Source organism: Macrosteles quadrilineatus, unplaced genomic scaffold, assembly GCF_028750875.1.
Source record: "Macrosteles quadrilineatus isolate MER2022 unplaced genomic scaffold, UCM_ALF_1.0 Scaffold_2__2_contigs__length_208266976, whole genome shotgun sequence".
NCBI classification, from domain to species: domain Eukaryota; kingdom Metazoa; phylum Arthropoda; class Insecta; order Hemiptera; family Cicadellidae; genus Macrosteles; species Macrosteles quadrilineatus.
The window spans coordinates 30,315,373-30,380,087 of record NW_026542595.1 but is presented as its reverse complement, the minus strand read 5'-3'; the positions used below and the strand labels follow the sequence as shown (position 1 = coordinate 30,380,087).

Sequence of the window (64,715 nt, the reverse complement as noted above, 5' to 3'; positions counted from 1 at the left end):
AAAATTTCCTACAAATACCTTGGGTGTATTTCTTGAAATTATTTAATAAAGGCAGCCAAAAGCTGACTACAAATATAAACTTGAAAATAAAAACCTGAAAAAAACAGTTTTTAATGTATTTTTGTTATTTTTATTTTTCTACCACAAATATTAAATAAAATCAAACTTTCATAATTATTTGCAAATCTACATGAGTAAGGCTTTCCAATGACTCATTAATTAACAAAATCGGTCCGGTAGAAGTCTAGATTTAGTTGTACAAAGTTTAATAAAAATATCCCAAACTCAATATTTTATCATTATTATAAATTCGGAGGTTGCTTAGCTTTTTTGCAAATAACTTTTAAATGGTGAGGAAATCGACCAAAGTGGAAGGTGATATTCTGAAAGAGAATAAAATTTCCTACAAATTGATACCATACACTTCTTGGAAACACTAAAAAAAGGCAGCTAAATGTCGCACCCAAATAAAAAGTGTGAAAAACACCGTTTTCAATGTATTTCTTATGGAAAACATGTTTTTTTGAAATTGTTCACCATAAATCATAATAAAAACAAACTTTCATAATTATTTGCAAATCTACACGACCTAAGCTTTCCAACGACCCATTAATTAATAAAATCGGTCCAGTAGAACTCTAGATTTAGTTGTACAAAGATTTTTAAAACTGAATTATATATAGAATAGATAATCTTATTTATGAATTATATTGTGTAAAAAAGTTTCACTAAAACCTATAAATATAATTTTTTGTAGATTATATTGATAAAATTAAATCATTAATATTTAAAAACTAATCCAAAAAATTTTAACATACATACTTTTTACCAGACTATCCCATTACCATATGATAGTTATGGTAAATTTAAAAACTTGTAAAATGCATGGACTAATATAATTTGAAAATTTCTTTAAATACATTAACTTAAAAAATAATTTGCACATAAAAATAAATGTTTCTTTAATGCTGTAGGCCTACATTGGCCACTATCGCTTAATCTACGCCACAGAAGCCACATTGCAACAACACGTAACGGAATCATTGTTTTACTATTTGATACAAAAAACCACTGTTTTAAGATATTGCGCAACACACCCACACCTCACTCTTCCAGGGCTACCGAGCAACTGGCCATTTATCCGACAAAGTGTCGTAAAGTGGGCGAGGACCACACATACGATAAGAATATCATACGACACAGTGTCGTACGACCGAAATCGTATAGTGGGCGAGAGGCCTTACGGTAATGGTGTTCCCTCAGCTAATAAGAAGCCCTCAGCTGTCATCGTAGCCTCTTCTATACCTCCCCTGAGTAAATACCAACTTGCTGTAACATTTAAAAATTCCGTGTTTAACTTGCCTTTTCTATTATCAAACCCAAAACGGAATTTTTATATAGTACAGCAAGTACAGTTGGTTATGTTAGGTTAGCTTAGAACAGTTTCATTTCTTAATCCATATAATAGACTATTTTAGCCGAAACAAGATCAGTTAGTTGTTGTCAATTTGGATCGGAAAACAAAATTATCGATATATCGAAAAAATCATCGATAATGAATGTTCCAGTACCCAAATGACATATGTTTAATTTAATGTTCATTTGTTTATGTTGTGTTTGTAAATATTTATTTTTTTATATGCAAGAGCACAGAGCAAGAGTTAATACAAAAATATGGCTTTAAGTTTAATAATTACCTACCTAGTATCATAGATAAAACATACTCCCTAGTATCTAAAATAAATCCAACTAAAATAACTTTAAACTTTCTTAAAAAGTTTTACTTATATATTTTGTAAAATAAATTGCCTTCAAAAGTTCTTCAACACAGATCTACATTTGAAATTCGGTGATACACATTTTGTTTAATCAATTTTTTCACTGTACTTCTTCAACCTGCCCAAACACATCCGCATTAACAAGATACAAAATGTAAACTCACAATCCAACGAAATCTCTAGAAACAGTGTTCCAGCTTGATGAAGTCTACCAGGAGAAGAACTCCCATCACGATACATAATACTGCGTTCAACGCTGAGTGTCCACCTGAACTGTCGATGACGCCGACGAGTCCGACGATGAAGAACAGGATGAACCCTATGATGAGGAACAGCCTCTGAGCCCACTGCCCAGGAACTTCGTCCAGGAAGTAGAGCGCGACGAAGATACAGAGAACGTTGAGGTACCCGCAGTTGGCGAGGAGGAAGAGAACAATGTTGCTGTGCTTGTCCCATAGCCCGGATAGAACCCAACACTGTCAATACTACCAATAGGGGAAGGTGTTGTACCTTGGACCTATATGTACCTTGGACCTTTGCTCATTCTGGCACTATATGTTGAGTAAAGGGAGAACTTGTACCCTTATTTTATGCTTTAGCCACCAGAGGTCTATCCTAATGTGTTCAAGTTGGAATTGAATGTGTCCTTTTGACAAGAAAACTAAAACAAGTTTTTACAAGGAAAAACTAAGTATATTCAACTTTTAGTTTTCTTTTATTATGTTAAATTTTTATGATTGTTTATCACAGCTGGCAATTTGATGCTATCTATAAACCAACAACTCAGCTACAGTTTCATATGATTCACACCATTTTAATCCTAACCTAGAATAGTCTAGAACCAAGTTTTTACAAAATTGCCAGGTGTTGTACCCTGGACCATAGTAGCTTAGGCTACTAAAAGCAGACTTTAATAATTCTTTCAAAAAGGTTTATTATATTGGCATTTGTAATTTAATTTGCTAAAAACGAACAGGACAGAGCCCCCAAGACAGTTAGACGAATATTTTACGTAGGCCTTAACTAGCTATAAGTGAACTTGAGTGAATTTCTTACAAAATATGATTAAAATATGTATTGTAAGGGCCAGTTTTGTTATATTTTATAAAATTAAAACTAATTATTAATTTGATAACATTTAAATGCGTTTCTACATTTATTTCCACTACTTAAATATCAGTGGTCCAAGGTACAACATATGTAGGTCCGAGGTACAACATAGGTATTGTACCTTGGTCCTAATGTCAAATTTTTTTTTAATTGAATAACTTTTTTTGGGTGAAAATAAAGGGTTAAATCAAATATATGTATTGTGTTAAAGAACAATGATTACTTTTCACTAACATTTATTGTGTTTTAATGTATCATATCAAAATGAAAAAATAAACAGGTAAAATAGGTCCTAGGTACAACACCTTCCCCTACGGACACCTCCAATTCTGACACCTCCTGATGAACCTGGGACTCCGCCGCGATCTGAGGAGACCCAGATGACAAAGATGACGATGTTCACAATCATCGCAACCACCTTCAGCAAGAGGTTCAAGTCCTTAACGTCCACCATTTCTGAAATGATATACTGTATAGAGGTTTAAAATAATGTTGTTGAAATGGAGTTAAATGTAACAATAAAATGTAATCACCATATAATAGCATATGGTGATAAATGAACATGTGATTTTAATTTATAACGTACATGATTTTACGAAAACATACGGTGTGTGATGACAAATATCTTGAATTTTCCTGTAAGATTGATTACGTAATTAGAAAGAAAACACTTTCAAACCACACACAAGTATGCTAATTAATCTTTGAAAATCTCTGGATTTTCGATTTCTTGTTTATTTTTTAAACCTTTACCGGTACTTTTCCAACCCGATATAAGTTATTTACTTGTAATATAATTCTCGCTTATATATTGTGTCTAAACCTAAAAAAAACAACAATAAACCTACATCAACCATCTATATTTCAGAGTAAATAAATACGTGAAATCAACTTATTCGTTTTATCTCATATAATTTAACGATCATTCCACTCGATACCTGGTAAAGTGTTTCCAAATGGAGGTCAATCGCCTTGTAATCGCTGTGGATATTGATAAAAACCATCAAGCCAAATGCTAGAAGCCAAATTACGTGGAAAACTGCCTAGGGGCTTCAATGGCTTTAAGTAAAATGAGAAAATAACTTTATCTGTCTTTAAGTGAATAACCCTTTAAGGAAAAATTGTTTGCATCATTCGTAGTCAATTAAATGATATTATGGTAGTTACTGTCAAAACAATAAACCTTCTTATTGCAGGTAAATTATAATTGCGAGTCAAGAAGTAACAGGTGTAAATTTTTAGACTAGGTGAAATGGCTGGAAATCGTAATTTCTTAGTCTTACTCTTACAACGTTTTGTTTATTTACAACTCTATTTTGCGAGCTCAGTGTTAAGTAAACGAATCTGTTTTTCTTTAAGGGCTGATCATTTCAAACCAGATGTTTCTTATTCCACACACTTAGCTAACACTATTTTTACTTACTGTGTGCCTATACAAAACTTTGACTAATTATAATATATTTTTTCGTTTTATTTGAGTTCACCTACATAATCGGAATGCTTTGGAACGGTCCAAACGCAGTTCTTGTATTTTTAACATTGGCTTATTGTTGAATAATAAGTAGATTTCCCATCCTTATGGAACAGCTGAGGGCAATTTTATTGTTAGTTCTGTCCGGTGTACTATGTAGTGTCAAGGGGACCGAGCTGGCGTAGTGGTTAAAGCGCGGGACTTCAGTCCCTGAGATCCCGGGTTCGATCCCCACCAAGTCACCAATGAATTTTATCTTAAGTGATAATGCCGCAACCTCTAGGTCTAGCCTGAAGTAATGTGAAAAACAATCCCAGGCTTGTGCCTAGCGTCCTAGGGGAAAAAAAACTGTTAGTTCTGTCCGAAGTACTGTAGAGTCGTGTTTTGTTTACAATTTGTTTATATAATTTTAGGATTAGTTTATCATGATTTGTGCCTCACTGTTTGGTTTTATAGCTAGTGGACAAGTTATTGTTTATGATTAGATAGTTTTATTTGCTTAAACGAGGTTTTATATTACTGAATGTAGCAAGAAACGAATTTTAAACAAAACACGACTCTACAGCATCGATCTCTATAATAATAGAGATCGATGCTCTACAGTAGGCTACACCGGACAGAAATAACAGTAAAATTGGCTTCAGCTGTTCCTTAAGGATGGGAACTCTACTAAGGGAGTATGTTTTATCTATGGTTTTAACTATGATAATAACCAAACCAACCATCATCGATCATCCGTGACCCAAATCAAACCGGAGAAATAAAATCCATTTTATTTTATCCAGCTGTATAGTGACTCAATACAGTATAGACTGCTTTATATGGGGAATCGAAACAATGCTGAATGACTTAAAACTTGATGTGTAAACTTTCTCAAAGAAATTGTTAGGACCCAAAAGTCTACCAAGATATTTTTGGCTGCAGGTTTTTGTGAATAATTAAATTTTCCAAAAGGCGTTAGACTTATTTAGAATGGCTTTGTTTTAATGTTTAATAATTATCTCGTATGTTTCTATCGTATGTAGTACAAAGAATTATGGGCAGATGTGCCACGGCTGTCTGAACGCAATGTAAATTTCCACAATGTTCCATCTTTAGTTAGAAGATAAGTTAAGTTTGTTACTTGCTGTTTTTAAAACCGTTAATAGACGTTTTAGTCGTGCATCAGCACCGACGCGTCAGCAAAGATTCTTCACCAGGATGGGAAGACTATTGTACAGTAATTGAATGCCGATGCAAAAATAAATTAATTTGTTTCATTGCAGAGTTTAATCTCTATTGCAGATGGTTTTATAGAACGCCTTAACAAACTATAGCTTAATTACAAGTTCCAACGATGGAGAAACAGCATCGCAGCAAGGTACGTAATAAACCGCCTGTAACAACAGCAATTAACGGAAATGTCAAATAAACAATTACAAGGCGATTTGCATCGGAAATTGCAAGGCTCGAGGTTATAAATGAAATTCACTATTTTCCACTCTTAACGGGAAACCCGAGGCAACAAATTGTTTACGTTTACACTGCTTGACTATGGAGGCACTTGGTTTGGCGGAACAACGAAGCGCGTAATAAAAACCCCCGCGAAAGCGCTAGCGATCATTTTATTATGCTCCGTAAAAAACGTCTTAACACATAGGCGGATAGACACCTTCAATATGTGAGGATAATAATATACTTGTTAAGAGCACAAGATGGACCAATCGCAGGCAAGATAGGCCTCGCCCTTCTGTCAACTTTGGCGACCAATAAGAGAGAGGCGTCGTCCCCCGCTACAAGAGGGCGGGGCTTAGCACGCCTTCCCCTCCGGTACCGGTCCTCAGTGTCGACAGGATAGCTGAACCGAACAGAAGATGTTAGCGTGATTGTGAGTGGAAGAATCTGTGCGACATGGTGCGTAGACGACATGCTGACTCTAGTGCTTCGCTCGACTGTTAGCTGAAATTGGAGTTTGTACAATTGTAGGCTAGACATGGGATATACGGTGCAAGTGATGAGTCGGTAAGTTTTTCATTAGACCAAAGTGCCGGAACTGAGTAACTCGAACGAACTGCATATAGATTAATTTAGCATCCGACCAAAAACTGTTATTTTACGGGATGATTTAGGACAAAAATTATCAACGTTAAGTTCCCAAGCATCTTTTCAAAATTCCGTGGTTCCACCAAATCATGATGCCGTTGGCACCGACTCCTATAGCGGCGGTCCCCTCCAAGCCCAAGATAGGGTTCTCGATAGACTCTATAGTCGGGGGTGGTACCAGGACACAGTCCGCGTCCCCCAGGAGTGATGGCGAGAACAGTAATCAGTCAGTGTTATCCGAGAGTCCCGTGGGATCTCCGCACCAGGAGGACGGTCACCATAGGACGACAGTACACTCGCCGCCGCACCATCCCGGGTCCTCGCCCTCGCCTAGCTTATCGTCCGCCGCCTCGCCGACCCTGGACCCCGGCAGGACGTCCCCAGGGCCTCCGACGATAGTGCGACCCTCGGCGCTACCTCCGGGTGCGCTACCACCCTTCTCCAAGTCCTCTCTGTACCTGCCGGATCATCTGGTCCACGGACACCACCATCAACTCGCCCTCGCCGCCGCCGCTGCCCAACACTTCCAGGCCGCCGGTCTCGCAGCCGCCCTCGGCAACGGCTCGTTTCTGCCCCCGGGCGCCCCTCAGGTGCCGCAGCCCAACGGCGCCCCCCAGTCTGGACCTCAACTGCTGCCTCCGAGCCATCACCATCCCCAGCCACCGCGGGACACCTACCCTCTCTATCCCTGGTTGCTGTCTAGGCATGGCGGCAGGATATTCCCGCATAGGTTTCCAGGAGGTTAGTGCATTTACTTTTTTACCAGTAGAGTTATTATCAGACTATCAATGATCAAAAACACGCATTCAACCATTTCAAAACTTGTTTTGCAGTAGCTACAGTTTAACAAACGAGAATCAGTAGTTAATAGTTGTAAATAATAATCCCACAGTGTTTGCCCGCATCATCTAGGGAGATATGTAGGCCTGCAGTATTGTATTTGTTTGTAACAGGGCCGTAGCTCCGCCCTAAAGTAACTTTTATCCTGTAATAAGTTAATAATAATTATTTTAATATAATTTTCATTGATCGTCGACTTAATTACTTAAATGATTTATTTAACTAAAATGTTCAGTTTTATTTCATTAGGAAATTCCACATTAAAAATTTTTCAGATGTCATTACTGTAACACTTTAATTTTGGTACCCATTAGTTATTGTTTAAATAAATGCCTTTTTACTGCCATTACAAACAATTGTTTCTGTAGACAAATGTTGTCAGTAATTGTGTAGTACTGTATTCCTAATACTGACATGACATTATACTGTATTTAGTTATTCATTGTTTTAATAATAATTGAGATTTCTGAGTGTTACACCAAGCTTAGCGCTTAACATAAATACTGTAAATCTGAAAATATTCCGTCCAGCCTACTCTGTCGTTTGTAGACTTCATAGTTTTATAAACTACAATATAAATGTTTTAGATATGTTCCTTTTTTTGACATTAGGATAGTTTTTTTCTAGAGATAAAGATTGAATAGTCGCGCAGCAGTTTACAGTAGTTAATCCACAATTGTCTGAATAAGAACATAATTGATTATATATATGTAAACACTTTCATTAATCGCATATAGAGATAATTTCATAGGTCTCCAAATATTCCAAATTCTTTGAATGTATATTTTCTAAAAATATATAGGTAAAATCTTAATATTGGGTTGATAATAAAAGATTATGCCTTAATTTGTTAAAATAAAACGCATTGTTTTTGTCGATTACAATTGTTCGGTATAATTGTTTTACGATCAGTAAATTAATAATTTAATGCTGCTTTTACAAAGCAATATTAAACTATTAATTTCGGCATCACCGCATTAAAGAAATATTTAGATACATTTCCCTATTTTAATATAAATCTACTTGAAGATATATATGGAATTTCATTCAAATCTTAAACAAAGTAGATGTATGTAAATGATAAGTACGGAATTTTATAATCTTAATCTAAGCTTAATCTTGATCTATAAAGGTGGTTGCGTATTTAATTTTTATAGATACTATTTCATAATAGGCCTACTGATATTTACAGAAACTTTATATTATATTAAATAATTTATTCTGCATTTTAATTCCACCGAAATTGCCTATATGAAAAAAATGTTTAAACAAATGGATACAAATAATTATTAAACTCATTCCAAATTTAGGCCATTCGATTATTATTGTTTGCACACTTAACAAATGTTTTGTACAATTTAACGGGTTAACGTAGGCATTTATTTATAATTCCAACACAAAATTGAATACATTAAAAATTAATACTTTAAACTGAAGAAGCTCATAGATGTTTTGGTAGGTTAATTTAGATTTTGGTCTATTCACTCCAGCGATTCACCCATCTAATTGATTTAGCCGTGTTTAAGAAACGAAGTAGTACTTATTATCGCATTCTTCAGAACATTGAACACGAATATTGTCCTCAACACGAAGTTTTATACATACTAACATAATTAATTGTTGTTGCTACATTACCATTTCCGTATAGGACTATGCTAAATCTTACCTGCACTATAAAGTGCAATATTTATTTCAAAATATTAGTGATAGTTTAAACAATCTAAAATATATATCTTAATATCGACAAAACTATGATGTTCTTATTATTTTACCAAATTATGAACAGAGGTTAAAACAACCACTGAAAACTTAACATTTTAATTTTAACACGAAAATATGTATTCTAGGATAACAACCATTTCAGACATGGAGTTGTAGTGGTAAGCACTCTTGATAGCGACCTTCACAATTGTACACAACAGATAAGAAACAGTGCTTCTATTATTTTTATTAAATCCTGCTTGCAACCTAATCCTAATCCTAATCCAATAACTTCTGGTTTGATCTTGCTTTTTGTTTAGTTAAAGAAAATGTGTTTTCTTATATTGTATGAATAAGTTGCAAGATGCTTGTAGAATATTTAAAATGACATTAACAGACATAATGCGTGATACCCACTACCCAGAAGTAAATTAAAGAAAGATAAAACAAAATCTAGAGTCTTAAACGAACGCAAACTAATCCAAAAAATAATTGAGACCAAAAGCATGCAAACATACAAACTAAATAAAACATATTTTTATTTCATCACAGGTCTTGAATTTTTTTTTTTCGGAATATGTTCTATGTTTATATACGTAGGCTACAACAATGACAACTTAACTTTAAACTATTGTCACAAGCAATTAATACCGCTTTCTAACAAACGTTGGATGTTAGATATTCCATAACAACACCACATTTTGTATGGTTCCCTAACAAAACCGCTAAATACCATTGACGTAGTAAAACACAAAATACCATGTTTAGCTTAATATATAGCCTTAACAATTCGAATTCACTTGGCCTTAAACGCTGTTTAAACTAATAACTCGGTGGTGCTTGCCGAGCGGAGGTAGTATATCTTGACATTATTTTGTCTTTGACCCTCACCATAAAGCTTTATTATTATTTTTACCTACAATTTAAAATAAAGACAACATTTCTGTAGAGATAATTATTATTGAGGTAGTTAAAATAGTAACATATTTTTCGCCAGTGAGAGGAAGTAAAACAGAGAGAGGTCATTGTCATTCCTGTATTTCCATTTGAATCACAACCCTGGGATGGTTTCATCTCTAAGCAGAGCGGTACAGTCCTAATTAGTGATAACTTAAATTCAACCAAAATAGTTTCGGCCTCTGTCATTTTCGTTACTCATAAGTGCATAACATTTTTAATTTTTTACCTATGGTAAGTAAAAAAATAGAAACGCGAAGGTGTCCTAGCCGAGTTTTTTTTTATATAGTCAGACTCTCTTTTGGAAATCCTGGGTTGGAAAATAGCCCATGTAATAGATGTGCATAGATGGCATCTATAGATCGTAAGTGGCTAATTGGTCCGTAATGTGGTTTTCGTTCAAACAATATTAATTCAAACGGATTGCGTGTCGATGTCTATGCCTAGCTCGCTCCGCTCAGCTGGTATAACCTCATGGGATTACGCAAAGAACTGAAAGTATTGGCTTTGAAAACAAGTTACCTACAGTATGTCTTTAAAATTTGACATAGACAATGACAACTAATAGTAAATGCCCCGCGGCCGCTGCAGCAAACCTGCCGACTAAGCGAATTTCCATTTTCCTGGATTGCTTTTCAATTAAATTAACATTTATGTTTAACGAGTACGTACCTAGGTTAGCTACAGAAAAACTAATAAAGTGTGTTTTTTATTAAAACGTCAAAAGTATATTCTGAAATAAATAAATCTGCCAAAATAAATAAGTTTGATAAAAATCTATCCATAAACAAGCCAACTACTGTACAACATTTTACAATACTCTCCATAAGAATAACATGGGAATTTTAAATTACACATTTTTTGAATTTTCTCCGTAACCAATTACCGTACAAAAACACATTGCTATACTAAATTATTTGTTTTTATAAGACCTTTAAAAAAGTCAGGAGAAAAATTGATAAATTTTGTGTTTTAAGGGTCAAAAATTAAATTTTTTACCATTTTTACCCCATAAACCCCCCGTTAAACCCTGTTCCCACTGTCAGATCATGCTGGTTCGTAAACTCATTCAAGTTTATCCCGCCTTACACCTTCAAACCAAATATTATCAAAATCGGACAAAAATTACTCAAGTTATTGTCGGTTGGACGGACACACACACACACACACACATATATATATACAGTAAAAAAAAACATTAAAAAACATGAAACAAAAACAATAAAAAACAGTATAAATAAAAATTTTAACGAATGGTGTTTTTGGCCTCTGGGGACATCAAAATGAAAAAGTAAATCGGTCCCGGGCTTAGGTCTTACCATGAGACCTACGGTAATAGCTACTTCCCTATAGGGAAATTCGCTAAAACAACTAATGTATAGTCTGGAATTGATTTTGCCATTTAGATAAGTGCCCTAATGTTCCGTGTTGTGTCGTGTCCCGTGTCAGTGTTGTACACGTACAGTGTTGCCTAAGTGCGCGTGTTTGGAGCGACAGCTAGCGCCAGACTGTGTAATAATTTCCGGCATCGCACTTACACCACGGATTACCTTAATGGCGTCAGGAAACTTATTCTGTTAATTTTAGCAGGGAAGTTTAACTTTCCTCTCCTCAAAAATCGATTTATGTTTGACCCTAAACTCGATACTGATGACAAACAATCGTCACAACTAAAAACGTTGCCCCATTTAAATTATATACAGATATAAAACTAATGCAGATCTTATAAAACTACTATAATTTCAATAAAATGAAAACAGTCAATTAAATAGCTTCTCCTACAGATACCTGACAAATTGGGCTTCCTTGCACTGATTTAAGCACGCAATGTAGCTAATTGCTGCATTTACTTACGTATGTCGCACTCCAGTATTCCAACTAAACAACAGCAAATAGTGTGTTTAATTACGCACATAATACAGTACGTGTAGGCCTACGCTTTAAAATAAGTTGGCAACACTAAAGTTACTACAGTATACATACGTCTACTAGCTGGTGCAGTGTTTCCCATTTCGTCCAACACTTGGATTTAAACTTATCTAAAAACGTGCTGTTTAGTGTTTGAAACACTAATTATTTATATGCTTTGGATTAACTCACTGTAGGAAAAATATAATGTGTAACGCGAGCGCAAAGTGTGACTTTGCACACTACTTTAGTTACAAAAATAACTATTGTATCAAGGCGTGAGAATCTGTTTTATATTCTATTTTTTCATATGCTGAATTTACAATAAAGTAAAGTCTATTTTTTCGAGTTACATATTCGACAATTTCTCTTTTTATAGTAATATTTTTTTGCCGAGTTTTCCCTATTAATAACCCTCCAAGGCTTAAATAGTAATGTGACTCTTAATTTGATGTTTGTACTGATATATTTTTCGTCGTATTTTTTATTGAATTTATATTTCATGGTTTAATAATACTGTAATTAATTTGTTCATCATAAACATAAGACGGGAGACTAATGCGGTGAACTCTTTAGTATCATGGAATATAAATTGTTATAATTAGTTAAATCACTTAATTGCTCGTTTTAGGCCACTTATATAGTTGAAAAAGTTTTATCGCATTTTCAAAAAAAGGCAAAAATTAAAAATGAGCTTGGGTCGTTGGGTTACCAACCCCTCTTGTGTTCACAACCCCCCCCCCCTCACTGTTGGTTCGGACCGTTTGTTGAAATTAATACAATGCAAGCTTTTTATTTCAAAAACACAATTTTTTTCTGAGCAAAATATCGGTGGTTGAGTTTCTTATCACGAGAGTGTTTCAAAACATTTCATTGCACAATTACTTACAGCTTGGCAAGTAATTTAAAAGCATTTATTATTCGAAGTTGTGACCAGAATACCTGTGCTGTGTGTGTAATGCGTATTTCAAAACAAGTCCGCAGTAAAAAAAAAAAAAAACTATTACAGTAATAGAAGAGATAATTGTAGGCCTAGACAATGACGCAAGAGTTTCATCACGTTGTCATGGGGAAGTCCTTCATTGAGTAATGGATGATATTTCTAAAGTTTATTGTACATAATCCCAATTAATAATGAAAGTATTCCACTAATAATCCTTTGTCCACAATCCCATTAAACATTATGAGGTTTTGAACAAAATGAGAGAAGTATGAGAGTTATGCATTCATATGTTTGGTAAGGCTGTTAAATGTTGGTATGATCAAAAAATGTCTTTAAATGAATTATTCAGCGATGATTTCTCTTTTAGAAAATTATGTCAATCTTAACCGAACTAACTCTATATAGAAATAATAATACGTTAATATCAGGCAAATTAACAAAAGTATATAATATGTACTTGTGACTTCTAACACAAACTACATTGGACGCGAGTATCGCTTTATGCGTTTGCTTACACGTTCTTTTAAGTCCAAAGTTATTGATGTAGATAAAAACGCTAAAATTAATTTGGTTTCAAACTGACGAAAATAGGCCTAAACGTCAGAAGAAGTTTAAACTTGTACACGAAGGTAATCGTCTACTTTTTATTTTTTTTATAATTTAACTATATATTTTTACTTTTTATTTTGAAATAAAAATAAATTTGCCAAATTTCATATTAAGTTCTAAAACCAGAAAATCGTGATTTACGCTTGAGATTTTAAAAGGATTTTTAAAGCGGTAGGTTTAAAATTAAATTATGAAATATTTTTTTTTAACTCCGTTAAGGTGAGTGAATTGTATATTTTTCTGGTGTAGAGGATGATGAAAGCTTTAAAATGGCACGTCGCTTTTGGAAATTGATGGAAAATAAAGAAGTTATATGGTGTGCCTACAAAAAAAGGAAGTTTGAAAATTATAATATACATAGATTTAATTATTATTAATTTTTTTTTATTTAATATTTCACTAGTATTATATAATTATGTTCCATTTTCATATAAAAAAAAGCACTACACGCAATATGCTACTATTTTGCCAAAATATTAGTTTATCACATGAGGTAGTTAATTGACGTGGTCTACTTGTTTATGGATATCATGAATAGCCTACAATTTATATAATTGGAATAGAATCCTTAGTTATAGTATAGTAAACTATTTTATGAATAGTTTCAGTAGTGTGTTTCTCTTCATTCAGCACACCTTGATACGACTTCGACGAATAATAATTTCAGCATTCAATTCTGACATAGTTAATTAAAACCTAATTAATACCAAACTAATTTAGTCAATTTGTTCGTTTACTATGACCCTATTATTCACAACATTACTTACGCACGACGATCTAAACCCGTATGCGCGCTTGACAATTAATCTTACAATAGGGGATTATTCTTCTTTTGAACTCGTCTATAGCCGAAGTTTTTATGCACAATCTGTATTGGAGGACATCTAGTGACAGAATGTTGTAACATTACTGTTGGCTGTACCGAAGATACAGTTCAGTAGGCCTACATTGTCGCCATCGCCATGCCAGAGCATGAGGTTTTGTCGCGTTTTGAGCTGTTTTTGCTCTCCCAACATGGAGACCATTTGCTATTGCAAGATCGCGCGCAAATATCGGAGACAAAAGAGGCAAAACCTCCGTCCAGATGCAGTGGCACGGTGGTTACATACAATGATGTGACAAAAAGTTCTATGTCATAATAAACTATTTGGATGACATTTGATTGAGGGCTTTATTGTATTTCGTTAAGGAAACCGTAATATTTAATTTTCTATTTTATTTTCTCTTATATAGCCTATTCATTTTCAAAACGGCCAAAAGTATGCTAATGTAATTTTTTATAAACTGGGGGATATTTTTATGAATTCTTTTAAAACATTTTGCAATCCATCCATCGTATTTCTTGTTCTCTGATATGTAAATTGATTATTGTTGTTACTGCTGATCTTTGTTACTTTGGTGTTGTAATATTTTAATCTTTGTTAATTGATTATTCATTTGTGTCATGATCTGTTTATTTAATTGATCAATAACCACATAAATAAATACAATATTTACTGTAAGTTGATATGCTGTTATTGTTTGAGTTCAGGAATGTCTATCACATTTGTTGTTGTTCTAAGGTACATACTCTTTTTAGCGAATTTTCATAAAGAAAATAAGCTATATTACCGTACGTATCATGCTAAGAGCTAAGACCAGGACTCGGGACCGATTTTCCTTTTTGCTTTTAGGTCCCCAGAGGCATAATTTTTGTTAGAAAAAAAATCATGAATCATAATAATTTTGAACAAACACACCGTTTTACAAAAATCTTAGAACGTTACAGCTCAATTTTGTAAAAAAGTAAAGATTTTCTACAATATGGCGTCGTTTTATAAAAATAAAAGCCTATTAGACTATTAACAAAATGGCTGATTTTACATTTATACTACGACATGGTCGGACTATGGGAACGGTGGTGTATGGGAATTAAAACCATGCATTTTATGTGATAAATATTAGTTTTTCAAATTTTTGACCCCAAAGCATAAAACTTTGCAATTTTCCCAAACAACTTTTTAGAGCTTAAAATCAAATAATTTTGTATATTGGAGTGTTATTGTATACATAACGGTTCTTGTGGAGAATAAAAGTAAACTGTGCTAGTTTGCTTATTTATAAACATATTCAGATCAAATTTGGAAAACCTATTTATTTCATACTAAACTATTACAATTTTACTAAAATACTTTATTACCTATTTACTCGTTAAACTAATGTTTTTATAATATATGACATTATATAATGACATTATATATAGGGCATATAATATATGACATTTTATGGAGATATTTGAGTGAAAATCCAACCAGACGGAAATTCGCCTACGCTGCAGGTTTGCTGCGGTGAGGGTATTTACTTACAACCAAAGTGTATGAACAAAGTATTATATTTAAAACCAAATAATTTACAAAAAAACGTTTAACCCAGGAAACTGCCATTGCATGTCCATAACAGCGTCGAGTGTAGTGTTTTGTGTTCGTTACATAGCCTGCGTTAGCGTTGGGCTTGCCTTTCGAGTTATTGCCTTGTTTAACATTACCCGTTAATTTATTTATCGCCTTATGAATAATCATTATATATCTTTATTACAGTAAGTAAATACAGCATTTGGCGTGGCAGCGTTTTCCTTAGCCATTTGCATCTCAAGCACGCTCTACCACGAGTCGGGTTTTATATGCGGTTGCAAACGGTCTTTGGTGTAAAATGCTAATGTAAATGCGTGTTACTGTGTGAAAGTGGTTGTACAGTAAAACAATGCAAATAATAATTATATTTATTGACGAGATAATTCGAGCCAACTCGCTATATGTTCAAATTGTTACAGACCCAATGCGGAATTTTACATAATTATATGACTTGTCAATTCGTAAATTAAATTAATGTTTGCAAGGGGCTATGTTATGTTTATCTTAGCATAGCCCTACTTTAGCTATTGTACATTTTAAATAGTGTCCCACTTTAGATAGTATAATCTAATGTGGGCTTTTACGAATCTTTACTCGCCGTTAACATTCATGAATTGTATCCTAACTTTATCACAGCAAATTATCTTTAAACAGCATTTTGTTGTATTAAAGAAGGTCAATTAACTGTTCACCATCCTGTCAGAATCATAAGATTGGGATTATGTCAAATTATAAATTTAAAATTCATTAAATAGTTTACAGGACGTTACACAAAAACTCCAAGAGTAGGACAAGTCATTCACACTTCGGGGAAAATTGCTTTTCGAACGTGTTTTTGCGAGAGGCAAGAGCACAATCTTCATAGGCTGAAGCTGAGATTGTTTATACTCGCACTCGCTGAATGTTCCCAGGGTTTATAGCGTTTCACGCAGCGGAGCTTTCATTCAGCATCTATAAAGCCTCTCCTCTACGTACGTCACCTGTAATGTAATGACCGCAATACGACTACAAGCAGTTTAAGGCTCATTCCTCATCTCAACAGTAAACCAATCACCTGTTTGCTTTTATTGATCAGCTGACTATCAATTAACTTCGCCCACTCCTGTAATTTACACTTACACCTGGTTGTAAGAGAGCCGTACATGGTGATAGCCATGTCTGTAGTCTGTTATCCACTCTCACAATCTCTTAACTTAAAACCTTTAATCAGATACTTAGAAAATCTTGTAAAAATATGTACGATCACGATATGTAAAATCTTAAATTAACAAAACACCAAACTCTAACTATGTACACACTTTAGTCTCTTGTCATGTTAACCAGTCTTCTTTGTGAACAAATCATAGGATATGCATTTACTTTGAGATGTTTTTATTTTGTATTGGGAGTAGACTTCAAAATGATCTCATCAATTTTACATTCTTCTTTATTTGAGTTTTCCAAACTGTAGAGCAAAGTAAAATGTAGCAAACGTAAGCTCATAATAGGTGTTCTGTGTACAGGAAAATCACTAACGGTTGGGCATATACTGTGCATTTAGCACCCACGATTCTGAATGATTTCCTTACACCGATTGATTGTAGCATTGTAGTCACCGATTGCTGTAGGGATTTTGTCAAACAACCAATAGAATTTGACATCGTGTTTTAACATATTTTATCCTGATACCAGACAAAAGACCTAATATATTGCAGAATCCCCAGAAGGGTACTCACTTCGTTTCTGTCAGATGTAAACTCACATGTCTACACTGGTCTACACAAACTCCTGCAGGGGTGCCCCGTGGACAAAACTAGGAACACTTTGTAATAGCTTTTCACACAGCGATTTAAGTAGTCGTTTAGCAAGCCAAAACTCGGAATGAGCTCTGAAATTATTGTGTTATTCTCTATTAAATAAAACTTTCAATCAATTTATTTTAAAACTTTAGTACTTCAGTACCATAGATTCATCATGCTAGTATAACTCAAAATTATCCTCTCAACAGTCACATGGTAAATTAAATTAACGCGGGCAGCAAACTGTGTCCCAGATCCACCTAATTAACGAGGCAGATAACATCTAATTAATTACATCCATTAATTATTAATTCGAGAAAACTGTTGGCAAACGTGTGTCCATAAGGCTTATCTCTACATCAGATAGGCACTCCCGACTATGGGGTAATCAGCCGTAACAGTATTTGCGGTAATTTCTTTATCGGTTTCCCTCTTAATAACATAATTACTGCAGCGCCTGTATGTCCAGGGAACACGTCAAAGGGTCGTTAATGTTGCCGGACGTTTATTTGACGTCGTTAAGCCTCGAGTGCTCCGCGATGTCTTAATTAAAGCTAAATATCGGCTTGTAAACGTTTATTTGGATTTTAAAATAGCAGTTTGCAAGTATAAGCGTGGCACTGAGTACGATCATGCTCGGTGTAACCACCCGGCTGGAAAATAATATAGTTAGTTATAATAGGATGTAGGAGGCAGCTGCTTGAGACATGGGGAAACCTTTACAAGGGGTATTCGGGAGGACAAATACTATACCAACTCGAGTGTGGATCTTAACACATACTCAAAACTATAAGTTCTGAATAAATGTTAAGATAAATTTATTTATTTAAAATACCATCAGCATGCCTATTAGAAGGCTATTTGGCTATTGCTAACGGGTAGGCCTATTAGTTTTACATTTGCATAGAACCACTTCACACCCATAATTCCGAACGTCAGACCCGCCTCAAATATGTGCGAGGGTCTGCAAATTAAAAGGAGAGAAAGAAACAGAATCGATTCGCAACACAAATATAAAAGCTCCCATTATTTCTTAAATCACCTCTGCTAATGAAGGGCAAATTATAGGCTCTCGAAGCAGCATCAGTTAGAAGTATCAATTATGGCGTCGACAAGATCCGCAACAAACAACAGCTGATATGATCTCCCGCCACCGCCAAATATACGGCGCAGGGCTGCCAACCCGAGAAACTCAGCATAGCTGATGTAGTGCTATATAAATGGAAGATTATAAATACCATAGTTGTAGCCGGAGGTGAGACACTTGTCGTGGCCGATGACTGATGATTCTCCGTGTCCGAGCTAACTGCTAACTAGCGACTGTGAATATCTGCAGCCATCTGCTATCAACTATCGTTCATCTGGAGATGGATTCTGGATCAATTAATACTGTACTTAAATAATTCAGATACCCTGAAGACTCTACACAAATTTCTCACTCTTTTTTGCGATAAACTAAGTAGGACAGTGCACACATAGGATGGCAAGTACTATGTCCAATTACTTGTATGATAAAAATCTCTACTACACTCTAACATGTTAATTTGTCTTGTATTGTAAAATAAAGTAAATCGACATAGAGATAATTATAGTTGTTGCAAAAACCGATACCCGTGAGTATGCGACTGTAAAGTATGCCCTAACATCAATATTTGATATACAGTACTAAGTTTTAATGTGATATGTTATCGATTTATAACTTCAAGTTATAAAATGTACACTACTTTTCCGATATATTATTCGTCACAAAATTCAGTAATATTTTAGTCCTGCGGACCTAGACCCAAGCTGACCGAGACGTTTGGTTTGGCCGTCATCTGTTTTGCTCAATGCTCAATCCTTCTTTCACGTCGGTTGTCATTTTACATTTCCAAATGAGTAACGATTCCATTATTCTTAATAGATCAGCTAAATCTAAATCTTTAGTTGTGTGAACATGTTCTGCATATTACCATGCTTCTTGTTCATTATTCCATACTCAACCAACCTTCATTATACAGTTGTTTTCCAATGGCAGATTAGTTTTATGTGTTAAAACATCTTTAATTAGAAAAGTTTTCGATTATAAAGAATTGCGAGTTGCTCTCTTTAACGCATTTATCTGTTAGAAAGTGGATTCATTTATGTTATTACTATTTCAGTACCTTTTCCACGGCCACGGCCAGACCTACAGTAGGTACAGGACCGCTGTACTAGGTACTTATTGATTACATGGTAATCTTTCAGCTTAGCTTAGTGATTATTTTCATATGAGCAATAATAATAGAAGATAGATAGATTTCAATGCTTCCGATAAACCACACTATTTCAATATATTAAGCGATATTTTTTAATCAAAATTGTGAGAGTTTAGCAGCTTGCAGGATTATGGGAGTGGGCTCAAATTAATTATAGGTCTTGGTCCCAGGGGGAAAAATAGTACCAGAAAATGAGAAATAACGAAAAATATCTTCTATTTCAAATGCATTGGGATTGATAAACGTCTGCTTTGTTTACATTAAACGTGTGATTACAAATGTATTATGATTTTTATTTTACTTATAATTCTGTTGGAGTGCGTGAAGTTAGTTCACTAATCAACAAATAATTTAGATGAATTCTACTTTACACTAAGGTGATCTAAAAAAAGGACCATCTTATACAAGCTGCTGCGTGAAAGATAATTTGATTTTAGTTTTTTTTATATATATAACAATGATTTGTTTTACATTTGAGCTTTTTAGGGACTTAAGTCCCTACATACCACTAGTAGTTTATTATTCTTTTGAATGTATATTTTTTTTAAAGTAACGTATATAGAGTTATTAGTTTAAGTGTTATAATAACTATATACCAAGATGCGGTAAGACATAGATGATCGGTGTGCATGTTCAAATAAACACCCCATTGTTTTTAATATATTCTTGACTTAAGTTAGTAGGGTACTTGAGCCAAATGCCAAAGTCATAGACAACATGACAGCGATTAAGTTGTAACATGTCGTTGTCATTGACCAGCTTGTTAATTACCATTATGATAATTATCAGCCTAACAGCGTCGTTACACGGCATTATGCTCGGTGGCAATCGCCGTAAACTTCACCAAATTGGGCGTAAACGATTTATAATTGGCCGCTTTAAATAACAAACCGCCTACCATGAGATGCCACCTAGCCGCCTAGCCGCCTAGCTGCCTAGTCGTGCGCGTGGGAACATGTCTACCTCTACTGCTTCATTAATTAACTCATCTAACGCCCACTTTTTGCTGTTTGATCAACAACATTCGTGGGTTCAAAATTAATTTTCTAAATAGTATACATTCCAGGTAAATTACTCGTTGACATTTAAGTTACACGTCTGTTGGAGAGGAAAGTTTAGTCATACAAATACTTAGGTCTGCTCTTTCCCTGATCAGTCGGAATGTTCTCGGGAATCTGTAAATCTTACAAGATGTAAACAATTACCATTGTAAGCCTTGACCAATGTAACAAGAACTCAAGTCTCTCAATCATCGTCATAATTATTTGATGTAAAATATTAGACTACGGACTACGACTCTAATATAAATGTTCTTCCATCGCACACGTTTATGTAACGTATACTTATACATTTTCAAGACGTGTTATTTGCACCATACAACCAAATATTTCAACAAACTTTGTCGCTTTAAACAGTTTTGCGATCGTATGCCGATCTTCGTAGGATGTGTTAGGCACGACAACCACCATGACTACCACGACCACCTCCACTATCACCGATACCCCCTTAATGTCACTCCGACACCTGTAGATTTACCCGTCCATAGGACATAGGACCGGTCTTAAGTTCCTATAAAATCAGCGAGGTCGAGCCTCGTAAAGTACAGTCTTACTCGGCGTGTAAACAACCTCCAAACAGGTTCGTTATATTTATGCTAACGAGGGTCGCGTCGGCCCGAAATATTGGACATATTTACAAACAGATGGTCGTCTGTGGGAGCGAGAGAGGTGAGTATAATGAGAGAGGGACAAGAATGCTTGCGATAGCATCGTCGATAGAGACATTAGGCCTGAGGATCGCTAATTATGTGGCGTACATGGTTTGGACCGGGGACAGTCAGAGCGGCCCAAATTCTTCGGCACTCCACGGAGTACAGTCCGCCCCGTGGGCTCTGGTTTCGACTGGGTATGGCTGTGTTGAGTCGCAGTCAGATTGGCACCACGACAGATTGGCACCATGGTGTTTTAGCACCCGGCGTCACATTGGAACCTCGTTGACATGAGGCCATGAAATATCACCCCACGTCAGCTTGGCACCACGACAGATTGGCACCACCCTTTTCTAGAGGTTCCAATCTGTCGTGTACTGTTACGACTGATTGGCACCTCTGCGGCCGCCGTCAGCTTGGCACCGCGACAGATTGGCACCACCCCTTTCTCGAGGTTCCAATATGTCGTGTACTGTTACGACTGATTGGAACCTCTGCGGCCGCCGTCAGCTTGTCACCACGACAGATTGGCACCACCCCTTTCTTCAACGCAGTTTTCTGCGTGCAATATTGAGTGGAACTGGAATATTAATCCAATCCTTCTCTAAAGTCAATCAATACTACACCTGTTCCTCGTGAATGAGATTTAACTACTTGCAGTATTCAAGTAGAGACGGTAAATGTACAAAAAAGATGGTAAGTGGTAACCATTTACCATATTTTTTTGTGTATTTACCATCTTGTAACAGTATAAGCGTAAATATATGTTTTTAATGTTATAAGACGTTTCTTTTATTTACTTTCCATCTAAATAACGTACATTATAAATTACGTTAAAACGTTAAACGTTAAAATATAGTTCTTTAATTTAAAGTCAATCACTTCAACAGTCATTCTATAGATTCTTGTGTAAACCATATTAATAATACTGCAAAGGGCAGACGTATCAAACTGTTACGACTTCCCGAAACATTAATCAAATTTTAAGTTGATTCAAGTTTTGGAACGGTCAGAGTGAGGCAGAGAGTCTGTCAATTATCACTAATCGTCTTGTTTTCCGGGTCCGACTCCTATTGTTGGGGCGTACGTACATCCACGGAAACAAGAGATACTGACTCATAATTAATATGTTCAGTATAAATATGTAGCTTGTGCAACTTTTTATGATCTACAAAAACAAATATCATTACGTTTTTGGTCATGTTTTCTTTGACATTTTATATATCAAAGTTTTTATATCAAACTTGAAAAAAAGATTTCTATGATATGCAAAAGCATTAAAAGTTATAACATTTACCAACAGGGTGCAGTACTATATTTTTTTTGCATTTATGACAACAGCTAATTTGAACTAAGCAGCAACAAAATGCTGTGCTACTCCATGTGAACTGTCAAAGTAGGATTGTTTACAGTTATGGTTATGTTTTCAAGTTAATAAATCATTTGTGATATTGTGTGATTTGATTTTTTTTCTATTATTTATGTGCAGTGGTAAAACATTATGGCTATGGTAGATGTGTTATAAAGTACTATAGCATAGCGTAAATTTAAAGAAACAAATTTAATTTTACCAAATCGTGTCCTTCCCTATTACAAAAGCAAAGCTTGAGGATAACTGCAATAAGCACTTTATGCTTATTTGCTAACCCCGTACGAAGGACGGGTACACTGCTAGTACTATTTAAAACCAGGGATAACGTTACCTATAATAATTAAGACTTTTAGCGAATTTCCCTATAGGGAAGTAGCTATTACCGTAGGTCTCATGGTAAGACTTAGGCCCGGGACCGATTTACTTTTTCATTTTAATGTCCCCAGAGGCCAAAAACACCATTCGTTCAAATTTTTATATATGTATATATATATATATATATAGATATATATATATATATAGATTTTTATATATATGTGTCCGTGAACACGATAACTTGAGTAATTTTTATCCGATTTTGATGAAATTTGGTTTGAAGGTGTAAGGCGGGATAAACTTGAATGAGTTCGCGATCCAGCATGATCGGACTATGGGAACAGGGTTTTATGGGGGGTTTTATGGGGTAAAAATTGGTTTTTCTCACTTCTTACCCTCAAAACACAAAATTTCCCAATTTTTCTCTAAACCTTCTTAAAGAGCTTAAAAAAACAAACAATTCAGTATATCAAAGTGTTTTTGTACGGTTATTGGTTACGGAGAAAACTAAAAAAATGGTAAATTTAAAATTCCCATGTTATTCTTATGGAGAATATTGTAAAATGTTGTAGTTTGCTTGTTTATGGATATATTTTGATCAAACTTGGCAAATTTATTTATTTTATAGTAAGCTATAAATATTTTACTAAAAACACACTACTTTATTAGTTTCCTTGTAGCAGCAAACCTAGGTACTCGTTAAACCTAATGTTATTTAAATAGATCAATTGAAAATCAATTCGGCCAAATGGAAATTCGCTTAGACGGCAGGTTTGCTGCGGCGGGGGTATTTAGTTATATATTAGAAAGTTGAAATGAATTATTTTACTGTGAAACCTTTCAAATTTGCGAATTTTTAAGCGTATAATAAGTAGTTGAATTTTATTTTTATTTTATCTACTTGCCAACGGACTTTTGCTCATTATGACTAGATAGCCTATCTATATATAATAACAATGAAAGGAATGTCAATTGTAACAATAATAAGAATAAAGTATACATGTGAAAAACATGGACAAAGAACAAACTAAAAGTAACGATAAATAAATGCATAGTTGAATAAATAACTAATAATAAATAGTTTCGATAACTGTTTAATGGAAACCTAGACAGTCGCAAAATATTTAGGAATCAGCCTATTATTAGGCCTATTTTGATAGAATATGTGTCCATAGGGTCAATCGCACCTTTAGGTGGAATACCACCACATAAACTTACATTAATTGTATTTTTTATGTTGATCAGAAACAAATCTAGGGTTAAGTTTGGTCAATTGGATGCCTTTAGTTTACACTAATTTTGTTAAACCTTTACAAAAGGAGTATACACTTAGAAATAATAACCGGGTCGGGATGGTTTAGTGGTTTTTACCAAGAACTGAGCTTACCTCAACACACCTTCATTTGCCTTTTCATATTTGACGAAGACAATTTCAAAATTTTAATCAGCGAAGCCTATTTATGACCATTAACCACAAGACCAAACACCAAAGCTACCTTAGTAAACCAGTATTTATTCACAAACAATTATATGTTTGCTGCATTACAGAGTTAAACCTCTGGAGTGAATAAATTATTTATTGAAAATAACGTCAACAGAAGCAAACGATGATAAACAAAAAACTTGTTTACACAAAAGATATCGTGTACAGGGATATTTATTCTGACACATAGAAAATATAATTCTTACAAAAATTTGTTTTACATTTGAGCGCTTTAGGGACTTATGCATGTGGTAAGTTTATGCATATTGTAATATGTCATATGTACTGTAATATGTGTATTTTTTTATAAACCTGAATGATCAGTTCAATGATCAGTATGGATGATAATTAAAAGTTCAACGCGAAATGCTGGAAGACCGAATTACAATTTCTTTACCGTGAAGTACTATGTAACCTTTCTCGGGAGGCAGCAGGTGTTCAAATAGTTTCAACCCTAGGTATTCCGAAACGGACCTGATGGCATTTCCGTTCTTCCTAGGATTGTTGTTGATGGGTTTATGAAAGTATTCTAATTTTCTAAAGAGTTTGTATGTCTACACGAATGACACATGTTCTTCGTACAAGCGAATAACCTTTCTAATATATTTCTCAGAAGTTTCAATTTTATGAAAAACCTTTCATGACTTTCTAGTTCACGTTGATATAGTCAGGAGTCAATTTCTTTCAGTTCGATTACATAGTAAATATTTTAATTAAAGGTACCGGCTTTTTTTGCAACCTAGGCAACTAAAAATTGTTGGGTTTAGTTTTGAAAATTAGCCGTTGTCATCAATTTAAACAATTAATAGTACTGCACCCTGTTGGTAAACCTTATATCTTTTTAATGTTATTTAATATCATAGAAACAACTTGTGTAGTTGAAACAGGTGGCAAAACTATTTTATTCCTGCTCGTAAAAATTCAAACAAATCCCTTTTCGTAAGGAAGAAACCACAACTACTTCTTGAGTGCAAAAACCGCCAAACGTCTGCAAGAAACTCGCCAAATGTGTAATGGCCCTTTTAGAGTGATTTTTTCATAACGCTTTTGCTACCAGATAGCATGTTTATAGAATGATTTTTTTAAACTGATTAAGCATTGTAGTTTGAATCAGATGTGGCATTAGTTAGTGAATAAGGATTCTTCCATTTCGTGCTTCGTGGAATATACAAAATATCACAGTCAGGGCCCACAGTAAAATATGTAACAATTGCTACTAAAGATTTTTGCGTAAGACGAACGTACTATTTGTGATAATCAACAGCTTGAGCGAACAACTGTTAGTAAGAATAATGCTGCTACCTGGTTGCTACTTACTACTGCACTAAAAGAAAGAAACTTCACTTTTCACGTTAATTTTCACGGGTTTAATAGCTTTATTGTTGTTATACTTTTCCGATGAGCTCGGTTATCTACGGAGGCTTGATCAATTGGGGCTCAGATTATCGTGAGTCTGCATATGCTGTATTGGGGAAACCTAACCTCATGTTCAAATTTAATGTTAGAAAAGTCATTATTACATGTACCATACCATGTTTACTCATATTAACTCAGTGTCTTACTTACAAAAAAAAAAATGATTTCCATATTAAAGTTAATTAAAATCATTGAAACCCCTTTATTGACAGTACAGTGTACAGTACACTTAATACGAGTACCGTATATCAATTCACTACTGACATAATATGTGCGGCAAATTTAATCTAAATCTGGCCTGGTTTACCTTAGCTATTATTTTCCTCGTGGTTCAATAACCTGGCTTTAAAGTCGGGGCGTCCTCCCCCCCATAACAGGTAGACGGGCAATCCTAATTCCTTGTTGACAAACAACAGTGTCTTTGTTACGGGCGACCACCAGGGACTGCTGGCATCCTCACGCTATTCAAATTACGGAGATTTCTATATTTGAGTCTGCAAGTTATGTGGCATTTCCAACTGTCAATTTGGTCTTCAACATCAACGTTGACATTAACAAACGAGCGGACGTACAGAGAATTTGAGGAAGCCGGAAAACTCCACGCTGGGAGGGTTTCGAATATTTTTTCAAGCACCTTTTATAAGATGATCCTTTTTTGAAATAGGACAAGGCCATAAATAAAAACTAGCGTCAATGCTGTGACCCTTGAGGCATTTAGGGGTCGTTTTTTATTAATGACAGTTCAGTTAACTACACCACACCATCTGTTTCTCAATCCTAATATTTGTAAAGTAGGCCTACTGTTAGGACCAAGCCTTGCTCAGTAGTATTTTGATTTCGACTAGTTTTTGTTATTACTGTTGATCAAGATCAAGATTCCTTAAATAAAGCGTTGGCCTACTAGGAAAACACATGCGAATTGTTAATGTTAACACGAAAAATGATTAATATAAAACGTATTTTATTGTTATGTACAGAAACATTGAGCGAACTGTACATTACAAAATAGATGACCCGGCGAACTTTGTACCCCATAAAAGTAAAAAAAAAGCCAAATCAACTGGCCACCTTTATAAGCCTTTTAAAAAACAATCACAGACAACATAAAACAGCTGAAAATGACTTTCAATTACATTACCTGTCAAATGTTTAATCAGCTGTTTCGAAAATATTTAAATTAATGTATGCATATGGTCAAAATCCATCATATTTTTCTTCATACGCATAACATACATATGTGGGGCTTAGCCCTAAATTTAAATACTGAACTGAAGATACATGTGTTAATCGGGTTAAAGACGAATCCAACAAATCATAAATCATTAAAAAGATCCAGCCGGTCTCGAGTTACAAACTGCTTAACTAACACGACATCATGGCATGTAGCCTATATCTAGATGCATACTAAGAAAGTGTTTAAAAGTATTTTTTTCTCAAAGTCCTGATATGAGGTAGAAAATCCATCATGGCGACCACTTTCAATTTCCATAGCTTTATATATTTTAATTCACGTAAATTTCACGCCTAAATAACCCCATTTCAGAAGATTTGCATACAGTATTCACTTTAACCATACCTCGAGTTATACATTACCTGATTTTAGAGTTTTGGTCCAAGAAGGAAGTACCGGTAATTATTTTATAGGGAAGGCCTACTTGCGTGCAACCGCATCTTGTTTACAAAAAGGTAAATTAAGTAATAAATTACACCTTCTCAAATATAACATAATTTATCACTCTATAATGCATAAAAAATATCATTTCATTGAAATAATATTAGTTAACTGAATGATAAATTGTCATATCTTTGACAAGCTGTAACTTCTGAATGAAAAAACCCTTTTTAACCAGGTTAACGCACACCCCCCTTCCGAAAAATGACTGCAAGGTTTCATTCAATTGTGCCAAATACTTTAGTAGGTATCAGACGTTTTCCAAATTATAAACTTAAATTTAATGGCATAATATTAAAAGCCTTGAGGAACTGTAACTTTGATTAGATGGACCATTTACGAAGCGGTTTGTGCTGTTAAAGTTAATGTTATTATCAATGTGTATACATTAATTGACATGCATCAAGTATTGACACGTTTCTGCTTTCAAACATCAGACTAGTAAGTAAAACGAAAAGGTGGGCCTATTGAGGGCAGCGGTGCCAATCTGTCGTATACTGTTACGACTGATTGGCACCTCTGCGGTCGCCGTCAGCTTGTCACCACGACAGATTGGCACCACTCATTTCTCGAGGTTCCAATCTGTCGTGTACTGTTACGACTGATTGGCACCTCTGCGGCAGCCGTCAGCTTGGCACCACGACAGATTGGGACCACCCCTTTCTCCAGGTTCCAATCTGTCGTGTACTGTTACGACTGATTGGCACCTCTAGGAGCGGTGCCAATCTGTCGCGGTGCCAATCTGACGCGGTGCCAATTAGACGCGTACCCGCTGTGTTATGATCAGAACCCCACACTGTGTATTCTACTATCGACTAGGTGAATCTTTGTTGTGATCAGAACCCCAAACTGTAGATTCTGGTATCGACTGGGTATGACTGTGTTGTGAGCAGAACTCCGCCTCGTGGATTCTGGTATCTACTGGGTATGACTGTTTTGTCAGCAGAACCCCACACTGTAGATTCTGGTAGCGACTGGGTATGACTGTGTTGTGAGCAAAACTCCACCTCGTAGATTCTGGTACCTACTGGGTATGACTGTGTTGTGAGCAGAACTCCACCCCGTAAATTTTGGTATCGACTGGGTATGACTGTGTTGTGAACAGAAATCCACCTCGTAGATTCTGGTATCGAATGGTTATGACTGTGTTGTGAACAGAAATCCACCCCGTAGATTCTGGTATCGACTGGGTATGACTGTGTTGTGAACAGAAATCCACCTCGTAGATTCTGGTATCTACTGGGTATGACTGTGTTGTGAGCAGAACTCCACCCCGTAAATTTTGGTATCGACTGGGTATGACTGTGTTGTGAACAGAAATCCACCTCGTAGATTCTGGTATCGAATGGTTATGACTGTGTTGTGAACAGAAATCCACCCCGTAGATTCTGGTATCTACTGGGTATGACTGTGTTGTGAGCAGAACTCCACCTCGTAGATTCTGGTATCGAATGGTTATGACTGTGTTGTGAACAGAAATCCACCCCGTAGATTCTGGTATCGACTGGGTATGACTGTGTTGTGAGCAGAACTCCACCTCGTAGATTCTGGTATCGACTGGGTATGACTGTGTTGTGAGCAGAACTCCACCTCGTAGATTCTGGTATCGACTGGGTATGACTGTGTTGTGAACAGAACTCCACCTCATAGATTCTGGTATCGAATGGTTATGACTGTGTTGTGGGCAGAAAGCAGAACTCCACCTCGTAGATTCTGGTATCGACTGGGTATGGCTGTGTTGTGAACAGAAATCCACCCCGTAGATTCTGGTATCGAATGGTTATGACTGTGTTGTGAGCAGAAAGCAGAACTCCACCTCGTAGATTCTGGTATCGACTGGGTATGGCTGTGTTGTGAACAGAAATCCACCCCGTAGATTCTGGTATCGACTGGGTATGACTGTGTTGTGAGCAGAACTCCACCCTGTAGATTCTGGTATCGACTGGGTATGACTGTGTTGTGAACAGAACTCCACCTCATAGATTCTGGTATCGAATGGTTATGACTGTGTTGTGGGCAGAAAGCAGAACTCCACCTCGTAGATTCTGGTATCGACTGGGTATGGCTGTGTTGTGAACAGAAATCCACCCCGTAGATTCTGGTATCGAATGGTTATGACTGTGTTGTGAGCAGAAAGCAGAACTCCACCCCGTAGATTCTGGTATCGAATGGTTATGACTGTGTTATGAGCAGAACTCCACCCTGTAGATTCTGGTATCGACTGGGTATGACTGTGTTGTGAGAAGAACTCTACACCGTGGATTCTGGTATCGAATGGTTATGACTGTGTTGTGAGCAGAAAGCAGAACTCCACCTCGTAGATTCTGGTATCGACTGGGTATGGCTGTGTTGTGAACAGAAATCCACCCCGTAGATTCTGGTATCGAATGGTTATGACTGTGTTGTGAGCAGAAAGCAGAACTCCACCCCGTAGATTCTGGTATCGAATGGTTATGACTGTGTTATGAGCAGAACTCCACCTCGTATATTCTGGTATCTACTGGGTATGACTGTGTTGTGAGAAGAACTCTACACCGTGGATTCTGGTATCGATTTTGATATCAAAAATCCTCCACATATATACTGGTATCGACTGAGCATGTCTGTGTTCTTAACTCCACCAATAACTTGTCTTTGTTTTACGTACTGCTTGGAAACTAAAGTGTTTATACTGTGTGATTGGAGATGAAGCATAGAAGGAAATAATGATCCCACAACGAGATAACCCATTCACGAATGTCGGGAGTCATATACCATAACGAATCATCGCCTCATTCATACAAACACTCGTGGTGCAGACTGTACTGACGAGGTTTACCTTTACAATCAGATAACAAGAGACTCTTGTCGCTGCCTGTACCGGGCCAACCGAGCTGTAAAAACCGGAGAATTCGAGAGCACGCCGATTACCTGCATTATACATTAACAAGTCGGAGTCGACGCCACAAAAACACAACGATCCAGCTTTTCGGCGCTTTAGCTCGGCATTTCTCGAATATTTTCCAGAGGTCTCTGTTTGGACGAAATTTATCGTCGGTCCCACGCCAGTCGCGGTAACATGTTTATTTTTGCTTAATTTAGAGTGGCGATCGTCGCTCTGCGATTTTATAGACCCTGAGAAAATCTCCAGTCTTAATGAACGCGATTATCACCTTGTTATGAGATTTTTAAAGCTTGTTTGCACTTTTTGCAACTCCGCTTTTAATTGCTCGTCCGCGTGTTTTAATGGGAGTATAGTGATCTCGTTTAGACCCTAATTGGTGTTCAATCTATTTTTCGTTTTTTGAGACAGGTGAAAGTCTGCTGCTGTTCACGTTCGCGCCCTTGTTAAGAGCTCCTGAACAAATTAGTCGGCTCGGGTGTTGAGAAGCAGTTGCTTGTTTATGATGAGATAAACTCTCAACTCCACCCGTCATCGTTTTTATCTTCGTCTCTTATTAGCTCTGTTGTATTTTTCTGATTGCTGTTGCGGATGTTATTTCATAACATGAATGCTATAATGTGCAATTTCCTATCAGGTTTACGATTTTTTTAAGTTTGTAGCCTAGTAGTAAAAGGCATGAGATTAGACTCGGTCAAAATAATGTATCCCTAATGCTATTTTTGTTTAAAATGTTTGAATTCCTCTTTAAATACTTAATATTAATATTATTGAAAGTATTAAAATTAAATATTAACATATTAGATATCAATATTAAATAAACATGTTTAAGCATTTACTTTGATTGCCACCCCTACTTTGAAAGTAGTCGGTTCGTCTATCCAACACATTACAATGAGCAAGTACGTAAGAGGAGAATATTTTTTGAAAAAAGCTTGTAACGCTCAAATTATGTAAAAAATTCCATTAGTCCATTTGAATGCAGTACAAAATTTATATAAATTGCTTATGGGTTGCTCAACGCAATAAAATTGTTATGACTAATAAAGAAAAAAAAATACATAAGGAATTTAAGTTTAGAAGCACAACAGTGGTTATCTAAACCGAATAACTAAGGGAAAATTATTGCAGGGTGGGTGTGGTGGCTTGTGTAACCTAGCAGTTGCATACTTCAAGTTAGACATTAAAGAATAGGCCTAAAGTGGTATTTCATTATTCTACAGCAATTATCTAACACGAAGTTTTAACCAGGAACAATGTATGAAGCATATAAATAAACCGTTCAAATTCCTTAAAATAAAGAAATTACACCTTCGAAAAGCTTTTATTATGAAAAAATCAACCTAATTACTAATTAACATACTTTGTATTATTAATATCTTTACACTAATGCAACAACATTCCAAGTTAAAGACAAAGCTACAAAGTAAACAGGATGGATGAAGATTAGTGAACAGGAAAACATAAATCACGAAAATTAACTAGCTAGCCAGAACATGTATATCTACACCTACTTGGAAAGGTAAGAAGAACGACTGCTAAACAAAGGGAAAAAGCCAAATTACACGGGATTTATGGTATATTGAAGTCAAATCAAATACGTACATAAATCAACCATGCTAAATAACTTCTAGGCGCAAAACTGTCGGGACATAAAGTATAAATCTGCGACTATACGAGGTATATGCAGATTAAATCGGCATTATTAGGCAGTGATGCATAGCACTGAACAGCACGACATGTGAGAACTATAACTCCCATCCTACAGTCGGTCCTGTGCAAGACGTGGACGTCTCTATCCCTAGCGCTGGCACAGTACATTCATAATTAACTCTCAGAGGCAACCCACTTAACGAATCTCTAAATATCGAGTTAAAAACAAGGTATAAGAATTTAATATTTTAGAGTATACGTACTGCGCCTTCCTTAGTGGTGTAGTGTCGATGGTAGTTTGATATGTGGTAATTAAGGATTTTCTTATGACACCAAAATGAGTCTTACTCCTCATAATTACATCTGATTCATTTATGACCTTAATAATGAGTTCGGATGGATTAATATGTTGAGGCTCTGTTTAGGGTAAATTATATTAATTATACCTTTGGCTTAGCAACCTTCATCAGTCCACGTCGAGTACTACTTTTGAGAAATCGACCGATGTGTCTGATACCCCGCGAGGATCTACTCTTCGCTTTCATTATTCGGTCAATTATACAACATCTTTAGAACAGAATTTCTACGCGTGTGTATTTTATAAAAGCAAGACTAATTATTTATATTTATAACTAAATTGGAATTTAATACCTGACGGTCAACCTGGTCCGATGTGCTTCATATAGAATGTAATCTAGAATGGCGAAAAAAATTTACATAATAAGCAGAAAAGGATTTACTTTTAGATTTTTAAAGTCATAATAAACCCATAATGTGCTGTATGGAAACTGACTGACTGGTAGAGATTTGAGTGAATTCCTATAGCATATTGCATATCTAGAAAATCCGTATGACCCCTATGGAACCTGTTTTTTTTTTCGCATAGGGATACAGTTATTATTTAAAGCTGTATCTGAAAAAGCGTTGTTTATGCCAACAATGGAAATCATATAACATTATTGATAAAATAACGCTTCTCTATAAACATAAACCATAGTGAAGATTGAAATAAAGTATTGAAGTTCCATAAAAACATGAGTGAGGGCAGATTTCCAAGCAGGAGCATGGACTGATGTCGGGCGGACATCCTACTGGCCTTCAATAAGGGTTGAGGGTTGGTATATAATAGAGTATTAGTTTAACTTTCTGGCTGGGGCTGATAATGAGTAGAACTTGCAGGCCAGCGCCCAGATGTGCGGTGTCTAGGCGATGTTTCGCCCACGAAGTCTGCGCCTCGTAGACGTGGGACAGGCTTGATTCACTGTTACAGTTTAGATCATATCGCACGACCAATCAAATGCTCCAAGTGAATGTCTATAAAACGCCATTCGCCATTTCACCGGTGATCGCCGAGGTGTAGGAGGCTGATCGCGACGCTCAACTGTTTGTGCTGAGCTATTTCGGCTATTTGAATAGTGATTCTTGTTTTATTTGCGGTATATACAAAAGAATAGCATTTTTTGTTCAAAACTGATTCTCTGACTTGGCACATGTATAGTTCGATCGTTGGCTAGGCGTTAATGTTTCAATGCTAACAAACAAGTGACAATTTTGTTTGTCTCGCCAATCACTCACACGACATGTCATAAATCAAACTAAACGGAAATCTCTATGCTTCGGTTACTGACCATATGATTGTTGTGGAAACTGAATAACCTATTATAAAATGGTGAGTTTGTATCGTTGACAGTGTGCGGTGGTGGGGGAAGGAGTGTGTTAAAAATAGGGGGGGGGGCAATTGTTGACAGAAGGTCGGGAGGAGGGAGTACAACAATGGACCTAATTGTTTCCGACAAGTTCCCTAATTAATTGTCCTGTGGAGGTATAATTAACTCTATTAGCATGATGGCGATTTGGAATTAGTCACTATTTATCACCTGTAATTATAGCCGCGATCGTGATGTCCTGGAGATAAGGCTGGACGCTCTATCCGCTTTCCTTTATGGCTCCACGGGCCCCGAATTTATTGCGGGTGGTTAAGGAACACCGTTTCTACCCAAATTACCAGTAAACACGCCAGCTTATTTATGACTTAATCTTCTCACTCGAGGGAACGCGTGATGTTTGCTTTGGACGCATGTACAGTACAAGAGACATCAGGATAGTATCAGGCCCTCCTTTAAGGAATGAAACACAGTAATGTACACAGTACATAGGTCTATTCTAATAAGTCTATTCTTATTAGAATATATTATGTTGCCTCCCTATATATTCTATTGTGTGACAATAACAAGTCAAATAGGATCCATAAACTGGGCTTTATTTGTACGTAGGGTGCAGGTTTACTTAGACGTGGTTTTTTCTTTTTAACTAATCTTCTAGTAAATTGAAAATTCCTATCTGGAGGCAATGTTTATAAAGTTGTCATGAGACAGCAGGTTTCCAGAGTGTTGCCTATTGACAGAATCCCACGCCGTTTACCAACCCCGCACACCAGGGGGCTCCTTCTAATCGTCCCCAGTTCTAATCGATGTTGGGTCCCATAAATCTTAGACCAAGTCGAACCATTAGTGCCAGCAGCAACGGGTCCGTACCATGAACACTGTAACATTTTCATTGCACAAAGTTATTATCCTGTAGTGCAGTTCTCCTCGGGTAGGGAACCTACTCTAGGAGAACTGCACTACAGCAAGATTGGTCAAGTATTCAGTTTTGTACATGTAGTGTTCTACTGTAGGGTGCTCATGAGACTGAGACTGAGAGATGCGAGCCTTGCCCACCCTCATACAACCTGAGCCTCTCATTAGGTAATGCCTTGTCCTCTCTAGGCGAGGCACTATCTCTCAATCAGCCCACAGCCTCATCGATCATCTCTCCTCGTTTGTTTTATAAAACCTCAGACTCATCATTTGGCTCACTTTTTGTCTGGTGTTGACTCAGGGCCACAAGTTGGCTCGATGTGAAATGTAGATAGAAATCCCGCTTCAGAATCTATCGTGCTGTAGATTAATGTTTCGGGGATTTTAAAAGATTTCTCAAGCTTGTTCCGTTTAAATGTAATTAGTAGATCCATTGGAATCTGTAAGTTTGATTTCTCAATCACTACTTACGTATAGCGAGATTGATACTTCATCATATCACCAAATGAAAGCAGATAACACAGGTCATTCTACAACGAAGGGGAACCATCCCTCGTATCTATTTGGAGCCAGTTTGTTACAAGACTCTAGTGAGTAAATTGTTTCCAACGACCGCGCTATCAGGACACAACCCTTACAAGCTTTAACAGTCAATTTGGATGTCAGGGGTTAATTTGGCTCTTATCACAGCGCATCTAGCCTGTGATGAAACCATTAGCCTGAAATGTGAGAAGGTTGATAAGAGACACGCGGGGGGTATGTGGGATGGTAGGGGGAGGGGGGGAGGCAACCCTCAATTGTCGAGTGGGTGTCGGCTGTAAGTGATATTGGCTAGACACGCAAACCCGGTACAGATTATGGGGGCCAAGTTGTGGACTGTATGTTTAAGCTGGGTAAAGCCAAAAAAGTACGTTTTACTATACAGTATACAGTAGTAGCGCAATAGACTACAAATACTGTTTCATTATGTACCATGAAAATAGTTTTTAGATCGTGCTTGTCTGTGTGTTTCTTTCTAAGGGTGTCTTTTATCCCAGTAACTACTCCCGAACTCAAGGTGGGAATAGTTAAAAAAACTATAGGATATAGCCTGCATTAAATCATATCGTTTACACATGTTTCACTACGCTGTACCTTTGCCCATTGATAAATAGTCGATGGCTGTACGTAATAGCATATATCGTGGAAGAAAGTGTAATTCAGGGTGAAAGCTTAGGTAACTCTATCTGCAGCAGGTGAAAAATTGTTTTTTTGCTGCAATGTCAATCTCTGCTTAGTCCAGTCAAAAACGAGTTTAACCTCCGAAAAAATCCGAAAGTTTTGAAACTTTGCACACTTATTTCTAGGTACCTAGAGAAGATCATACCTAAAGTCCCCATACATATGAGGCGAGCTCTAGCGGCAAATAGCGAAAACAGGGCACCTTCTTTGGTTTTTGGCTAAATCCAAATCCCGAGATCCGTTGGTCGGAGTTAAAAGTGGCTATATACCAAATGAAAGATCATTAAATTTTCAACAGAATTGACATTTACACTTTTATTTTATTCCAAATGTTTACCGAATTATAGGGCTTTAGAAATATGTCGTTTTTTAACTGTCGGGGTGCGGACAATGGTGCAAACTAAAGTACAGACAGTTTGAGGAAAAACGCCATATTTCTAAAGCCCTAAAGCTCGGTAACCATTTGGAATAAAATAAAAGTGTAAATATAATTTATATTGGAAATCTAATAATTTTTCATATAGTATGTAGCCACTTTTAACTACGACCAACGGTTCTCGAGATTTTAGCCAAAAACAAAACGTGCCCTGTTTTCGCTAATTGCCACGTTTATGTGCTCGCATCACGTTTATGGGGAATTTTGGTATAATAATCACTAGGTACCTAGACATATGTGTGCAAAGTTTCAAAACTTTTTGATTTATTCGGAATTGGGTCATAAATATAGATATTTTGACTGAACTATAAAACTCTACTATGTTATGCGCTTGTCTGTGATTTAATCATAAATTGCCACCGATGACAGTTTTTATTAACGTGTTGCGGGGTTTACAGCACTGTGTTGTCTGTGCCAGTTGGCTATTTATCGCCGGAAGGTAAAGGCGTTGGTCCTACGTGACCATCATTGACCACAGTCCACAGTAGTGTGGTAGAGCAGCGGGAGTTATGATAACATTATCACCACAGGACACACTGTGCCATCATTGCCCCATTAACACTGTTATCACTGCTTATCACTTATCTCTGCGGGGCCCCGACATTCAGCAGTGTTTAGCAAACCATCACGCGTGCCAAAGTAATAACAGCGGGTGGGCCTATTACCAAACTGATTGGCTTTCGAAATTAGGGAAGTAAAATAGTAAAAAATACATTAATTTAAAGGAGTATTCACCATTAATTCCTTGGATAAAATAATTATTCTATTTTTTTATGTATTATCAATTACCTCTTTTCTTTAACATATTTTTACTACGTACGAGTAAAATTGTTTAGGCTAGTCCTTTGGCTTAAACTGTAGTAGTGTATTAAATAATTAGGCCTGTTAATTACTTCATGGGGTTGCACGGGCATGTTTTAATTGCGGACTGGCCACGTATTTAAGTAAAATCTCCCTGAAATTGATACTCACAGTCACGTTTCCCAGTTATTCACATTTTCTTCGATTAGATTATCGTGAAATTCAACGGTCGATTTCAAGCTTGCTTGTCAATCCGACAGGTTGGGCCAAACTCACTTTCTATAGCAGGCGTATATAATTTGTTGCAAAATAAGTAACCTCAAACTATGATTAGCCATCCCACATTTTGACAGAAAGGTATCAACATTGACGTGGTAATCGCTTACCCGACAACGGGCCTCTCAGTCTGAAGCCATACACCGACTGTCTGACCTGTGGTCGTTCAGTGTGGAATCTCTCTTTTACATCTACAGTGTGTTTGCGTTCGTACTAAAGTTTATTCCGAGGGAGAAGACGATCTAAGTATGTATAGAAAACGAGTTTACTCTCTTCAAAAGGAAATAGCAGATTATCTTTTCTCATAGCTAAGAGCTTTGTTTTTTTAATCGCTGTTCCTCTGATTCAAGAATGATCCTAGTTGTAGTACTTGCCAGGTGACGGTGCAGTTGAGTAATTGTGACCAATAGTGACCATTGTACTGGATCGCCGGGCAGTGGCGCTGTGAGCAATTTGTCCAGAGCCGGGCAGACAGCACAATGCCGGAGTTATGCCAATATGCAAACCGCCACCTGATTGCTCCAATTTGTTGCCCAAGAGGCGGGCAATGGCGATCGTCGATGGGCATCACGTCGTTGGCGCCGGCCATGAACCAGAACACCCTGTATACAGTCCCGTTACAGGAGTTGTTTGTTAATATTCCAAAGATGACCTGATGCTCCTGGTCATTCAATTAGTCCCGGTAAACAGGCGGCGGCTGTAGGCTACTCGCTATCAATCTGTACTGAAGAGCCGCAGTAGTGCGCTGATCCGGAACTACGTCACTCCTAACATTTCGCTTCCGGTTATTATTTACCCATTATTATGTTAATATGAGAGCGAGCTGTCCGAGCAACATCCATCAAAGAGACTCGCATTAGTATAATGCCACCAGCCATTGTAGTGACACTGAGCACCGAGGCGATCGTTATGACATTTTGATGAATGGCTTGTTAATAAACTACGTGAAGTTTCAATGTAATTCCCAACCAGTAGAGACATGCAAAACCCTCGTTTACAGATTCAGGCAATTTAATGCTTTCTAAATGCAATTAATGTTGGATAACTTCTAGTTTCTATGTTTGATGATTTTGCAGGGAACTGACAATCACAAGAGAACTGATAAAAATGTTTATTCTAAAATTGTTGAACCAGAAACAACTGTCAACGTCACAAACAATTACATGACAAATGTCACTGGCCCGAAAAGTAAATATAAATTAACAATAGGCCTATTTAATTGGAACTGTCCAATTGATGTTATTGGTTACAGTATTAGCACAGACAATATAATACTTTAATGTTAGTATAGGATTTGGTTCAGTAGTGTCATTTGTTTATGTTCATTATCCACACCAGTTATGTTATAAATTCGATAGTTGGTTAAATGGTTTATTTATTTATTTAAATAATTTAAATAGCTGTTAAGTTTGGTTTATTATGAATCTTCCATGCCTATGACTTACGACCTTACGAGCTAATAAAACGTTTCACCCCTCTTACAAAAAGAACAATATTATATCATAGATTAAACATACTCCCTGAATTTAATTGCACCATTATATTCATTGCTAAGAGTTTTAATACCTAAAAAAAAAACAACAGAATTTGATGTACATTTTTTTATGTACATTTTTTTTTCATACAGAATTTGATGTAGGTATGTATAGCCTACAGTGTTTACGATGTTTTTATCATGGGCCTAAAGTAGTTTTAACTCTAGTCTAACTCATAGGTGCGAAACATCAACAATGGGTAAATATGTAGATAGGCGAGACGAGCAAAAACACGACTTGGCGGATGTAACAAAACATGCGCTGAAGCAATAAAGGCAGCGCATTAGTAGCTAACGCACTAAAATACCGGACAAAGAACTGGAACAGTAAAAAGCAACGAGTGAAACACCTACAACAGTAAAGCGAGATTGACAGGAGTACAAAGGTGTGAGTGTACAATATTGTGTGTACTTGTGGACCAATGGGAAGGCGGCGTGGCGTGGCAAGGGGGCGTGGCCTAGCCGTGCCGTGCAATCCGGCTCTGCACACACTAGCACTACACACACATACACAGGTACACGATTACGACTGGGGATTCAATATAACCCACGAAAGAAGTGGACAATGTTGAATGAGATTTGGAAGAAAATAAATACACTTACACTATTGGATTTAACTTTAAATTGGCGTTTTATCATGAACCCAAATTATGCTTATCCATATTTAAACATGTTCAACATATGCCATGGTTTACACCCAAATACTCTATATTATTAAACAGTTGTCTAATAACATATCAGCAAGGCACGTTGTAAACACTGTTCTCGTAGAAAGGACCATTATTTAAATCAATTATTCTCACAAATAATTAATTGTTGAGTTGCGTATTAAGCATATGGACACAACATTCAATTTCGATTTTATTATGGGCGTCGTTCGACTTTTAAAAAATAAATGGAGTAGAGGACTTCTATGTTCCCGAAAATATTTTGGGAAGGGGTTTAGTGTTAACAGATTTTCCCCAGATTGAGATTGGTCTTTCGACGAATATGATTTTTCTAGGTTTAAAATCGTAATAACCCATCGTTGAAGTAGGAACAAAATAATTGAATAACGTTGCGTTCTATCGTTCTATCCGTTCATAAGCCACTGTAAATATGTTAAGTATTTAAAAAGTATCAAATTGTTGGAAGAGTCTTGACCCCTGTATACAAATTTAATCTTAGTAAGAATAGTAATTTTCGTTAAAATGGTTGAGAGAGGTAAGAGCATTCACCACAGAGGTGTTGTATCGTCGCGAGTTATGATCTGAACTTGAAGTGGTATTTTCTGCAATATTGTTTTACGTTTGTTTCCATAATAGTATATTTAGCAGTCGAAAATGAGTTTAAGAGGCTTGATACCATGCTGTCAATCGAAAAATCCGAGAGCCCTTTTAAAGTAATGAATTCAAAACTGTTACAGTTCAATTGTGACGCCAAGCGATTAACCGATAAACAGAACAGAAAACCTATTATAATGTTTTAATATTTAATATTTGCAGATATTGGTTACGAATCTAGTTCAATAATAAAATGACTTGATAAAACCACACTTTTTTGTAAAATAAAAAAAATCATACATAGGTACCGGTACTCTGCATACATACTCTTAAATTGTGTCATTTTTGTAATTACTGTACTATGATTTTCTTTATGACACAACTACTTAAAAACTGGATTGATCGAGGGTAAATTGTACATAAACATATCGTTCATAAATTATCGGTGAGGATTTGGAACAATATCTATTAGTATTCTTTGAGCTTGTGAGCTTTATTAATTCTCTACCAAATTACTATTTCAAGGATTTAAGAAAGAAGGACCGTTTCGTCATACAATATGAGAGAAACTGAAGACGTGCCCTTTTTTATTGTATTTATTGCTTCAGCTTAAAACTGGTTAAAGCTTCTCGAGTGGGCCACATGAAAACGTTTACAGAATAACATTAGCAATTATAAATCACATCGGGCCATTTATCGTTAGGTGTAGGATGTACGGTGGAAGTGGTATTGTTAATAATAATCCTCAATAAAAAAATCTCACATTGAGTTATGTGACGTATCTAAATGTCACCAAACAGACAAATTCGTATTACAACAGAAGGAAACAAATTATCTGTTGACGAGGGCGCTTATCTTCAAAAGATATAAAGTTGTGCAAATTATTCATATCCGTCTATGTTAAACTAAATTGTTTTAGCAGTTATTATAGTTGTAATATTACATATTTTACAAGAAATATTACATCGTCAGTTTATAGTTTTATTATAGTTTTAATTCTTAAATTTTAGATATTTTTATTTTTTATCCAAGTTAGTTTTATTTACTGATAATGCCATACATCATATCTTTCATATATTGATTTGATATCTTTACATTGTAGGCTATCGACAAACACAAATCGTGTATCTCAATAAAACCTTCTGTATAAATAATTTCATTATTACTGAAAGTATCTTAACCTAACTTGTGGAAGAGTCTTTCTTTGGTTAAAGCAACCATAGGGTATACAGTTAATTAAATATTAAGTAAGTATTAAGTCAATTAAAAAAGAATCTTTCGCTAGAGAAACGAATTTCGATAATAATTATACAATAAGGTAAGAGATTATAAAAGAAACTAAAATAATTAAAAAAGTACAAATAGTCTTTTTATGTTATTCGACGAATCATTTAATTGAAAATAAAGCTAGGTATTTTCCAAGCTGGCTTGTCATTGTTTTCTTCTTCTTGTTTGGTTTTTGCTAAATATACTCGAAGCTTCCAAAACAGTAGTATACACATTTTTATTTTGTCCTTATTGTTTGTCTATCAAATGCTCTGGTAATTATTAGTTGACTACGTATGTAAAATCTATAACTTATCACACTTTGCATTTTAACCTCTACTTTAGTACACTTTACTTATTTTTTACCTCGGATTAAATTAAGTGCAGCGTAACTCGGTTTCCCAGTATAGTTTAACGATTTAACTTGTTAAATTGGTTTTATTAGAAAATATTTAAAATCCATCCTATTCAGTAATTATACACATAGGTTTATTATTAATGTTTAAAGGAAACTGAAAACTATTTATAAATGCGAACTATGTAAACAAACAAAGCAAAGGCCCTTGAATTTACAATCTTTGAGTTAAAATACAGTATACTGTTTAACTCAAGTTATTATAACGGCTCGGGTTGCGCTCTAGATCCAGTATTTTAATTAGGAGCAACGTCGCAATCATATGTCCATCAGTTGATGTGTTTCTAAGTACCTTAGTGAGCGCGATTGTTAGTGTATTGTTATCGTCATTAACCAACTACAACTAGGACACGACCCTAGAGCGAGGTACACACCTCAGATCATAGCACTTACTAACTGCTACTTGATACGAAGGTTCCAAGCTTTCAAAAATTCCATAATATAAGGCTTTGTCAACAAAAAGTATATACATGTTTGAAAATCTACAATGTCATTTTCTAAACTATCATATAGTAATTCGTCGTGTAAAGTTTTATTAAAGAAAGAAGTGGTCAGCTTGCAAGAAAAAATATAAGTAATAGTGGCCAAAAGATCGTTTTACCAAGACATTGATGTATTATTGTATGTACTAAGAATAGGAATTTTAAGCTGAATGTAAATGCAAGGTGAACGTATAATGCAAAGAGATCACTTTTATGGCTCTTACTGAAACCAATGATCTACTCACAGCGTAGGATCTAAATATGAAGTGATTCCTAACTGCAATTGTTTAATTGACTTGTCGCACATTGTGACGTCACTCTCGCACGATAGTAGCTTATCTCGATGTCCCCGCATGTGTTGCGTAACGCCTCGCTAGATTGCTTCTAATACCAATAATTAGTCTCTTCGTTTACGACTTGTCATTAATTAATATTAATGTCTCCTCTTATCTAAATGTTCTGATATTGAGCGTCTATCGCCTCATCCCCGAGTACTGCTCGACTAATATCGTCGATCGTTCCACCAATTTGTCTGCTGCACTATCTGAAATGAGTCCAGCTAGCGTGTAATATGTTCCTGACACATTTGTCGCCTATATATTCCTGTAGATGGTGAGATAATTGATAAGGGTTACAAAACTTGATAACACGTACGATAGGGCTTGAAAGACTAAATGAATACTGTTTCGTAAGCGGCCGGACGATTGGCCTATGTAGGTCGATGTGATGAATTCCGTTGTAACCTATTGCAGGATCGGAGCAATATTTTTTAATTGAATGTTTAGCAAACAATTATTGATCAATCAGAGAGTATGCTACTAGTAATTATTACGGTATGGCTAGAGTGGTTATTGTATTACATTTAGTTAACATTTTAAATTTAAACATATTATTCAATGTTTTAGTCTTGTCCATTTTTTCAACATCTTTGGCTGTGGCTGACAAAGTTAAACGTAACATTTCATTGAACCTGTGATCATAATATATTGGCTTGTCAAATGATTATCAACGAATTACGGTCCGTTACATACATGATGGACACGCATCCGTCCATCACCCGAGACGTAATCTCGTTTAGCCAGTAGTTAGCCCTCGGCTAAGTCAGCTTATTGTGTATATCAGCAACAACAAGGCTCAGGAGTGTTAGAAAGTTAGCCTAAATGGCTCCTTGTTCTTCTGATGATCGAAAGTCAACAATCCGCCTATGAGGGGTGGCGCAAACGTCTTCACTGACAGATGAGGATGAAACCTCTTCAACTCGGATATCTATCACTGACACTGACAGCGTTCACTGATGATCACGCTCAAGACTGATGATGCTAACACACCTTCATCAACACTACTCCACTACATGACGTCACGTCACGCCGGCCGCAGACATTCTACTCTCAATTGACGCTATCGCCAACTCGAGATCAAAGTTTGTGTCTTGTTATAAAGTGTGTTATCTACGTGTTTTGTTATAGTATCGAGAGTGGGGTCAGATATGTATTACATATTTTACTGTAAACCTAGCAAATATCTTATAAGCCATTTCCAAATACACCACTACCACTTAGGTTACTGGTAACGGTGTTTAGTAATTGATCAGCCAATTAAGACAGGAGGCGGTGGCAGCTGGCTTACGAACCGATGGATATAATAACACACACGTATATCATTCGCACTGAAAAATAGACACATATCAACATTGGGGTAAAATACCGGTGATTAGGTAAAACTACCGGGAGAAATTGCGGAAAATAGTGGTGTTTAAACCCGAAATCCGTGGAGTCTGTAATTAATCTGACACCGGCAATGCGATGGCGGTAGATGGCTGTGGCCGCGAGTGACGGCCGAGTGTGTTGGCAATGTACAGTACAATCAAACCTAACCAGGGCTAGTCGTCTCAAAGCTTTGGCCACCGTCGCCGTCTGATGTCACCTCCACTGTTGGCTACGGGGATCGCAATGTTCCCACAAGGAAGTAATTAATTTGAAGGCTTTGCTGAGGCTGGCACGTTGCTATTATCAGACGATTTGAATGGACGTCCCTTCATGTCGGACTGCAATTACTGGAACGACTATTACCAGCTAAATTGCACCGCGAAACAAAGCTTTTTGCGACGGACGAGTGAGTGTCCAGCGCATGACACGCCACGCCTACTACTGTACTGAACATACTTTGTGTTGTATTGCATTTATCGGAGCAGCTTCCAGTTTTAATATTGTTGGGCTGTTGATCAAAAACGAAATAATTTTAGCTCGGCTTATATTTTTAAGAGCTTGAACTGCTGTAGAGTTTAAGCTGTTGTCGAAGTTGAGTTTAAACAATCCATTAATACCTGTGTCAATACTTCAGTCAGTAATAGTTTACGATAGAGCAAAAAATCCCCCCTAAACAAACAAACAAGACGTTCAAAAAGGTAGGCTCTTAAAAGGAGCACTCATCGGGACGAATCCGAGCAAGATTTCTTCGGTCAAAACCAACAAACCCCCGAGTGAGCAAACAAGCGATGAAAAATCCATGAAACTGACCAGCCGGAATATGAGAGGCCCAGAACAGGTGCCCACAGCGTGTTCATTGTTGATTGAATAAAGTGTCAGCTCGAGCTTGTTAGAGATTGTAAGTGATATTCTCGCTTCGTGGGACCCTAATAGGCTTCGGACCAAATTTGGGTCCGTCCATTCCGCGCCACTTGGGCTGTCAGCCGCGGCCGCGCGTTGTAAATACGTCACTGCCATCGGATCTCCGGCGATAAATCAAATGTAAATAAATTGTGTGTTTATTATCGGCCTGAGGTGAGCCTCCTCCACTCAACGCTAAGTGGCCATCTTCCCTTCTACGTGTGCGTGCTGCATACTGCACACTGCAAACTGCAACTGCATACTGCACACAGGCAACACATTTTAAAAATACAGTATAAAAAAACTCTTTCCTGGACTTGTATTGCGTTTTCTTGGTCTAACTGATACACCTTTTACGATTAATGTTAGTTTTTTCTGAAATTTTTATATTCATCCAACTTTTGGAACTTTGCATTAGTATAATTACTCGGCTTAGTTGTTTAACAATTAATTTATTTTTCAAGTACTATTTTTATAGACTTACAAAGCGGACGATTCTCAAATAGTGTCAAACCAGTCGTGCACTTAAAAATTTCTCGACTCCTGAAAATAAAATTTTATTTTTTGTACGTAACTTACCTAAATGAAGCCGACACTTTGATCTCGGGGCTGTTTCTACTCTGCCAAATCAGACCAACACCTCACAACGTTTAGTCCCCATGTTATACTGTTACTATACTTTATCCAGTCGCAGCAAGTCTAGTTACTGTAGCTGTATCTGATATTCTCCTCTGAGCCCCTATCCTCTCTAACAGCTCACATTATAGCCTATTATCCACTTGACAACAATACTCCCCGCCCTGCAGCCCACGCCCTGACGTTGACGGGGGTTGTTTATTTTTTATTGTAACCAATCTGAAGGTTTTATAAAGGTTTCGGTGCCGCTTTTTCACGCCTTTTTGCCTCCTTGTACGTGGGTGGTTTAATCCTTTGACAATTTGAGAATACATCCCCTACCTGAGCTTCTAGAAAGTCTTGATCCGTTTATTTAAAGGGATAATGTTTACGTATCAAACATCGGGCAACTGCGATTACTGTCACTGTTGCAGCCGCTTCAGCGATATTCTGACAAAACAAAGTTGATATTTTCTCTATTTCATTTTAGGATACTTCAAAAACTGTCTAAATAACCTCCTGCTATAATGGAAAAAATTCAAATAACTGGCCAAAAAAATACTTCTTGGTCGTCTAAAACAACAGTTTCTGCATACAACTTAGATTCACTGATCTCCCATGTTTATGTTAATTGTATGATAACAGGAGTTTACTAGTAGGCCTATAACATTTGTCCTATGTTGACAGTAGTTATCTCTTTACTAAAAATGGATAAAAACAAGCGTATTTATTTTGAGATTGGAGAGTAGGAAATATCATAAAGTAAATCCTAGTGTGGAAGGGTAGTTGTTATCTTTATTTTATAAGTATAATTAATGATTTTTATTTTCTGAACACTTGATTTCATTACATAATTTTACAAATTACTTTTTTCGAAATGTATACAGTATTTGCTAATTTGTTTACATTGTGCCCACTCTAAATGCTTTTTAAATGTAATGTCACTATAAAACCAATTGCCGAGCCTAAACACAATAAGTTAGTTGAGAACTGTGATTCTGATTACTGTTCCTGTGATCACAGTCTCGACAACTTTACAAGTCGCAAAGTCAACCCTTAACCCATCATTGCGGCAGTAAAGTCGCAAAGTACTAAACAATAAACTCGCGCCGGACATTCAAATACATCAAGTCCCAAATTACAGCTCAATTTACATATCGATTTAAAGCGACGCCATAAAGTGACAACATCCGGCGCTGCTTCGCGGTTAACAGAGTTATTAAATATATTTATTTAGCGGAGAGCTCGCGACGTTTATGCAGCGTTCGCGCAGGCAGAGGTGTAAATCTACCACAATTACGGCTCTTCATTGTATTCCTAAGTTTAATACGCTGTTAACCGGGATTGGACACAGAGTGGGTTTTATTTTGAGGGTATTGGAGGTAAGCGCTGTCTAGAGCCGAGTTTATTGTTTTGTTGTGAAAGCGTTGTAACATTCTGCATACGCTTGGAATGAATTTACACTTAGTTGAATATCACAACTCGAAATCAAGGATATTGGACATTTTTGAAATACGACCAACAGATTTTAATAACAAAAGTTTTATTAAACTTTTAACAAAAGTTTAATTAAACTTTTCACAAAAGTTTAATGGTGTACAAATTCGATCATAGTCAATTCATGATAAGTCAATAGCATTTTGGTGATTCGAAACTGGGCCCAGCTGTCCTCAATAAATACCAATAAATACTTTAAGTAGTGTCAATTATTGGGAAGATACGTCTGGTCAGTAGCAATGCTACACAGATCATCTCACTCCATTCTACACTTAGCATTCATGCTCAGCTTAAATCCACACCTGTGTGTCACTGACTGTAATTTAAAAATGTGTATTTTTAAAATATACAAAATACCAACAAAGTCTAGATACTACCTTATCCCAATGATACTATTTGTCGTCTAAAGCCACTATGTGTCTACTCCGTGCCCAGTGAGCAGAGCGCCGAGGCAGGGTCCAGAGCCAAGACTCGCTGCACCAACAAGCTGACACCGCGCTAATTGGCCCCCGCATAATTGTCCTAATTGGCCTCGTTTTGCCGCACTTGTCACCTTTTATTTGCAAACATTTTCCTCCCTAATTAAAGATCATTCCGAGTGTACTCATTGCACTCTTTTTGTTTGCTGTTGCGCCTCGCCGGTCGAGATTAGTTCTGTCCTAACGCCTTCCTCGGTTTTTATTTTCCTCACGTTTTCCTTTTACTTATTGCACCTCGTTCCTATTGTTTCTGTTTAGTTTTAGTCTGTCTGTAGTGTTAATGATTCGTTGTTTACACCACCCTCAGTACTTTGGGCTTAGGCGCTTTTTTCATGTACAATGTGCATCGTTGGGCTCTCTTGACTTTGTTAGGTACAAATATAACTATCTAGATATTCCCCACCTTTAAGTGTTGGAATACAATTTGAATAAAAATATCGTTGTTACATCGAGTCACTTATTCATGTAAAACGTAATTTTTTAACCAAATACAAACCAAAAGAACAATCTAATAATTTATCATCTTTATTTCACACCAATCATCACAGAACAAAATCTAAATAATACTGTATATTGTTAGCCTATTAGCACAGACTGAGAGTGTACTTCGGTTTCTACAAGTTGATGATACCACGATCACCATGTTGCAGGTCCCGACATCCCAGGGTTTCTGCTGCAGCCGTTCCGCAAACCCAAGAGGATCCGCACGGCGTTCAGCCCCAGTCAGCTGCTCAAGCTTGAACACGCCTTCGAGAAGAACCACTACGTGGTCGGTGCAGAGAGGAAACAACTGGCACAGTCGCTGTCCCTCACTGAGACACAGGTATGTCGACATTACAATGCCAAGTATGTCCTTTAGAAGAATTGTTAACTAACGAAGCAATTCTAATTCAACTGAAAACGTTGAGAATTTAATCTAAATCTGACAATATGAAGTAAGGCCTTTTTGCAAGTGACACAGCAGAAACCCACGCCCAAACTTTCGAACAGTTGAGTTGTACCAGCGTGCATTTGTCACCCCAATATAAATTAGAAAATCGTTTAAAATAGCCATTTGCTAACTGCCACCATTCTCATCCCCTCAGTTGCACAATCACTGCTCGACTACCCTCACCCTTCAGCGACTACGACCCCATCAATTTCCAAATCATTAGAAGCAAAGTACGCATCTGCCGCTCACCCCATTGGTGCAAATTTGTCCGATTGTCATGGAAATGAAGTCAATTTCTGCGTCGCCGCCGTGTCGCGCCGGTCCACCGAGCGTTCTCAATGACGCTTATTGTCGAGGTGTTATGTTCGGCCGCCATTACACTCTCGTGTGATTGCTAACTCGGTAAAAAGGAAGGGTAACGATCAGTACCGGACAAACCGGGGTGGCTGACTAACATCTCCACCGTAAACACTGTTCTGGGGCTGAGTGCTCCAAGTGCCCACAGTTCGATATACTCAAATAAAATATTCCTATAAAAATATATAGAACCCTCTGAAAAATAGAAATAATGAATTTAAAACACGCTTTAGACTTTGTAATGTACTTTTGTTAAAATTCAGCTCTTTAGTTAAAGCCAAAGGTGGTCTAAACTGCCACGCAAACAACCCAGATAGCATATTTTAAATTAAGTTCGTTTGTTGTTAGAGGCATGATAAACAAAAAGGATGTGATAGCAAAGATAAAAAAATTCTCTATAAACCTTTGTCTTTGCTGGACTTTGTCTTGCTTTAGGGTGCGGAGTTATGAAGGCCATGGCTAAATTATTGTGTCAAGTTTACAGCTTTTTGGAATCAAAGAATAATTAATTATTCTCATTCTTTGTTATTCTTATTCTTCGTTAATGTTTAATTATTTAAAATAACGGGAAAAAATGCTTACATAGGTCTACGTATTTATTGCTTGTACCCTATAAGGTGCTTCACAACAATATTCCTCTTTATGTGATCGAAAATTTCTTCAAAAATATTTAGTCAAATTTTGTAATAAAAATTATTTAAATGTTAGCAGTTTGCTTGAGAGTTATTAAATTATCCACATAGAGTTGAACGTATTGACAACATTGTCGTATGTTGGTGTGCAAAGTTATTACTAATCTGCTAATTTTGTAATAATTTTACTATTGATATGTTTTTAATATATAAAATTTACATTGATGTTATTTTTAGTATTACTTTTATCACTGAAAATTATATTAACTTTAATTTAAAATCATAAAAGAAATGATATTAGTTATAATGAACGACGTAAAATATCTTCAAAATAGTATATTTCATAACAAGAGTTGAAAGTGAGTCATTACATATTTGAGACCGTGTTTGAAGTGCGAGATTTATCATGCACTTTAAATGGTCGAGAATATGTATAGACCCACTTCACTCGTGTTTTGAACGTTACTTTTTCCTATACTACAAAAAAAAAATAAGGTCTTTTCTCATGAGCAACAAAACTGTTTTTACAAATTGACTCAAGTCAGGACTTAGACTAATTATTTTCTTGAATATTAAAAAACTCATAGTATTTTTCAGGTTATAACATGAATATTAAACAAACAGATATTTACTTTGGTTGTACAGTTTTAGATTATGAAAATTAAAACAGTTGACAAAACAATAAAAAATCTTTGTTTGCTTACATCGGAAAAATCCAAAAAAGATTGTCAACATTACTTTCGCATAGTAAACATTCTTTTTCCGTAGTAAACAATATAATGATGAATTTTCGCAGGTGATAAACCAAGATAAACATGTAACGAAAACAGGTAATTTCACAGTAGTGTAGTGAAAGTTTGTGTATCCATGTACATTTCACTTTAAACAGTGGATAAACATATGCTGACTGTTTAAATTGCATACTGTACATATTTGCGAAATATTTCAATTTACAATTAACTATTAATCGTGTTAAATCACCCACTCATGTTATCACCGCTCAAAAGGCAGAGGACAATATAACAAGCTAATTAGTCGTATATCTCGCTTTGCACGTCTCATTATCTTACAACACAACACCATGTCTACCGCCCGCAATGCCATGACGGGGTGAGCTTAGGGGAGGCGAGAGTTTATGAAGTGTGCCGCCATTTTTGCCGAAACACACCCTCGGGATTGAAAAATAATATTGACACGAGGAGTGAGATGATCGGGACAATTTTGTGGGGATCACCGAGATATTATATAAGGTGTATTGAGGGGAAGGGTCTCAAGTCTGCGCGTTATTATAAACAATAATACCACGGTGTGTGCCCTATTGTAACCATCTGTCGATCTGTCGCCGAACTGACAACCGTTAGCAGCGCAAAAACTATCAGGAACAGCACCGTGCGACGCCAAATTATGACGAAAAGCTCAATAGCTTGTGAATAATGACGTAATGTTTACGTATTACAGCTCTGGGGTAAGCCAGTGCGAGTTTTATTCTACAAAAATCAACAGCAAAATACTTAACCGCGGAGAGTGTGACAGCAAGAAAGAAATTAAGAAGTAAAAGAAATTCTCGTGTTAACAATGTACACCATTAGAGCATTAATATCGGAATTGTTTTTCAAGGATAAATATTCTAATATTTTCCAACTAACCAATAGAAAACAGCAAGAAGTTTAAATACCCCGCCACAGCAAACCTGCACCTGCAGACTAAGCGAATGCCCTTTTGCCTGATTTGATTATTACTTAAATATATTTAAACAATACTAGCTCCAACGGGAAACTAGGTTTGCTGCTACAGGGAGAATAATGTAGTGTGCCTTTTACTAAAATATTACTAGCTTGGAAAAAAAATAAATCTGCCCAGATAAAAATGTATCCATAAACAAGCAAACTACAACAGTTAACTTGTTCTCCGTAAGAATAAAATTGTGACATTTTCAATTTAGAATTTGTAAATCTTTTACTTTACCAATAACTGTACAAAAACACTTCAATATTTTAAATTATTTGTCCCGGGTCCAAGTCTTATTACCATGAGACCTACAGTAATAGGTTCCCGTTGATCAGTCTTTTTGTTGTTGTTACCGTATCCTAGCCTGGCACATGTCTTGACACTCAAAACTAATAGGTTACCTAGCATCGTATATTTACTAAAACATAAAAGGTAAAGTTGATCATTTGAAAAAAAATTAGAAGTTGGAGAAGAAAGATGTGTCATATGAGCGTCAAGAAATGATTCAATCCGCATTCTTCTGTTTGAGATCGTGGTTTAGTTTCAATAAACTTAATATGAATAATTTATTTGTTCAGTTCAAATACTATGGGAAAAGTTGAAATTCAATCAACGTTTAAAGAGTTATCCCCCGTCAGTTTCCATGGCAACGTCGTCACTTCCGCATCCGCCGCCGATCACTTTATTGTTGCATAGTTTGGCTCAGCCCCACTTCCGTCTGCACCCAGTAGAAGATGGAAGTCTTTTGTATGTTCGACGGCGACACAAGACTTTACTGCCGCAGTTCCGGACGAGATGGTCCGTAACTTCTCCATCACCGTAAACATGTTGTTGATATCGCAATGTGATACATTAAACTACCGTCCGACAATGCTGTTTGTTAGGGGAATTGGATCCGGAGGGTGCGCCCGCGCTCGCGTCTCCAAATCGAACGATTTTTATTTTCAGATATTTATGTTTTGTGAGCTAGGTTTGAAGAGAAATCGTCTAAGCATGTTTTAAAAATTTGTGTTTCATATGCTATTGTGACGAAATTCATACTCTTTAACATTAGATTTTATTATCAACGCTCTTGTAAAAATGCACATGGTACAGTAACCATTATGGTAGTTTAGAGTGAAAAATATATTATTATTAGCTCCTCCAAGCTCATTATAAGAACTTAGACCTAAACAATTGGATTTTTAGCTCCTCTAGGTGTTACATCTACACATACAGTATAACTTGTTCTAGCCTAAATAAATAAATTAAAACAACGTATTTAGAACTATATGTATTTTGCATTTGTTCAATGTTTCCTGATTAACACTTCTAGTACATTTATAATTAATTAGGCAAACTTCTACAGTCAAGACATTGGAATACAATAGAAAGCAACATTTTAAGCATCTCCTAATCGATAACAGATAATAACTTCCTTATCTCCTCACATAATGAGCCGATATCAGTTACAATGAAACTGCGATGGTCCAGATTGTACAATTCTAGTAACTATAAAACGATTTTGTGAAGACCAATTGACGACATTGCTCTAAATGTAACGTTTTATTGCTTCTTTCTCATTAATCTAGCTGTAAAACACTATTATCGAGCAATAATTAGCTTATTAAGTGTTAATTCCCACTGAAACTGTCATTAGCCTAACGTGTGGTGAGATTCCGTTATCAGATGTAATGAAGCGATAATTGTACAGATACGTTGTCACTATGTGCGTCACAATATCTTATCACACTTTGTCTATTATCGAAACATTAGTCACAATCTAAAAAAATCAAACTGATTTGTTTATGGAAACTTCCGCTTTATATAGTTTGTAATAAACTTGATTAGATAGCATGCATTTGCGAAAAAACTTCCTTATGGTATGATTTGAAACTTTTATCCTAGAATATAGAAAATAATAGTTTCTGTCTCAAGAAAGATGATTTTAGAGTACTTGTTTCCAAAATGTGAGCGGAAGGTGATCTGTGTCTTTTCTGGAGTTTTGATTAACTGTACTTTAATTATATTACAACTCTATTTTAATGGATGTACAACGATAATAATTCCATTAAAATAATGTAATAACTATTCCTATGTTGGATTATTATGTATCAAGAAGGAGGTAGATATTTTCAGACTTTATAATATGTCACGAATAAATGCTAAACTGGATATTTTATACACAAATTGTATTACATATACCGGTATATCTGTATAAATATAAAAGTTTGTTATCTATATGTATTGCATGCTCTCCCTAAATCAAATGACTGTCCGTTGTAGTTCGATTATGTCAATATTTATTCAGGGGAGTGTGAGAGGGTATATGTGCCCGCGGGATAGCCTCGCTAGGGGTCGTTACTGGCTGATCGCTCATTGGCCAAGGGCTTGTATAGCCTCCCTCAGGGCTCAGGTCGTTAATGTCGCTTTATCAGCCGTTTTGGTAACCGGTGGCCATCACACCATCAGTCGAGGGGTGGCAATTGTCTTATTGTAATGCGTGTGTCACTTAAACGAAAGGGGGACACATATATAGATTATACTTAGAGCATGAAGGGATTGATGTTTGCCTTTTGTACATGTTAATATATTTTAAATGTTAGATAGACGTCTAGAAACGTGACATATCTTGTAATTTGTCAATTCATTTACGCATTAAAAATGTATAGTACCTAGTCGTACAATATTGAAATTCTAACACTGAATTTATTCTATTAGTTCAAATTATGAACGGATATGGGGTTTAATTGTTTTCCTTCCTTATTAACTATCACGAATGTATAGTTTAAAATTTTAGATTGTATTGTGCATAGCACGCTAGGTCTACATTTTCAGCTCACAGGAGTCTTTCTATGTTCAATATGTTTACCCTAATGTTGACAATTTTAAAATGTATCAGTAGGGAAATCTAAGACCTGTCGGATATATCGTGTAACATATTACGCTAGAAATAGTGAGGCAACTTTTAATGCTATCTTCTTAAAGTGTTTAATTGAATATTAATAACTACACCAAAGCAACACGCTACTCAAACTATTCTCTTGGTCCAACGTTTAGTATGAAGGCCGTCCTATTTGTCTATAGAGAGGGGAAAGCTACAAAACACAACTACTACTGCTGATTTCTCCTGACTGGCTACACCAATCACGGTACAACATCATACAGTACATACAGTCTACGGTTACGTTGTTCATTTTTCAATTACAAACTTTAAATAACGCATACACTAATGAAACCCCCATATTTCAACCATTCGATTAATCATAAATAAATTGCCACAAAAACTAATACAATGGATGGTTTTGAGAAATTGTGGCTTACAGTTCTTTGGGAAACGGAGAGCCGGCCACCTCTGGCCCTAATCCGCATATAGAAGTATGGTTTGGTTAGGTTAGGTTAGATTATATAAATATGGCCCCTGAATTTACGACCGGTGGCCGGGACCCCTACACTCCAGTTCTTTGACTGAGAGCTTATACGAATTTGGGGAGACTAATATAATGCAGTTATATTTTAATTCTATAGAATCCTGCGTAATAATAGGGAAATAAATAATTTACAACAAAAATATTAATTGAATAATTGTTCGCCGTTATCAATGCTCAAACCGAGCGCAGATTGCACGACTTCGCCGCACGAGCCAACATTTTGCGGCAAATCGCCACTTTCAATTACGTTATTGCGAACATTCGCTACTTTACGACATAATGGTGCGTCAGCGGTCGCCATTTTGAAAACCAATAACGACCCGACTGACTTAGTGCATTGGGCAACGTCAAGTCGCTCAGATTTAGAGCTCGGAGGTCCCTACAGATTGCACTTTCCAAGCTCATCATCCGGGAGTTATAGGGCTCGTGAGGGAACAGGATAACTGTCGCAATGTATAATGTTGTAGATTGGTCATTTACTGTGAAACCGCAACTCAGATAAACTAGCTCGGGGGTAGTTTGGGTTAACTCGAGTATGGGGCATTAGTAACTGAGTGGTTAGTACTCAATACAACACATTTACAGTAAATAAACTATGGACGCGTTAGCCGAGATACATCAATAGTCTTGATCGTCTCATGTACCATTTAAAAATACACTGCACTAACATTTTACATAAAGTACAAATTTGTTCATGGTTTTGGTTGTCTTGTGTTACACAGAGCAATGTGTAACGTCTAGTCTAGCCCAGTTACGATAGACTTCGGTCGATCGATCTATAAAACTCCGCTAGAGATCTCTGATACAGAGTACAAATTCAACTTTAATGGTCTCACTCACCGAAGGCTAAATGTCTTCTATTAATGGGGTCGTTAAAAAGCGTTAACAATTTCGTCGTTAAGTTAAATTGGTTGGTGGTGGCGCGGGGGGAGGGACAGCCGACCAATCGCAGGCCGCCTCTCTCCCGCTACCCAATCCAACTTTGTCGATCAACTCGATTAGCGATAATTGCAAAGTTCTTGCTCAACTCTTGAGTGATTTACTCCCCTTTTCTCTTCCCATTTTCTCCTTCTCTCGGTTTTGTTTTCGCTCGTGGCAAAGTTTAGGAGAGCTTTTAGAGACAATATTTGCGTTCCCGCGCCGCCCTTTTAATTAAATATGCTTCTAATCCCCCGTCCCGGATCTCTTTCCTTTTAAAGGGTCTATAAGAGCATTATGGATCTTCATCGATGGCAGATTCCCGCCCTTGGATATGAAATATCAATATCAAACACTGTAAATAATAAAAATGTATGTGGCTTCAGACCATGACCCAATTTATATATTTCAATCGATTTAGCAATGTGTTATGGTTTCCTCATATATAAGTCCACCTCCATTAATCTATGTTTCGTTTCCAGGTGAAGGTTTGGTTTCAAAACCGAAGGACGAAACACAAGCGAATGCAGCAAGAGGAGGAGGCGAAGGCTCAGCAGCAGGCGGCAGCGGCAAACAAAAACTCTCACCACGTCAATAAGTGGAAACAGGAGACGTCAGCACATCAGCAGCCTCAGCAGCAGCAGCAACAACAGCAGCAGCAGCAACAACACTACCAGCAGCACATGCAGAGGCACATGCGGGACTCAGCAGACGGCTGCTCCTCGGGCTCAGAGACCTAGACTGTGACTGTGCTGAACTACACTAGCGTTATGTGTTCCTTCCAACATCCAATGAACCTTTGTCTGGGGTGCATTGTGTAACTTACTTCATATGTTTATTACAATTGTAAACGTGAATGCGACTACTTAACTTATTCGTTGACGCTGTGATATTTGAACGTTCTTCAACACATAGAAAAGTAGAAAAGGGATTGTGAAAAGTAATAAGCTTTATAAACGATTTATGGGGATTAGTAAATGTGTTGGGAAGCTGTGGTGCAGAATGTACAGTTACTTTCCAAATTTAGTATAATCCTTCAATGTTTTATTCACCACACGGTCGAGATTTGTAAAAACCACATATCGGATTCAATTTCTGGGATAACTTTGAAACTGCCTTGTTTATTAAATCTATAAACTTGTTAGGGGAGTATAATAGGTTGAAACCTCTTTCTACAACTTAGTTATGGGTCTGTTCTTTTATCGACATGCAGTGCAAATTACGAAGCATTTAAGCTAAATTCCCAAGGAAAGATGGCAACTTTTAACTCAAGTGTTCAAGTCCCCTTGATAGTTAAGTTTCAATTATGAAATTCATCTCGAACTTAGGGGTTTTTTAGGACACCATATATTTTCTAACTTGTTCTAAATGTTCAACCTAATGCTGGATCGGAAGCCTAATTTATTTTGGCGTGTCCTTAATATTTGTTAAATCTGTAATTTTAGTGGTACAGTTTAAAACTTGGTGAAAATCCTATTACTACATAATCATCAAACAAATATGCATTTTGACTAAATGTCACTAATAATTAAGTATGATTAGGTGCCCGCGCATCTGCAAATAATCGATATAAATTTAGTTGTTTTTTTTACTTAATTGTGTAAATGCCTAACATAAGTGCAACGCTTATGATGTGTTCGTCCGGGTATTTGTTGTTGACCTAACACTGGAAACGAAATATATAATGAAATATGCTTCAAAGTTCCTATCAATAACGGCAAAAGTGTAAACAATTGCCTCTATTGCTCATCTTTATGTACTTAAATAAGTGAAATATAAATCTGAAGTATGACATAGAAATCTTCAATAAAATATCAATATAAATACGTGTTTTTCTTTAGTAATCATATATTGGTTTCATTTGTGAATTTATTTGGTTCTGGTTTTCGTAAATTGATCAAACAGACTTCAGAATCGTAGCAATTATTAAAAAACTAGAAAATAGATTTTGTATAAACTGTCAGTCAGTTATACAACTTCAGTTCATAAGGTATGTTTAAACGGATAAGTAAATGTAGGTATGCCAAGTTGTTATCCGTTAATATGTTTGTGGTTACTAAGCTTTTCGTGTTAAAAACAGTAAGGCCGACTCAATATTTTATATAGGAATCTAAGGCGATGAATATATTGTAAATAGACTAACCTAGTCCGATGTATTGTATATTTGTAATTACTCGTATTTAGAGTGTATTGTATTTTATTTATTGCGACTGCTACCGGTGTTAGGTTTAAGATCCTTACCAATACAAAATTTAAAGATATGTGTACGCATTTGTACATGTACAAAAGAATTTTAATTAGTTTTCATGTTTAGCTGTCAAGTTACTGCATATTAAAAGTTATCGAAGGTGAAAACCGAATAGTAGTACATTATTAAGTTAAGTTGTTTTCTATGATTGCTTTAATTTAATTTTACAAAACTTATTTCATTTTATAACTCAAAGTTACTGATGTAATACTAAGCTAATACTCTGTGCCAAATAGTAAAAAAACATTACAATGTTTGATTTTATTCGCCTTTAAAAAGCACATGCTGCTACCCATTTTTAAATAATAAACGTTGTTTTAATATGTACAGATAAAAGTTTTAAGTACTTTATCGTCCATTAATGAGTTATTTACACGTTGAAAATTAGAATAATAAATTGTAATTCAAACCGTAAGGATCAACATATGATAATTATTTCAAATTTTGTAAAATGCAAATTCAACAGATGTTTTTGATATCCTTATTCGGGAAAACTACATAATTTATTAAAAGTTGAACTGATAAAATTGTAATGTTTAATGAATTTTATAGAACCGTAAGATTGTATTTTTGTATATATATAAAGTTATCAAACATGTGAATTTACTGTACAGTGTACGTGTATAAATTAAACTTTTACGTAAGTCAATGTATGTATGTACAATGTAATGTCGAACAATCCGTATGATATTGTTTTTTAAATGTAAATTAAACACATCTATTCCTATCATTGCTGGCATTTATAATTTATTTCCTTTTTAATTTCGGGATTTGTTTGTCTGAGAAAAGCTGTATGTAGTTTACTGTACCATCTAGTGGGCAAATATTTGAGAAATTAGGAATATTGGTGAACTCTTTTGTATAGTGTTTGTACATCAAAGAAAATTATATACAGCATTTATAAGGAACTATACTTTAAGCTCAACTGCAAATCACCAAACGATTTAAAAATCATTATTAGGATTAGCACATTTAAATTTCCTGCATATTTCAGAATGACACTTTTAATAAGAAAACCCTTATAACAAATTAAAAGTACTGAGCCGACTATAATTTGGTTTCAAATTTTTGACTGTTAGAAAAAAATTTTACCTTTGCACATAAGCTAGTAGCCTTTGCACATTATGAATTAGATAAGACGGATATGAATCCCAATTTCCTCTTTTAAAGTGCATCACTATTAGATTAAAGATTCGCTCACCTCTCGACGTAGGAAAATTGCTTCAGCAGTACACTTGGATCAGCATTAGAGGTGGAAGCCATGGTTGAGGCCGAGTGTAGCAATACATTCCTTATCGTTCTTTAGAAGTATAATACTAATCTAGTTGATTTATCAAAGGAGCGCCCCCTTCACCTAAACAATACATATCAAAGTCTGTGCAATCGACCAATATGTTTGTCCTTGGTATCACTTTTGGCGAATTACATAAGTAGACACCCATTTTCGATTAAAGCTAGGCTTTGAAAAGTTTGTTACTATTTTCAAGAGTTCGTCGAGACCAAGATTCCACTGATTGCTTTGATTGTTGAAGCTAACCTCTAAGAAAACATCACACATTCACAGGCTCAGCAACAATTTTCACAGTAGCGCAATATATGAATGCCTCTTTCAACTATTTGAATGTAAAATCGGCATATACTGTAGATGGGATGTCTACTACATTATAAGGACGTCAATGCTTTAACTTGTAAGAAGTATTTTCATTTCAAAAAGTTGTATTTCATCTATCAAAATACCCCAATACAGTACCCTACTGCTTACACTACTAATAGAGATAAAAGATAAATTACACTCCAACAAATAGGCCTAGCCGACTAGTAGAGATAAAAGATGAAATACGGTATAACATAGGCCTACACTACTAATAATGATAAAAGATCAAATACAGTACAAAGTTAGGCCTACACTAAGGTTAAGGTTTAAAGAGTTAAGGTTTGCCCAAGGCTCCATTGACCCTTAACGCGGCCCTGGTTAGGGATAAAAGGTTAATTAATACACATCCAAAAATCGACCTAACCCACTACGGTAGTAGAGAAAAACGATTAAATACAGTACAAAATACAAGCCTACACAAGAAGTAGAGATAACGCATGAAATACAGTTATAGTTTTGACTTATCCCTTACTTACAGTATCTTACATACAGTATGAGGGTATGCCAGGGATCCACCAATCCCATCTTAATTTTATTAAAATCCTGTATAATCAACGCACATAGTTTTTTTTTAGGTTGTGTTTGTAAATCTTAAACACAATTATCTCACTGCATAACACTGCATTGACTTTGACTAAAGCAATTAGACTTCTCATCCATCAATACATAAAAACCTGTTTTGTGTTGTTGGTATCGTTTAGAGTGCGACGATGTCGACATAACTACTATTATTTTATGATTAATATTAGATTATAATACCATTGGAAAAGCGGTTTTTTTTTTAAATTAGATTGTTTTAGTGTATTCCCCATATAGGGAATAAGCTATTACTGTAGGTCTCATGGCAATAAGACCTATACCCGGGACGGATTTACTTTTTCGTTTGAATACCCAGAGGTCAAAACATCATCCTATCAAATTCGGATATATATAGTGTGTGTGAGCCCTAAAATTTGATCAACAATTATATTTTTTTAATTCAATTTAGTACAAACGTGTTAACCTACATTCGAAGGAGTTCGTGAACAAAGTGATCGGGCTATGGGAACGGGGTTTATCGGGGTTTTATCTACCTTACCTTACCTCCTTGGCCATTCAAACTTAAGAAGGTTTTTGGTCTCACCAACAAGATATAGGTGTTTTACGGGGTAAAAATTATTTGTAAGATTTTGACCCAAAAAACATAAACTTTCGCGATTTTTTTCAAACAATTTTGTAGAGCTTAAAACAAATAATTTAATATATTAAGTAATTATTGGTTTTGGAAAATATTCAAAAAATTTTAAACTCAAAATTCTTATGCAATTCTTATTAAGAATAAGTAAACTCTTGTAATTTTCGTGTTTATGGATATATTTTGATCAATCTTGGCAAATTATTTATTTTACAATAAGCTATTATTAGTTGAAAAAAAAATAGCATTATTACCCTCCTTGCAGCAGCAAACCTAGGTAATCGTTATATCTAATGTTATTTAAACATATTTAAGTAATAGTGAAAGTAATTTAAGAGATAGTGAAAATCAAAGCAGACAAATTGAAACTCACTTAGTCTGCAGGTTTGCTGGGGGAAGTTGATATAAGTTGATATAAGTTAAATACCTATAAATAATCCACTAAACTACAAACACCTTCTAAATAACCTTCTACCTTCTACAAAGGTACCGCAACGAACCTTATAATAATTATCTCCAGCTGGTGTATTAGGGAATTGGGTGCATGTATATTCTATGGTAATAGCATTAACTGAAGTTCCATATATAAGGACCAGCTGCCATTTTTTTAAATAACGTAGTTGTGTGAGCCAATCACAGAATATGCTAGCGAATATAACTCTATTCTCTACTTTATTTTTTGTTGCTGGCCAAGTTGGTGGGTTATACCAGTTAAAGCTCACAATAAGTCATTCCATTAGTATGAATTGGTAAAAAAGATTGGGTATTCGACAGAAATCAGTAGTTTAGATCAGCATAATCAGTCGGTGACTCACATCAACTACGAAGATTTTGGTTTAAAATCTGGCTACAAATTTATCATGGGGATGGAATGTCTAGTTGTACAGTATAGACACAAGGTTGTACCAATTGTAAGCATCACTCCAATGTCCAACGTTGATTCCTAGTTGAGTAACTGCCTATGTATATAGATATTGATATTAATTGTTTGTTTATGAATGTAATACTTCATAAATTAAGGTGAGTGATAAATAAAATAATGAATAATTTTCATTTGATACAGGTTCTTATGATGAGGTGTCGAAAACACTCAATATTTCACATGATTTTGAAGAACCACTTAAGTAACTTCATAGTTCAGAAAAATTATAATAGTCTATAATGATATTCAAGTCCCGAGCAAGACAAAATTTATATCTAGAAAGCCACGAGATATGTATGTGTAATAATGTATATATAGTATACTATTTTTAACAATAAATTTCCATTGAAACATATAATATAAACCCCAACTCAAATCTACGTTCGTGCATATATAAGTCTTTAAAGATATATAAATTAACAGGGTCATATGAAGCTTCAATAATAAAAATTTAATGCAAAATTTATATCAATTGAAGTTACATTTGTAGCTTTAGAATAAATAGAGCCAAATATTTTCAGCGAGTTTACCATGGTTGTGTTTGTTAGTTTATTTGCATATAGCTTACCACGTGCTTACCAATCTATATGTACTGGTACTCTTGGGGTAAAATTTATTAACTACAAAACAATATATTCACTACCGTTGCAGTTTTATTGAAGTTCTTAAAAATATATAACCAATATTATTCCTACCAAAGAATATTAAACGTTCAAGTTACTATGTACTCTAAAGTAATCATCGCATCCTCAGCAAAGTCAAGAACGGTTTGAAAGGTCCTCTTCACCCTATATTTATAACATTTTTTATTTTTCTAAATGGGTGTTTTGGAATTCCAAAATCTGACATAATTGTGTAACTGACGACTGACACTGACGTCATGAGCTTATTGTGTTTGTTCCCAATTTTTGTATTCATCCAACTTTTAAGAATCCTCCTGATTGAAACAGCCCGTGCAATGATTACTTATGTTTCTGCCCGTTACATTTATTATGTAATAATGTAGGCCGGTTTACACGCTACGAAATCACATCACGGATTGTCTATAACGATTGTATCAGGAACTAAGCATGAGATAGTTTGCTGCAATATTTTTCCCAATAACAACTACGGTCTTATAAAGTATAGAATTGTTTCTGATAAGAATGGTCTTGATTTTTCATCCGCAACAAACTTAAGTCAGCTCTTATAGTGAGTCGGTGGCTCAGTCGGTAGCGTCGCGGACTTTGGGCCCAAGGCAGCGATGTCGTGGGTTTGGATCCTGGTCAGTGCCGATAACATTTTATCAGTACAGTTCACCTTTGTACTGTACCGGCTCACTCCTTGCTTTGCTGTAAACGATGCACGCACGGGCGCTTAGTCTATGTGGACGGGCAAATGCAAGGTTAAAAGAGGCCACCAACCTCTTAAAAAAGGAAAAAAAATGGTGAAGCATCCTGAAGTGTGATGACTTGTTCATAAAAAAAAAATAGTAAAATGACTAAGCTAAAACGAAACATAAAATATAATTATCACCGCCAAAAATACTACCTATAGTTTATCCACACATGTTATGTGATTACATTCGAGGTCTCAGACTTGCAGCGATCCCAATGGGTATATAAATAGTCAGGAATTCACTCCAAACCTATACGCCCTTTGCAGAAAGGGCGATGCCAATTTTGGTTGGCAACATATAGACGATACAAATTCCACTTTAACCAATTATTGCTCATTTACTCAGTGACGGTAGACCGCTGGTAGCACGCTGGTAGCTATGATACCCTGTTTGCTGATTGTCGTGTGGAGCAGTGTAGCGATGTGGTTGCCATAATTGGTCGGCCAGCACACTTATCCCAACCTCAACTCTTCACTCTGACCAATACTGTAGTTGTACATTTCCTCAGTGACGGTAGACCGCTGGTAGCTATGATACCCTGTTTGCTGATTGTCGTGTGGAGCAGTGTAGCGATGTGGTTGCCATAATTGGTCGGCCAGCACAACTATCCCAACCTCAACTCTTCACTTTGACCAATACTGTAGTTGTACATTTCCTCAGTGACGGTAGACCGCTGGTAGCTAAGATACGCTGTTTGCTGATTGTCGTGTTGAGCAGTGTAGCGATGTGGTTGCCATAATTGGTCGGCCAGCACACCTATCCCAACCTCAACTCTTCACTCTGACAATTAATTACTTATTCATTCCCTCCTCTACCCCCGGGCGGCCGAGCCAGCACATTTACTAATTATACACCCGAACCAGTCCGTCCATTTGTAAACTGTTTAATATATTATATTTGTGTTTTGTTCCTATTACAGTGTCGGTCCCGATAACTATCGCCTTAATAACACACGTCTCCGCGCCGGATTTATGGACCGAACAATTAAAATGGAATCTAAATAAAGGCGGACGGTGCCGAGAGGATCATTAGTTCTTATTAATGTTTCTATGTTTTTATTAGCGCTGCGATTGGATTAGCCTCGAGAGTAAATTATTTCGAGCGAGCTGTAATTACCTTGTAGCTGGCTCTCCGTTTGTTTGGGCTTTCCCAATTTAGCTCCGGGTGCTGGTTGGTTCGGTCACTCGCTTCATTCATTGTTACTAACTTGTATTTACAGCTTTGATCGCAATGCAATCATTCGATTGCTTGTGAAACATCAACGCGCTAATGGTAATTCTTACTGAGGTATGTCCAAGCAATTAACACATACTTTATCTACATTATAAAACTGTAATTCGTTCCTTCAGGTTTAGCGGACAGGCCATCGGGGAAAATAGGAGTTTAATTGGGAATAACCTGCAAAGTGTAGGAATTTCATCAAGTTAGAATGTTTGTGACATCAAATTTTAATACGCACATAGTGGCGTCCCTATCTTAAATAATTGATTGATTGATTGATTTTTATGCTATCGTATTTGTTATAAATCCCTACCCCTCTTAATGAGCAAATATTGTACTTCAAAAATACTGATCCCAGAATGTGCCGCT

The 64,715-nt window shown here is 36.1% G+C and overlaps 1 protein-coding gene across 1 annotated transcript; it reads left to right on the top strand.

The window, feature by feature from the left end:
• The first annotated feature begins 6,194 nt into the window (after nucleotides 1–6,194).
• On the top strand, nucleotides 6,195–58,727 carry LOC128987737 (homeotic protein empty spiracles-like). Its single transcript, XM_054408742.1, has 3 exons — nucleotides 6,195–7,182; nucleotides 48,424–48,596; nucleotides 56,232–58,727. Exons 1-3 carry the CDS (start codon nucleotides 6,531–6,533, stop codon nucleotides 56,487–56,489), a joined length of 1,083 nt encoding a protein of 360 aa, XP_054264717.1. The 5' UTR covers nucleotides 6,195–6,530; the 3' UTR covers nucleotides 56,490–58,727.
• Nucleotides 58,728–64,715: the final 5,988 nt, after the last annotated feature.

Excerpts from the sequence above, each read along its gene's own strand:
- LOC128987737 (XM_054408742.1), top strand. The coding sequence starts at position 6,531 with ATGATGCCGTTGGCACCGACTCCTATAGCGGCGGTCCCCTCCAAGCCC. Across the intron at positions 7,183-48,423 it reads CCCGCATAGGTTTCCAGGAG|GTCCCGACATCCCAGGGTTT; the intron begins GTTAGTGCATTT and ends ACCATGTTGCAG. Across the intron at positions 48,597-56,231 it reads TGTCCCTCACTGAGACACAG|GTGAAGGTTTGGTTTCAAAA; the intron begins GTATGTCGACAT and ends TTTCGTTTCCAG.